Genomic DNA, 66,663 nt, shown 5'->3' on the forward strand with positions numbered 1-66,663 from the left:
CTTTTTATATTTAATATTAATAAGATAAGAGTACAAGTTTGTAAGAGATGGTTAGGACGCCGGCTTTTGAAGAATACGCCTTTGACAAAACGGAAGACGTCTTTTGAAGACCCCACCCATTTGTGGTGTGAACATGATTCGAGACTTTGACAATTTTCCTCCCCTATAAAATGCCCCATAACTAACGACACCTCACCCATTTCCAGAACTCCAAACCCCAAAGACATCATCTCTCTAGCTAAAGAAAGCTGCAGAAAATGGCAGAAAACCACCCGCCGAGTCATGGTTTCAAAGGAGACAGGTTACTCTAAATCCTCTTGCCTTTAATTTTTTTTTTTTTCATAAAGTTCAGAGGGATTCAAATTAAATTCCCTTTTCTCTTTATTTCACCGTCTTCAATTCTTGTGTTTAAGTAATTTTAATTTTGTTATGGTGACAGCATCGTAGCGCAGCATGCCATTTTTGCCCTGCTCGTGGACACATTAAGCAACCTAATCCAAGTGCATTACCAGTCAATGCGAGTTTCTCCATTTGACACCCACCAGAGGGTCATGTTAGCATTTAATGCTGCTATGTTTATATACGCCACAACATCAGTTGCCGAGGTTATACTCCGGACGCAGAAATCAGTCCACCAAAGACTTGTCGGCAACATTCGCCTCTTTGCTAGCGCCCTTGCTACGATTCTGCTTCTGGAGATTCTTTCCCTGATCGTGTCCTGCGTCATTTCTGTCCTGTGGAGCTGTTTATTTGTGAAGTTAGCATATGAATCTTGTCAGGATCTATGCCAATTGCTAAGCCAAACCACTTATGAGGCACTGGACATGTTGAAAAGGCTAATTGCAAATGTGAGGAGCTCCAGAGAGAAACCGCAGGTCCCTACAAGTCCCGAGACAGATTAGGATAGTGTTAAATCATTGACTTGTTGCTCCTGGCTGCTTTTTGTAATTTATATTGTGAAGATATATTGTTTTTTTAATGCATAAGAGAATTAGATAAAGGATTGGATGTCCTTGGCTTATGAAAATTGAAAGATATGACACACTTTTTATGGGCGTTTTCTTCCTTTTGTTTGTATGAGGAATGAGACTTGAGTTGTCTGAGCTAGATTTAGTTGGTGGTCGGCGAGTTCTTGTAAAGTTTCAATTTAGTTCTTTTATTTTTCAAATTATATTTACATGGTTCTTCATTTTTTTTTTCCAGCTTAATTTTGATATAAAAAATCATTTTTTTATTATTTTTTAATCTTTGGTTTGAGATAGGAGAAAAAAAATCTCGTTGTATTTTGACAATAAAGAGAAAAAATTAATATTAACACTGATTTTACCAACTAAAATAATTAATTTTAGTGCTAACAAGTTTCATTTCATGAGATGTTTTCAGTTTATATTTAATTTAACACCTTTTCTATTTTTTTTTTAAATCTTTTTATCTAGCCATTTTTAAATAACAGTTGCTTTTAATTGTGTTATACATATTTAATTTATGAAGAGTTTACTTTAATTAGTGTATAATATTTTTTTATGTTTTATAAAAATAAAATTTATTTTTAAAAATAAAAAAAATATTTATTTTTTTAATAGTATTTCCAGCAAGGGTAACCTTGCTTGATATTTTTCTACCTTTAATTTATTCAATTAATTTCATGTATATATCTATCTTTACTATCATTTGATTAAATAAAAAAATAATTTTAATGAACAAGAGTCATTTAATATAACCAGGTAAATGATTCATGTTACAAGATGAAATATCTTGATTAGCCTCCATCTCTTGATTTTTCTAGTTACATTTTTTTATGGCTAGTTATTATTATTAATATTGAGAGATGTAGCTCAACTGATCACAGACCCTGAGTTTGTCTTTTAAATATCACTAGTTTGAGTCTTGTAAACCTAAAGATCACTAGAGATTTACTTAGTCGTTAACTCCAGTATTTCGAAAAATTATTTAAGGTATATATAAACTGGTCCGAATACTTATAATTTGTTTTAAAAAAAAATTGGAGTAGAATTGTGCTCGGTAATTAGCAAATCAACTTCTTCTTCTACTTCTTCTTGTATATAAAAAGTCTCATTATGATTTGTTTTTTTTTTTAAAAAAATATTGTTTGAATTTGTAATCGAAGAGGAATAAGAGATCTCCGTACATGACATATATTCTTCTTACATAGTTCTGTTTCCAAGTGGTGGAAGGTAAATCTTTTTTTTTTTTTTTCATTTCTATTCAAATGAGTACTTCAAAGTGATTTAACCAAAACTTTTGGAAGACTATTCTTTGTTAGAAGACTTGATTAACCCGTGGTCAGTCTATCTATAAAGTGTAGACTATACATCTATTATAAAAGGATACGACAGGATCTAAAAATACACCTTGAAGAAAACGAAAACTCTTTTTTGACCTCCCCGCCCAACCTCTCTGTTTTTTATTTTTATTTTTTATTTTATTTTATTTTATTTTTTATTAATCACCTATATATATTTAGATTATAGTTATCAAATATGATTCAAATCTTGGTTCATGGATTTATCCATCAATTTTAAAATAATAATGTCTTAATTAACTTGAAGGATGTTATTTCAAATAAAAAAATTATTAAAAATAACCTAATCAAGATTTAATCAAATCAATCAAATTATAAATTCACATAATTGTATTTAATCTAGTTATAAATTACTGATTTAATTTAAAAATAAATTTAAATCAGAATATTATCAAAATCAACTATCGAATCAAACATGTTTAATAACTTTAGCATGTAGAGTCCATTTGGAAACATAGGCCAACCAACATTTTTTAAAAAAATTATTATTTTTGTTAAAAATTAATTTTTTATATATTTTTTGAATTATTATAATATATTGATTTAAAAAAATAAAAAATTTATTATTTTAATATATTTTTATATAAAAAATATTTAAAAAAATAACTATAACCTTTCTAAAGCAATTCTACAAGTCGACTGATGGCGGATCTCGGGTTCAAGATGGGCTTACAGGGGCCGACACATTCGGTGGATGTCTTATCCAAAATGGGGAGGTGCGACTTGCTGATAATATTTGGCCCATTCTTTCACTAGGTTTCATCGCTGTTAGACAGCAGAGAGCCCTCGGCTTTAAAAATCTTACCGGGTCCACGTGGGCTGTCACCAAGCCATTGGATCCCACCTCTCTAACGCGTGGATAACGTCTACGGAGCATCGACTTTAAAACGTGCTGATGTGAAGTGGAGGAGTATTCGTCTTTGACTATAAAGTATAAACAGTGCAGACGTCTGAGACTCTCAAGCGTTTTTCCATCTTTTTTTAACCCCTCCACCAGTAGCCCAATACAAAGACACCTCTTTGGACACTCGAGGGCTTAGCTGCTGTGGTCAACTGCAAGTTCAATCCTTGTGAACGTCCCGGGTTCGAACCTCAAAGAGTACCCCTGTCATTCCCGTGGTGTCTTACCTGTTCACTGGGCTTGCAGGATATTCAATGGGTCCGGGGATTAGTTGTGGTGCGCGCAAGCTGGCCCGGACACCCCGGTTATAAAAAAAAAAAAAAAAAAAGACACCTCTTTGGTCCGACACCCATGTCTCCTGCACAACTCTCTCTCTCTCTCTCTCTCTCTCTATATATATATATATATATATATATATATATATATATATATAATTTTCAAGCGACATCGGATAATTTTTAAAATCAATTAATATCTAATTTCACAGTGATTAAAAAATTACTTCAAATAATTTCAAATAATTTAATTTTTAGAGAAAAAGATGTATTTTTTTAGTAAAAATTCTCTATTTTCCTCTATGCATTTCTATTTTGATATGAGAAAGCCATTAAATTTTTTATCAACAGCATAAGTTTTTGAATAAGAAATTAAAAGTATTAAAATAAAAAATTATAGTGGTTTAAATTATTTAAACTTAGGATGAAAAAATTATTTATTTAATCGGTCTTTTCTCTTAGTTATTCATTTATTTCTTTTTATTTTGATAAAATAAAATTATAAAAATATTTTTTTTATATAAATATTTATCACAATCTGTTAACCAATTATTTTTAGGTGGCTATATGAAAAATAAAATGAGTAAACATCATAAAGAATTGAAAGTAAAAACAAAAACAATATATATAATATATATATATATATATATATATATATATATATTATTCTTATTGAATATTCAAGTGCTTTATTTAAAAATATTATGCATAGTAGTTTCATATATATGATTATAAAAAAATATAAAATATAACCATAAATTGTGCTCATAAGAAATACAAGTTTATTACAAGAGAAGTAGAGAACAGTTCTAGTTTTATGATAAGTTTCCACCTTCTTTTTTTAAGATAATGTGCCTGTTTTTTTTTTAAAAAAAATATTTATCAAAATGTTTTTAAATATTGGACCACAAGCTATCTAAATAAAAAGTACAACAGGAAACCATCTAGGTGGTGGTCTAATGGTAAAAGCTCGGAACCAAAAGGTTTGTTCCCTCTGTGGTCTCAGGTTCGAGCCCTAGATTGCTCATACGATAGCCATTGGAGGCTTACATGGTCGTTAACTTCAGGGTCTGTGGAATTAGTCGAGGTACACGCAAGCTGACCCGGATACCCATGTTAAACTAAAAAAAAAAAAAGCACAATAGGATCAAATTAAATGGAGCCTGTACATTCAATTATTCTTGATTTTTTACTCTTCCAAATTTCAAAACAAGCTAGTCTAAAGGTAAATGCAAAGGGTAAGAATTAATATACGATCAGATTTCAAATCTAGATTGACAATAACTAAGAATTACTTTATTATTTTTAAATTCTATGATTGACCAGATTAATTAATTAATATTTCAATTATAACATCTTCAAGTTATAAATCATGAGTTATATTTTTTTGTGCTATGAAAACTTATCTTATCAGTTTGTGTTGCATTAATTGTGAATGATACGTGATAATCATACGAATCAAAGAGTCCATTTAACCTTAAAAGTAAGAGTGTCCCCGGGTTCATAACGAGTCACTTAAGTATGCCTTTTCACTTAAGTAATTAATTATGTCTATTCAGATTTATTCATAATTTTGCAATTGAGCTAATTGTTCTATAATTACGATAGCTATGAAAGGTCAAGTACAATTTCATCAAAAAGAAAACCCGTTATTTTCAAAGAGAAAAAATACCCCTTTTTTTGTGGAAAGCCATTTTTGGAGTAATAAATACTTGAAATTAATTCGTCGTCGTCTTATTTTAATATTTCTTATATTTAAAGGCATTATAGTCATAATATTTTCAAGTAATCGTAACAACCACCTATATATCAATTATATGATATAGTGACTTGACTTTCTTAGTGTTTTGAGTATTAGAAGAGAATACACACACACACACACTGAATTTCTAATCATTCATGTAGTCCTGTCAAGTTTGGTGACGAGTGCCGTTTTTTTTTTTAACAAGGAGACGAAGTTAATATTTTAGCGAACGCGAGGATTCTTTAATTTTTATTTAGCTCGAGACGCCGGGTTTCGAAAAAACGTCTTAAGGACTAAAGACGTCTCGAGGACCCACACTCAACTTACCTTTATTTTCCTCGACTAGGAAGCTCCAGTTTCAATTCGCTATAAAAAGGACGAGGCCCTGCTCCCCTTCGACTATCCGGGGAACCAGCTCAATTTCGAAGACATCTCCATAGAAAAGGAAAGCAGAAGAAAATGGCTGCAAACCATAGGCCAGATCTTGGTTTCGAGAGAGACAGGTTCTTATAAATCTCTTTGCTTTCTTCTTCATCTTCTTTTGTTTTACTTAATTGTTTAATCAAGTCAGTACTAATTTCCTTTTCTTACCCATTAACTTCCTCGACATCAGAACAGAAGTTATACATATACACTGTTTTGTAAAACGACCTTGCTGAAGCTATTTTAATTTTGTTAATGGTGACAGCATCGTTGTGCATCATGGAGTCTTCGCTCTGCTCGTGGACACATTAAATAAACAAATCCAAGTGAAATACCAATCAATGCCTATTTCACCATACGATACTCACAAGAGGGTCATGTCAGCGTTTCTGGCCGCTCTATTTATATACGCCACAGCATCGGTGGCCGAGGCGATACCGCGGAGGCAGGAATCAGTTTACCAGAGGCTTTTCGGCAGCATCCGCCTCTTTGCAAGCGCCCTTGCTACAGTTTCCCTCCTGGTGCTTCTAACCCCACCTTGGGGGTACTCTATCATCTCTATTCTGTGGATTTGTTTATTGGTGTCACTAGCATATGAATCATGTCAACAATTGTACCAATTGCTAAGCCAGGCATATACTGACATGTTGGAAAAGCTATTTGATGGTGAGAGGAGCCGTGAAGAAGACTCAAGCTAGTCAGCAGAAAGTGCAGCTCTTTACAAAGTCTCGAGACGGATTAGGATTGTATTGTTAGATTGTCAAGATATGTTGTATTTGTTGTTGTACAAGAGAATTGAATAGAGAAGAGGTCACTTTTTCGTGTATTCTTTTTGCATCTATGGGACTAGCAAAGTGTTCTTAGCTAGATTTATTAGCCATGGTTAACCTGCTCATCGCTACCAAAAGCTTTGATGGTCAGCAAGCTTATAGAGAGGAGCTAGTAATGAAGTTTGTGCTTGAGCCCCAACCTAAAACATTCCTCATCCTTCAAAATGCAACGTTAGCAAATGGCAAGACTTGGAGTCCTGGAGGTTCGTGAGAGAGATGTTCTACTTATGGGCCGGGCTTATATTTTGATTTAAACAAACTTTTAAATGAACCTCAGGCTCAGCCTGTGAACAATATAATTTAGATTGAGTGCATGATGGGGCATGGACCTCCTGGTGGACCAAAAATCCCACCTTGGTGCCATGCTTACTGTTAAGACATAGAAAGATATCCACATTAGAAGGCTAGAGTTTGTTTTTCATAATAAAGGAGAAATGGTGCTCTTATTGATTCATATTCATGCACAATCTAAGTCAAATATCAATCTGGTTTAATAATTGATTTTTCAATTTTTCAATTAAACTAGCATATTTAATCCAAGAAAACTAGTTAGCTTTTTCTTAACAAGACAACTTATTCACATAAGATGCTAGTTGAAAGGCTCATTCAGAGCTGTTGTATAAAATAGGATGATTGAAAAAAATGTTATACGATTTCTTTATAATTTTCTAGAGACTAACTAGAGAGATATCATACTCCACCACTTCTCTTTTTCCCCTTTTATTTATCCAAATAAAAAAGACACGTCGACTTAGTGATAAGCAGAGGGCAGCACCAAATCCTTTTGACTTCATTTTCACTTGCGAAGCCGGTTATACGCCAAGTGATGATTGCTAAGTGGCCTATAAATAATTCTAATAATCGCTAACACTATGTTATGGGTTAAATTATTTTTTTTTAAAATATATAAAATATTTAGATATTATTAATATAATTTTAATAAAAAATATATTTAGAAATTGATTCGATGCCACATAGTTAACTTAGCAAGTACAAAAAACTTAAATAACCAATAAAAATATAGTTTAACTCATTAGGTTGATTCGGATTAATTTAGATTAAACTATAAATTTACTACTCAGGACATGAAACTCTAATAACCTTATAAAAAACAAATAAAAAATATATATAAACTTGATTCCCAATCAACCTAGTGTTGAAAAATAAAATTGAAAATAAAATTCAACTAAAAAAATAAGCTGAGTCAACCTGTAAAACCTGGGTCATTAGATTGAGATAACTCTATAAAAAATAAATTACAACAAATTATGAAGCTCAATTTACAATCAACCCAATGTTAAAGGATAAAGTTAAAATATATTAATTAAAAAAATAACATAAAAAACACCTAAAACAACCGAATAAACTCGGGATCCAAGTTATGAGACCATGATAACCTTATAAAACACAAATTAAAATAAATTATGAAGTTTAATTCTTAATCAACTCAGTATTGAAAGATAAAATTGAAAACAAAATCAATTAAAAAGGAACAAAAAAAACCTAAGTCAACCAACTTAACCCGTAACCCAGGTTATAAGACCGTGCTAACCCTATAAAAATAAAATAAAAAAACAAATTATAAATCTCAATTCCTAATAAATCTAATATTGAAAGATTAAATTGAAAATAAAATTAGATAAAAAAAGACAAAAACAATGATATAAGTTAACTCAAGTTAAACTGTCATACCTAAATAAGGAGGCCTGAATAATTATATAAAAAACAAATAAAAAAATAATATAAAATACAATTCTCAATCAATCCAATATCAAGTCTACTTTTGGAACAACCCAATTATTTTTTTACCAGAACTTCACCCTTATTTTTTCTTGCAACAACACAATTGCAAAACTCGTGTATTTCCCTACCCAATATTCTTACATCTTGTTTTTTTAGAGAGATTGTGGGCTTGTTGCATTGAAAAATGAAGGAAAAAACAGAAAGAAGAAAGAAGGAGAAACGGTGTTTGAATATATAATAGAAGAAGAATCTACATTAAAATCATATAACTGTATGGTTTTGATCGCAAGCTGAGTAGAAATTAATTTTATTTTTTCTCTCAATTTTTCTTTTTTCTTGAAAAAAGGAGGCCTTCAAAGTATTATAACCAAAACATGTCACAAGCTGACTGTTTACATAAACACATTTCTTCACACGAACTTTCGCATTGTTCTTGTAATTCTGCGGTGGAAGACTTTGATTGGCCTGCTGATATTTCGATGAATGATTGCAAGTTTTATCACTCCAGGGACTGATATGGATCTTCTATTGAGACACAGGGTTCTGAAATTGCGTCTCTGTACAAAATTGAAGACGTATTTTGACTTCCCGACATTTTATTGGTAATTCAAGCTTCCAAGAAAGGCCCCACACAAAGTTCCACCAATCAAAAAAATACCAGCCTGCAATCTTCGCCCCTCAACTTATAAAAAAAGCCCCTCCCTCCATCTCTACCAGCAAATTCAGCACAAACACTTGAAAACCCATTCAAGCCTCCTCAAGTACAAAGACAGTATCTGACTATCTGTGTAGAGAAGAGAAATAGAGCAGAGCAGAATGGCTGTAAACCCCAGGGAAAATCCTGCTTTCGAAAAGGAAAGGTTAGTCTATATTAAATTTCTTTTTTTTTCAAAGCCCGTCCCTTCCTCTTTCTTGTATTAATGCTTCCTTCACTTTAATCTCTATTTTTCCGGGCAAGGAATTAGCCTCTTAAATTGTCTTTAATTTTTGCGTACTTAGCGATTTTAATTGTTGATGTGATAACAGCATTATTATGCAACACGGAGTATTTGCCCTCCTGGTTGGGACGCTAAACAATCAAATCCAAGTGAAGTACCAGTCAATTAAAGGCTCTCCATTCGACAGCCACGACGTTATTATGTCAGTTTTCCTTGTTGCTCTGTTTATATATGCCACGGCATCGGTGGCCGAAGTGATGCTCCGAGCTCGAGAATCGACTTACTACACACTGGTTGGCAATCTCCGACTCTTTGCCAGTGCCCTTGCTGCGATATTGCTTCTAGCTATTCTTGCTCCAATTCTGGGGTGCGTTATTTCCGTCGTATGGGCCTGTTTATTTCTGGGAGTCGCATATGAATCAAGGAGAGAGTTTTTCAACATTTTAAGCCAGTTAACCAATAAGTTACTTGACATGTTTGCCAAGCTAATTCCACGCGTGAGGAGACACGAGGAGGAACTAAATCAGCCACGTGTCTAGCTCACTACATCTCCTCAGAATTTAGATACAGTAATTGGCATAGGAAAATACTTGTTTGTAACTATTTCTGGTTGTTCTTCTCCCCGCCCTCTCTGTTTTTTTCTTTTCTTTTCTTTTTAAAAAAATCTCTATATGTTTGAAGAGGAAGATTTGAAAGAGGTTGATCACGAGGAATTTACTTGGCATGTAAACAAATGTAATGAAATAAGATTTTTTGTTTGTAAATAGAACTGGCAGGTTTGTTTACTGTTAATACAACATCCAATTAATTGTATTTCTAGTTCATAATCTCAACATTACTCCCACGCATTATGTGTTGGTATTATTTTTTATTTACATGATCTTGTTTATTCAATGTCATATATTATTTTGATGTTGAAATAAAAATTGATTTTGTAAAATAAAATTTTAAATTATAAAAGTCTCTATCTATATAAACGGAATAAAATAAAAAAAAACCCAAAGAGATCCGGGTAGGCAACATAAAAAAACACAAAAGCAAATCCAAGCAAGTGGCCTTGGGCCTTGGGCTTTTTCTCTCTTAGGCTAGGTGCGTTCTAGAACCACAATGCTATATTTTTTTTTTGGTTTAATCTTTTTTTTTTTTACCAATATCTTCTCCGTCTTTTCTTTGAAATTGTTTTGTTTAATTATTATTTTTTCAGGAATTAGACTTTTAAAAAGGATTTTTACAAGTTTATAATACTAAGAACAAATTATTATAATTTATCTTTTAATTTTATTTTTTCTTTCTTAAGAAATTTTAAATGAATTACTCATGTTTTTATTATGCATATATAATACGGAGAATCATATACACTTAACAATCAAACTAAATCTTGATGATAAATGCAAGAAAATATATAAAATAAAAAGACAATTAATGTAATATATTTGTATTTTTATAAGTTTTTTTTTATACTTATTGTTATGAATATCAACTTTCTGTTTTAGCTATTAATTAACATTTGCAGAAAAAATAAAATCATTTAATATATATATATATTTTTAATTATTTTAATAAAAAAATTTTGAAAAAAAAATAGGCACGCTATATAATAAAAGAAGGTGAAAACTTATCACGGAACAAGAACTGGTTTCCTACTTCTCTTGTAATAAACTTGTATTTCCTATAAACACAAAAAGCTAATCAAAACTACAACTCTCGGTGTTTGTTTTTTGAAAAAAAGATCTTTAAAAAAATTAAGTTTTAAATTTACTAATATTTGTTTATTATTAAAAAAAATTAGTTAATGAAAAATATTTTTTAATCAAAGAAAAATTTGGCCTAATTTTCAGAAAAGTATTTTCCTTGTATTTTGGACTGAAAACAATTTCTAGTAGTTGTGAAAAATTTAAAAATGTCATATTATTTGATGATTATATCAAATTTGAACCTTAAATTTTTAATTTCTATATATATTTTGTTTTTAATATTGTTTTTTTTAATTTCATTTTTTTAAATTTAATTTTTATATTAACTTTGGTCATTAATTTTATAATTATTATTATTTTTTCTTATTATTTTTAAGTAAAATTTTTTATTTATAAAATTTGATCTAAAAATTTATATCTTTTTACTCTAAAAATAAAAATACATGTAAATTATTCGAGCATCGACATTAATAAAAATAAAAAACGTCCTAGACAAAACTAAGGACGTTTCGAGGACCCACTCGACTTGACTTTTATTTTCCTGGCATAGAAAGCTCCAGCTGTGACTCGCCTATAAAAAAGGACGAGGCCCCGCCCCTCCTCCCCCATCCAGCAACTTCCTCGACCTCGACAGCATCTCCGAAGCAAAAGAAAGCAGAAGAAAATGGCTGCATAACATAGGCCAAATCTTGGTTTCGAGAGAGACAGGTTCTTATAAATCTCCTTGCTTTCTTCTTCATCTTCTTTTCTTTTACTTAATTATTTAATCAAGTTAGTACTAATTTCCTTTTCTTACCAATCAATGCCTACTTCTCCATGCGATACTCACAAGAGGGTTATGTCAGCATTTTTGGCCGCTCTATTTATAAACGCCACAACATCGGTGGCCGAGGCGATACCGCGGAGCCAGGAATCAGTTTACCAGAGGCTTTTGCCTCTTTGCCAGCGCCCTTGCTACAGTTTTCCTTCTGGTGCTTCCTACCCCACCTTGGGGGTAGAGTATCATATCTGTTCTATGTTTTTAATGTTTTTTTGAGAAAAAAAACTAGATAATAATTTAGTTAACTAGTGCCTTGTTAAAAAATGAGGGCATGTTTTTTTAAAAAGCTCGAGAACCACCTAAGAAAAAAATATATTGAAAACTACTTTGTATGCCATGGGATAAAGAGTAGAGAACCACCTTTTTTGTTTTTTTTTGTTTTTTTCATAGAGAAGGGATGCGTCGCCGTGCTGATAAGCAGAGGGCAGCACCGAATCCTTTCGAGTTTTGACTTCATTTTCACTCGCTAAATCAACTATACGCCGCATGATGATTGCAAAATGCCCCTTCAGACTATACAAATTTTACTGTCTGAAATTCACAGTAATATAAATTTTTAATATTTTTAAAAATTTATAAGATTTTAACGGATAATTTTTAAAAAGTAAAAATAAATATAAAATTTGATTAATTAAATTATATTTTTCAATTTTTTTTCATAAAAGTATACATTTAAGAATAGCAAACATGCTCAAAGATTATTTAATAAATAATACTAGACTTATATATTGATTATTTAAATAAATTAATTTTATTTTAATTAAATAATAATAAAAATAAACAATTATTAATCAACATTAAAAAACAGTTATAATAATAATAAAAAAAAGCTTTTTTAACAGAGAATAAATAACATAGTTTAATTTTTAGCCAATTAAATATGAAATGAAAAAAAAAAATAAAATTGATTCGAGTTAATTTGAGTTAGTATGATAGGCTTGTAATCTAAATAATAAAGAATAATACAACTTGAGTTAGCTTGTCAAACTCACGATAAATCATGTGATCATAATAACTTAATATAAAGTTGTGTTGGGGACAAACCACCTTACCAATATCTACATACACCAGCTAAAATGGAAAAAAACTTAACTATGATTCTAGCAACATGTAAAAGAGAGCTATTGGGTGGCGCCATACCCTTTGCTTGAATAGTATAAGCAACTTCCACGTGTTAATAATTTTTTTTAATTTAAATAATATTGAAAATATCAAATTATCTTTACTCTACTTGATAATAAAAAAATAACCAAGAATGAAAAGATTAAAAAATTACAAACCCTTGAACACAAATTATCTTTGCTTTACTTAATAATAATAAAAAAAATCAGATGAAAATATTAAAAAGCCCTAAATACAATCTTTAAAATTTTTACTTTTAAAAATAAAGTTGTCGTTTTATTATATTTTTTAAAAATAAAAGATGAAAAAACCCTTATATGTTAACTTTAAAATTTGTTTTTAAAGAGCATTTTAGTTATCTTCACCCTGCTTAAAAAATTAGAAAATATACATATATCTTCGATTAACTTTTTAATAACTAATGATCTGTGTCAAAAGATTGAATCACCCCCAGCTTCTAGGTTCTTTATTTTATTTTCTTTTTTTTTTAGAAGAGTGATAAAGTAATTACATTAGTGTAAGGATATGTTGGTGTACAGCTGTCAAATAAAAAAATTGCTCCGTCGATTGACCTGTTCAGTTCACATTTTAATATAAAATATATATTTTCGTATGGTAAAGATATGTTGGGACTAATTTATATGTTGATTGAAACTTTTAAATATACTTTCTCCAATAACAGTCGGAAAAACTTAATAAACTGTCTGAATACACCAAACCAAAACAAGAATATAACTATAAAATCACTTGGAATTTACATTCAACTAAAACCTCTACACTGCATGCAGTCCCTATCCGGCTCTTGAAAAAGAAGAGAAAAAAATAAAGAACAAGAAGAAAAAAGATAACTAATAAAGAATACCAAAGCTATCTGGAACCTGATTTAAAGGATGAACAAAATAATTGTTAAGGCTTAACTTCAACACAGCAACAATATTTTGCTATCTCATGATCTAGTTAGTATCTCTTATGCTAGACAACCACGATCGAACACCATAAGACTTGTATAATGCTGATCATACATTTCTCCTGGGATGAGCTTACAGCTAAATGGAGGAACTTGGCAGGACATTTACCAATGGCTGGTACATTTCTCCTTGGAGTGCCAGAGTCCGAATCCTCTCCAGGTAAATGTGCAAATCAGGTAACGCTGTTTCCAGCTCATCCTGAGCATGAGGGAATTTGAAGTCAATGCCACGTTAAACTCCTAAACTAAAGCTTCGGTGGTTGATCCAACTTCATTTCCAACTTGTTCTTCCATCAATACAATTGCACGCACATCGACAGAAGATTAACCCCCTCAATGATCTATGCTCAACCCGTCCATCTCTGATTATAGTACCAATCCTGTAACTTAATGCATGAATATAAAGATCGGTGAGGCAAGATTATGAGCAAAGATACACTAAAACTTGATAGTGCAGGATACAGTACCTCAGTAGCAGCAACAAAGACGTGCAACAGTGCAAGATGGAGCAACTAAACTTGCATTTGACATTTGGCTGGACCTAGTTTTCTGCACCTGCTCATTCTCTTTCCTCTCTCTTCTATCATGGTTCTGAAACCCTGGAGAGAGATGTTAGAGAATAAAATCTCCATAAGAGACAATCTCCATAAATTAAGGAATTGTATATCTCGTAATTGTTGCAATCCCATAATATATGGGACAACTTTAATTCTAGTGTAACGGTAACTTATTTCCTAGAACAGTACTCTGCTGTAGCTATATATATCTGTACATTAAAATACATCACAATTAATTAATTCTTCACTTTTCACATGGTATCAGAGCGTACCTTCTGCTAGCTCTTCTTTTTCCGCTGCAATCTTTGTCTTGTTTCTCTTTGATTGAAACAAATTTCTTCTTTATCTTCTTTTATCAGAGCTTACCTTGTGGTGGCTCTTCTTTTTCCGTTGCAGCTTTTGTATTCTTTCTCTTTGATTGAAACAGATTTCCTCTTTATCTTCTTTCATCATGGGCAATGACGATGAGTCTTCTCAAAGCTCCATCATTGAGAATCTTTTTTTTATACACTCTTCAGATCACCCAGGGCTCTTACTTGTTACCAAGCGCCTTAATGGTGATAATTATCCCACGTGGAAACGCTCCATGATTATTGCCCTTACAGCCAAGAACAAAATTGGTTTTGTGAATGGCTCCTATGAAACACCTTCGCAAGCAAATAAACCAGCTGACTTCGCCCTCTGGGAAAGGTGTGACAAAATGGTGCTTTCTTGGCTACTCAATGCGGTCGAACCTGATTTGGCAGAAGGGGTTGTTTATGCAGACACAGCACGTGAAATCTGGAAAGACTTTGAAGATCGATTTTCTCAAGGCAATGCTCCACGAATCTACCAAATCCAAAAGGCAATTGCCTTCCACACCCAAGGTTCGATGCCTGTATCCAATTATTATACAAAACTTAAAAGCTATTGGGATGAACTAACCTCCTACAGGGGAACACCATCTTGCTCTTGTGATGGAATGAAAGAATACAATAAGTTTAAAGAACAGGACCAAATTATGCAGTTTTTGATGGGGTTAAATGATTCGTACAATGCTGTGCGTGGCCAAATCTTACTTATGAAAGAACTCCCAAGTGTTCGGGAGGTATATTCACTAATTATTCAGGAGGAGAAGCAACGGGAAATTGGATCACCTGTCATCGAAGGAGTTTCCATCGCTGCTGCCGTGAAAACACAAAAAAGAGCCGGATCTTCTCACCATCGTTCTGGAAATCAGACTAGTTTCAGAGGCACACCAACCTCTTATGAACGCACACTGCACTGTACCTATTGCAATCAGGATCATCACACAATCGATCATTGTTACAAGCTTCATGGCTATCCTCCTGGACATAAACTTTATCATGGTGGTTCCAACCCATCTGGGCATTCTAACGCAAGGAGTGCATCACACAATGAAAGCCGCAACAAATGGCGCACTTCATCTTCTTATGCACATCAGGTCCAAGCAAAACCAACAACAGCTGCGACCCAAACTGAACAATCCAGTTCTCATGTGGATCGATCCACTCAAAATTTGAAAAATATTTTGGATGGTCTTTCTGTAGATCAATGCAAACAATTAGCAGCAGCAATGGTACACTTCTCTAAACCCACATCTGAAAATACAGATGTTTTTGCCAACGCTGCAGGTCTGCCCAATTCCCCATCTGTTAATTCAATTTTATCTCACTCTTGGATACTTGATAGTGGTGCCACGGACCATATTTCATCTGATCCTACCCTTTTTATTCACTCTAATACTTCTCGTATGTCATGTGTTAATCTACCTACAGGTTCATCAGTGCCCATCGATTCCACTGGAACTATTCTCTTTAATAAAAACATTACCCTTGACAATGTTCTTCATGTGCCTTCTTTTCGTCTCAATTTAATGTCTGCTAGTAAACTCACAAAATCTTTACGTTGTTGTATAATTCTTTTTCCTGATTTTTGTGCCATCCAGGACTTGGCTACGGGGAAGATGATTGGATGGGGTAAACAAGATGGTGGACTCTACTACATGTCATCTATCTCTCAGGTGCCACTTTCCTGTCATGTTTCCTCTCCGTCCACTCTTTGGCATCAACGACTTGGGCATCCTTCAGTTGCTCGCCTCAAATTGCTTTCTTCCTTTATTCCTTCCATGCCTACTTTATTTGATAATCATTGTCGTGTTTGCCCAATGGCCAAACAAACTCGAAGTTCTTTTCCCTTAAGTAATATTTCTACTACTGCACCTTTTTCCTTACTTCATTGTGATATCTGGGGACCACACCGGATTTCATCACATTCCGGTGCTCGTTATTTTCTCACTATTGTAGACGATTTTACTAGATGCACTTGGGTTTTTCTCATGAGTAACAAATCTGACACCCAATCCCTGCTTAAATCCTTCTTTATTTTTGTTTGCACTCAATTTAATGTTAACATTAAAACCATACGCACTGATAATGGATCTGAATTTCTTTCTATGAAAGATTTTTTTCTTAACAATGGGGTTGAGTTTCAACGTTCATGTGTGTATACACCACAACAAAATGGCATTGTTGAACGCAAGCATCGCCACATTCTCAATGTCGCACGTGCTTTGCGCTTCCAATCTAATTTACCCTTATCTTTTTGGGGGGAGTGTATTTTGACCGCAATCTACCTTATTAATAGATTACCCACCCCATTACTAAACCAAAAATCCCCTTTTGAACTGCTCTATAATAAACCACCAACTTACTCGCATCTTCGAGTTTTTGGTTGCCTTTGTTATGCTACTATAGTTCACCCTCACCATAAATTTGATTCTCGTGCCCGTCGTTGCATCTTTCTTGGTTACCCTACAGGTCAAAAAGGTTACAAATTATACGACCTTGATTCTCATCACTTTCTTGTTAGTCGGGATGTTACCTTTCATGAAACCATTTTCCCCTATGCTGAAAAACACTCACTGCCCTTAACACATCCAGTCCTCCCTTTACCATTGGACCCACCTCACCCAGATCCATTTCCCATTAGCTCACACTCCAACCCACTACCCTCATCTGAACCCAATACCCGATCTAACACACATTACCCACATGGGTCCTCCTCATTTGACCTTACGCCTTCATCACCTTCCTCTTTAGCGCCTGCACTTGTTCCTACTCGACAATCCACCCGCCAAAAACGTCCTCCATCTTGGCAACAATATTATCACCTCTCCAATGCTACTATCTCCCCACACTTCTCATCCGCTCCGACGCCATCTCCTTCAGGTACTCATCACCCTTTATCTCATTTTTTATCCCTTTCTCGGTTTTCTCCTTCCTATAGAGTTTTCCTAGCTAACATTTCAGGCACAACTGAGCCCACTTCTTATACCCAAGCTGTCAAAGATCCTCACTGGCGAGATGCTATGCAAGATGAACTTGATGCTTTGGAACAACAAAATACTTGGACCCTCATGCCATTACCTTCTGGCCACAAACCCATTGGTTGTAAATGGGTTTACAAGATTAAATACAAATCTGATGGTACGATTGATCGTTACAAAGCTCGTCTTGTTGCTAAGGGCTATACTCAGATTGAAGGCATCGACTATCAGGAAACCTTTTCTCCAACTGCTAAACTCACCACTCTTCGTTGCCTCATTGCTGTGGCCTCTGCCCGTGGTTGGTTCATTCACCAACTTGACGTCCATAATGCATTTCTTCATGGTGACTTATCTGAAGTCGTGTATATGGACCCTCCTCCTGGTCTTCGCCGACAGGGGGAGAATCTTATATGTCGTCTCAACAAGTCTTTATATGGTCTGAAACAAGCCTCTCGTAACTGGTTTTCTAAGTTTTCCACAGCCATTCAGACAGCTGGTTTCCAACAGTCCAAGGCAGATTATTCACTTTTTACCAGAGTTAATGGTACTTCTCTCACTGCCGTTCTTATATATGTTGATGACATACTTGTTACTGGCAATAGTTTGGATGAAATAAACAGTCTCAAATCATTCTTGCTTCGACACTTCCGCATCAAAGACCTTGGTGATCTAAGATATTTTTTGGGGCTTGAATTTTCTCGATCAAAACAAGGAATCTTTATGTGTCAACGGAAGTATGCCTTAGATATCTTACAAGATGCAGGCCTACTAGGTGGACGACCAGACTCTTTTCCCATGGAACAACATCTGAAACTTACTCCTACTGATGGTGTTCCACTTGAAGATCCAACCCGTTATCGACGATTAGTTGGGAGGTTAATCTACCTCACAGTCACTCGACCAGACATTGTGTATTCTGTTCAGATATTGAGTCAGTTTATGCAACAACCTAGAAAACCACACTTAGATGCAGCACTTCGGGTCTTGAGGTTTATCAAAGGCACACCTGGTCAAGGTTTGTTCTTTCCAGCGGATAACAACCTTGACTTAATAGCTTATTGTGATTCTGACCATGCAGGATGCCCTACAACGAGAAGATCTACCACAGGGTATTGTGTATTCCTTGGTGGTTCTCTTATTTCTTGGAAATCTAAGAAACAATCAAATGTTGCAAAATCAACAGCAGAAGCAGAATATCGCGCCATGGCAACCACGTGCCTAGAGATAACATGGCTACGCTACATTCTAGATGATTTAAAAGTCATTCAAGATAAACCCACAATATTAAATTGTGATAATGAAGCTGCTTTGCACATTGCAGCCAATCCTGTGTTTCATGAGCGTACTAAACATATAGAGATAGACTGTCACGTTGTAAGGGAGAAGCTACAAGCAGGAATCATCTCTACTTCTCACGTTCGCTCACATGAACAAATTGCCGACATGTTCACAAAGGCATTGGGACGGGATCAACTAAAATTCTTAAGTGGCAAGTTGGGACTTCAAAACATTCACTCTCCAACTTGAGGGGGAGTGTTAGAGAATAAAATCTCCATAAGAGACAATCTCCATAAATTAAGGAATTGTATATCTCGTAATTGTTGCAATCCCATAATATATGGGACAACTTTAATTCTAGTGTAACGGTAACTTATTTCCTAGAACAGTACTCTGCTGTAGCTATATATATCTGTACATTAAAATACATCACAATTAATTAATTCTTCACTTTTCACAAGAGAGAAGAGCTACATGCCCTCACGTAGGCACTGCTAGCTGGAGCAAAGAAATTGGGATATGATTTCAGCTGAAAATTACTGCTGTGTGATTCACTGTCCTAAAAACAGAAGCTTGGGAAATTCAGTGCAGTGAAATGCAAGAATGAATCATAATTGCAGTGGTGGTCAATCTAATGCTAACAACAAGGCAAATAATTTTGTGATATAATAGATGTGACGAAAGTACCATAGAAAGTAGAGCTCTGAACATTGCAATAAACTATTTTCTCAATGATGTTGTTCAAAATCACAGAACTCTAATAGCCTTTTACAATACCATATCATATTTTGCATCTCTAATAGTCTTGAATGAGTGCAAAAACCCTTCTTATAGAACATAGAGCAATCGAACGGGTAGCACGAAGGGGTTGAGACCACCAATATCATATTTTGCATCCGAAAGCATGAGCAGTCGTCCGTGGGCCAATTCAGCAGAGTCATGCTTGACTGGAATACGGCCACCGCTGCTAGGTTCACCTCATGCCCCAAGAAAGCGTGATGCGGAGAAAAACAACTTTAGAATCAAATTCCACCGCAGTGGGTACACCAAGTTTTGCTTGAAGAACATTATCTATCTTAAATTGGCAGATTGACATTCCTATCAGATGACAATCCAACTTCCTACAAGAGCAGGCCAGGCAGAAAAATCAAATTGACAGAAGACATTCCATAGACATAAGCTTTCTAGATCAGATAGGACATGAAAGTGCAGCAATATTAGACACAAACAGAATCGAAAACTGTTGGTTGAAGCGCGAATCATAACAAGTAAAACAAGTAACAAAATAAATAAGTAAAAAGTATTGTCAAATTGAAAAATTATCAATAAATACTAAAATTTATTGAATCAAAATCTATTTGACAAATCAAATATAATATGAAAATTTTCCAAGTTAAATAAAACAAACAATTAAAGAAGTAAATGAAATCAGAATTAAACAAAATCGACATCTTAATTGAATTAATCCTATAGAAAAAAAAAATTATTGTTAATAATCAAGTCCAACTAATTTAATTATCAATTTCTCTCTCATGCATCAGTAAATTATTTTAACAAGCAAATTTCCTACATCTCTATAAATTAACTTGTCAAAATTCTCTATAAATTGTTAAAATTCTTAAAAAACAATAAAATCTCTAGAGATCACACAAGTTCATTAGATATCTGTCCTATGGATTTCTTATATTATTTCCAATAAAGACCAAAACAATTTGAATAATCCCAAATCATGCAAATAATGTTCAAACATGTACAAGCATTAAGTTCATAATGAAACACTCCACAAATCCTGGATTGATTCAATCAAAAAAGACATTCCCATAATCATAGTTAGGTTATATCAAAAATCCCAGAATAAAGAAATTATTCCATAGTCAAATTAAAAGAAATTATATGTGATACAATGATAAACATCTCTAGAGTTGAAGAAATTGACTTCTTGAAGGATAGCCGTATCTTGCGTCAATCATCCCGGTCTACTTTCCTCCAAATGCTGCCTCCTCTCTATTGTATTGTGTCTAGCGTGTCCTTCTGTTCTCCATCTCCAGCAGTTGTTATGAAGAGGATTTATATCTTGGTCGTATCCTCCCAAGACAGGGAACTCGTTTTCCTTATCTGCCAGACATTTTTGCTTAGGTTGCGGGCTGATTTTGAGGAAGCACACGTGTGAATTACAAATTTTTCATTTCCAGAACAATTGTATCCCTTCAAATCATCTTTCCAACGCATCTGGTCTTGCATTTTCCTGACTTTTACAACTTCAGATATGGGCTGAAAACTGAGACAGTGTCAGCTTGCAGACTCTGGATTGATTCAGACTGTATTTCAGCTCACCTTTTGGGCTTGAAAACAGGAAAACTGGGTTCTACGCTACCATACAATTGGTCTCACCTTTTCAAAAAGGTAAAGAGCACATGAAACCAAGTTTTATATTTCCAGTTATGACCCGAAAACCAATCAGCATCCTGACTTGATTAGAACAGACCAACTAAGATTTGAACTCTAAACTCAGCCCATAGTCTGCCTCTGCCTCTTCACATGATCTCATTTTCAACCCAATTCAGTAGTCAAACACCTGAAAAACATCATGAATTCCCAGAAATTAAATGAATACAAAAGTTCTAAAATTCTAAATAAACTAGCTGAGAAACAAAAAAAACACTTCAAATCAAAACAATTATGACTAAGAAAACGTGTGCAATAAATTCCATTGCCAGACACATTACTGAGTGAAACCTGAAATCAATATGATATGAAAGTAACCAACCTGAAATTGGCCAAACAACTAGCTTTTCTAGAATAGAAAAGACAGGAAGGTGTCCCAATATTGGACACAACATGAAATTAAAGATTACAGACAACAATACAATATAACACATCAATCAACACAAAGACATGCAGACACGAATTGCTATCTACCTATTGTAGAATAGTTCATTCAGAATTTCAAAGCAGTGACCAGAATGCTCCAGACAGGCAGCTACCGTGTCATTCAATATGTAAAACAAATTGCAAGAAAAAAATAACAAAGCATTGGGCTTGGGAATTTAAGGAAGCAATAATACAATGAAGTTCATCTGCTGGCACAAGTATTTGCATTTAGAAAAGGGAGAAGTGTTTAATAGGCTAAGTTTAAATTACCAGATGACATGTCAACTCAAGCTGAACTTCCTGGAAAATGCAGGACACCCCAAGTCTGACAGGCCAAACAGAAATATGGAAGCACCAGCCATTGACAGGTATCTTCCACATCTGATCTGGAAATCAACATCATGGAAACAGTCCCTAGAAATAATTTCCCGAGAAAAGAAAATGAATTAGTTTCATCACATTTTTCACGTGATTAATTTCTTATGTAGAACTAAATAAAATTTAACTTGCATCAAAACTGGATTTCTTTTCATTAAATTCAACAAGATTTTATTCGAGAAACAAATCATGGATGCAGATTCCTTGATGAAAGAATTATGACAACGTCCAAGCTTTTCCCAAGAGAATGAAAGAGTGAAACTGGAATCAATAAAAGCAGCCAGCTCAAATCTTTACAGTGTCTTAATCCAGAATCAACATGACATTGCCAAAACTGCAGGCAGGACTTCAACAACAGCAGATTTAAACAGAAAATAAAAAAAAATTCAAGCCAACATTTTATGCATGGTCTATAGAGAGCAAAAACAAATATAATAGCTCATCACCCTTGAGAAGAAAGAAGGAGATCAGCTAAGAAAAGGCAGAGTCTATACAGAGCATTCAATCAAAACATAAAACTCAATAGATTTCTCTTCAAGTAATCTCCCTCTCGATAGCTGACTAAAGCATGATCACAAAAAAGAGTAAGCTATTTTATGCTATAAAGAAAACCTTCCACAACCAGAGACAGAACAGTTCAACTTAACCTAATCCCTTTTACCAAACATAAATGCCACTAAGATTTTATGGTAAGGTTTCATTATTTCCTAATTCATTTTTTGAAATTACAAACCACGATACTCTTTATTCAAATTATTGATTTTTTTAATCTTCTACAAGCTGAACATTATTTTCCTTTTACTTCCTTATCTGAAAATCAATTAGAAATAAATTAAAAATTTTCCCTGTAATTTGTTGTGGCCATTGGCTTTGGGACGTAGGGAGCAACAAGCTTTCTTTGAGCCAGAATTTAGCATGCTAACACATTTGTGAGCAATATTATAAGTGCTATATGAATACCTTCGAAGAATATAATTTCTTCAGATAATTAAACTCCCCGTACTATCAATACTTGGGATAATTTTTGGAAGTAATCTGTGTGCTGGCCTTGAACATGTATCACCTTCATCAGGAAGGCATGCCAGCTCCTTCTCCAAAACAGAATAAGCTTCTGAAAAAGCCTGCAACAGAGAACATTTTGTGTATATAAGAACCACAGGTATTAACAGTTCTCAAAAAGATAAGATCAGCCTCAAAAAATGCCAAGTGGAATCTCAAATCATTCTGTTCAAAGATTTTTAGTGAGCTGTTATTATACATCTCAGTTAAAAGGCTTAACTAGGTGGGCATTTGTAGCTTTAATTACCCATTTCTCCATTTTCTTGGGTTTAAAATAAAACCAGCAACATTCCAGTTCAAGGAGCTATGCTCTTAATCACAGCAGTTTAATTGGGTCCACTGTTGTGACAACCAGTGGACTGAAGCAAAGACTATTGCAAGAAGGTGATTGCAAAAACAGGACTTTAGTTTCTCAATTCACAATAGCGGTGCTGTTTAGAGCAAAAATAAAAAATAAAATAAAAAAGAAAAATCTGTCACAAACACAGCACACGAAGCATCAGTCATTAACTGGCAGGACCCACCAATTTCACATTTCTCTTGTTGAAGAATATTTTGTAAGATAAGAAGAAAGGTAAAATGTTGCAAGTTTCACATCCTCAACAAAAAGGTAAGCCTAAAATATCTGCTTGAATATTGAGAAAAATCTATATATTTGCATATAATTGAGTGTTGTGTTATCATAATAGTAAATGCAACAAAGATTATGTGGAGGCTGACCTTGATGCATTGATGTATTCGAAAGCAATTTCTCCCCACATTATTTGTTGGGAAAAGAGGGTCATCAATGTGTATTGGATCAATACTACAGCATCAAGTGGTAGATCAATCAATACACGATAGAAAAGAAAGAATGAACAATGCCCTGTCATTTGTGAAAAAACAACAATAGAGCTAGTGCAATGCTTACCTATAACCTCTTTCCCTATTTATATAAACTCCACTTCCCTGCACTGAGATACGCATTTGGCGAGGATCAAACACATTCCTGTATTCACAAGACAAGAAATTAGTAAAAGGATATTAAATGTGAATAAATCAATTTATAATTATAACACTAAGTCAGCAAGGATAAAGAATTCAACCATGAAATGAAAGAAAAACAATATTTAACTCACCCGAAGAAGTAAAGAAGATCCATTAGAAGGCTTCCGACATTCTGAAAGGACACCCAAAATGGCAAGTCAGGTAAAAGCACTCGTGTATACAATTCCAACAGAGAATGGTTGAAAAGACAGGAATTTTAAAATCAAATTCTGCACACATCTTACAGCGTCCAACTAAGATATCTTTTGTGAAATACATATAACTAACTTTGTTTCTCTACTACTCTAATAAAGGCTGGGTTGTAATTCGAGGTTTGCAAGCTAGCCAAGAAGTGGAGACAGAAGCTGTTAAGAGACTCAAGGCCTAACTTGTAATCAGTTAACAGTTACTATAAATTCTTAAATAAGCATAAGTGGCATTCATGAGCAAAGGAACACATGAAACACCATAAAAGGCAATAAAATCCACAAAAAGCCAAAGTTCACAAATGGTGGTTAGACTATGCATGTGCATGCCTTGGATAAATTTTACCAAAACATTCAGAGGTCTTGAGCAATGAGCACTATCAAATTAATTTGAAGTTTAAAGCCAGTTACTAAAATAGCAATTTAAGTGAATGGTCAACTCTAAGCCATAAAAAATATCTACTAATACACCATAAGTCAATTTAAAAAAAAAGATGAATCAAGAATATACTACTTCTAGTAGCCATCAAATGACTTAACACCGGCCACTGATATAACTGTCACTTTAATAGTACTACTAAACAAAGAATGAAGAGACTTATGTCTGTGTGTGTCTATGGGGAGACAGACATCATAGAAAACATGTAAAATGTCCCGTCTAGAGTACAAAACACATTACTTGATTGATAGGCCGGCCAAGATGATGCTCATGCTGTAGAAAACGTATAATTAGCAACACCTGCAAAGGAGTGGACAGCAAGGTAAGAAATGCAGAACTGAAGATATCCACTCACATCAAGTCAAGAACAACCACAAGAGAGCATCCAGTTTCACCCAACCACAAATTCTGAACAAGTGCTTGGATATCCAGCCCTGCTAAAGCAAAGAGAGAAACTTTGTAGTCCAACAGATGTGATCAGTTGACTTCCAATGTTCCTTTCAATTTACAAGGTATGATGAAAGAAAATACAAGATTTAAACAATATGACTATAACAAAAAAACAAGGGATAACAACAGTTCAGCATTTTGAATAGACAGAAAACTTAAAAGATTATTAAAAGGCTATCAGAAATAAACTGTACGAATAAACAACATAAAACCTGGGCAAAGCCTCTAGCATGATCCAAAATTGCATTGCAATCATTAGTAAAAACAAAACGAGAGGGTGAGAATTTACGTTGCCCTCTTTTAGTTTGCAAAGTGTGTATATGCACATGCAAGCACGCATGTATGAGTTCAGTCTGATAATAGCATCACCTCTTAGCTCAATAAGAATACAAAGGAAACACTAACTACACAGTAATTGAGTCGCACATGTACTTGAAAAGTTGCAAAGATATTAGAATGGCATGCAGTATAAATTACCAAGCAATAGGAACTTAAACCTCCAGAATAGGACTGGTCAAGGCTACGATCTGCCAAGAACTGCTTCAGTACCAAAGCAAGAGGTGTTGCAGCTGGAAATTGTTCCGTGAGATCTTTAACCTGCACAAAGATTATTTATAGACAAGAGAATAATATCACCATGAGTTTCAATGTAAATGTAGTTAAAAACCATCATAAAAACTTTAAAAGAAAAATTGTATCAAAATTCAAAACAAATGAATCACAAATAAGACTCAATTTTTAATGTAGTAGAATTAGCCTCAATAGGAAAAATCACTAATAAACCTCCCATGCTCAGAAACTAGTTGAGAATTATACAGTTTTGAAGGACAAGCCATAACTATTTTAAGGTTCAATAAGGTTTTTGGTTTCATCCATCATCTAAGAGTTCTGAGAAAATTTATGAGGAAGCACGGGCTTCATTCACAATACATTCATCAGTCGACTGTAACAGAAATTAAAATAACAGAAAAAGAAAATGATTCATTTCTTCTTTCCATTGCATTGCATTATGTTTCACCAAACATGCCATTCAATTTTGACAAAGCTGATCTAATAACCAGGACACAAGATGTGTTGACACACAGATTTGAGTAGAACATCAAATTCCTTGTGGAAAGCACAAATCTCAGGGTGCACTTAAGTTTTAGCGTGCTGATAATCTGATATCCAAGATCAAAAATCGGTATGCATCTAAGCATTTAAGCAGAATATCAACCTTTCATTGATCTCCAGTATCGAATGCTTAATCTATCTTAGCAACATTCACCTAGGGTTAAAAAAAATTATACTTGTAACATGCTTCTCATAAATTCCCAATCCAAGATGCACAAACAAAGAAATTCAATTTGTGTATTAGTCCTTTTTAGACAATAATCTACCTAAATTGCCCTTCACCCTGTCAAGAAAGAGGCTAAAGTTTGGAATAAAAAAGAAATCTGAGAAGCCTCTGACATGCTACCATTGCTAAATGGAACAGGCAGTAAGAGATAATAGCCTCCAAATATGCCTAGACTAGTTAAACTCTTTTGACAGAATTTGGAGGAAAATCACATATAATTTATAGCCATCATTAAAATTTGAATTTATGAAGCAATTCATTCTTAATGAAGTATACCAGTTGAGTTGTTTGGAGCCCTGTATGAGATGGAGACTTGAAACTGATATCAAGACGAATTGATTTCACATCCCTTTTGCTATCACAATTAAGTTGTGTGCACTTAGGTGAAATTGAGTCCTCTAAAACAACCATATTGGACTGGACTTGGATGTCATGTTCACCAGTCAACTGAATTGGCTCCTCCTTCGGTGATTGTACATTAGAAGCAGCAGAGGTGATCAGATCAGTGGGAACCTCCACTACAAGCATAATAACAGGTATCTGCAAGAAAAGGAGGTACGGTAAGAGAGGAAACATAGAAGAAAAAGAATAAGATAAAAAGGCAAGGAAAGCTCAAACAGTTCTAAGATATAAGACATTACAGCTGTATTCTCCACAGTCTTCAGTGAATCATTTTTTACCCACTCCTGATTGGCAAGATACCGAGCTGCATGCTGGAAATTAATGGAGAATTTAATTCTACAAAAGGCTATGGGAAAGATAAAAGTTAAAAGTTTTGTCTAATGATTAGTTAAAAGCTTCAAAATAAAAAAAAAAAAAAAAGCGTATTCCCAAGTTCCATCTCAACAAAAAAGCCTAACCAGAGATCAAGATTTTTTTGGAAATCAACGTAAAAGTTAGAGATGCAAATATCACCAGCGATCCATAACACAACTGCCTCATCTACTGCAGTATCAATTTAGAAGGCCATCAACATACCTGAAGACAAGTTTCTTTAATACCATTACGACCCTCTAAAATCCCAGCTTCCTTGATAGGTTCCTAGAAAAAGCTCTGCAATAAGTTTCTCCTCTTAAAAGTACAAGCATAACAAGTCTAAGTGATAAAATAAAAACATAAAGAAAGTTATTACCAAGTTCCTCACTGGAGGGAGGCAAACCACAAGATCCACATCACTTGTTGGAAGGGCCAAACCAGTTGCACTTGATCCAAAGATATTTATCCTGGACCTAGGCCATAGAACTTGGAGAGACCTAGTAACCCGCTTGACAGCCCAATTAATGAAAGGTTTCCTAGCCATATTTGCTGCAGCAACCTTGGGTACCATCATGTCAAACAAGTAATCAATGACAGTGGCATACCATTAATGAGAGCAAATAAAAGCTCAAAACATGATACTACAAAATTCTATGAAAAAGTTAAGGTAATTCCAGGAAAAACATGAACAAATTTAAGCCCGATACCTGCTTACAAAAAGAGTCAATTTCTTCATGAAGAAGGCTCTGCACTAAGCAAAGAGAAGCCTTTCGTGTAGGGCAATTCTGTATCTCAGCTCGTTGAAGAGGAAACAAAACATCTGGCTGCATCAAAATTGTATCAAATAATCAACTCAAAACACATCTAGTGATACACTTACAATAGCACAGTACAGAAGCACACTCACATGATCCTGATCACGGGCTAGTTGGGACATTGCAATTAGACGATCTTGCAGCAAAGCCCCGGGGAGTGGCTGCACCATTGGATGAGTTGAAAGTTTTTTATTTCTCCAAGAAGGCCAAACAACTTCAGCACCATCTATACGTCCACAAGCTTCCTCCAAATTAGTTCCATCATGGTACCAACCTCTCACACCCCAATGTCTTGGGCTGGAGCTACCAGACCTAACAGTTGGAAAACCCCTGTGCTTTCTAGAGTCACTCACAGGAGAGGGTGGTGGAGGACGGGGAGCCCGTGGAACACAAAGCACTACAGGTGATGGTGGCCGCTTTATCCGGGGATGTTCCCGTCTAGTAGGAGGAACACAAGGGCTTTTGTGATCAAGACTACGCCTGAAATCAGATCTTGATCTTTCCCTTGAGATATTTGGAATGATAATAGGCCGCAAAATTGGGTAAGGAAGTGAATCTCCTGCCTTGCCTTCAACATCACTAGATAAACTGGCCAAAGATCCAGAGACATCCTCCTCTGCAGCAGCATCTGTCACGGTTGATGAAAGCATAGCTTTACCAGGTACTTCATTTCCTGACATAACATAACCAAGTGCCTGGTGTCCAGGGACCAAAGGATCAAAAGCAGAACAGAATGAAGCAGCAGTTGGGGAAGTCAATCCAGTTGTACTATAAGAAGACGAGAAGGCAACCATATCATCAACTGCCCTATTCAGCTCTGCTTCATGCCAGGGCCATCCGCTATCATCAGAACTAAGGGAAGGTGGTCGAGAGAAACCAGTACCTGGATGATCAGAAGGATCCCAGTACATCACACCGCCACCGAAGTGCTGATTATAGTCTATCCCAGAAACTGCACGCACCTCATATTCTTCCTCTGATATCCAATGGTTTTCGTATTCATCCATTAGTTCCTGTGAACTTGTTGCTTCAGTAAAGTCAATTGCATCCCCAGAACACCTCCTCTCGTCGTCAAAGGTTTTTGAGATGTACTGCATGTTCTTAGCAGTGTAACTTTTCTGAAAAGTAGATTGCCGCCTCGAGATAAATCCTGAATCATAATTGCATGTCATACTCGGAGCTAATCCACAATTGCTCCTAACCATTGGAGGCCAATCTAAACTCATTGGCAGTGGTTGAGACAACATCCTATTGGATCCACCTTCAATAGGAGAATTCCTAGCCTGATGCACCGTAGGTAAAAAAGGTTGATGAATGTGATTATGCCAGTTGTGACCAACATCCAGATGTAATCTATATGTAGCAGGTGGAAGATGTGAATTTATAGATGGAAAGTAGACAGGGCCTAAACTAGGCCACTCATATGAAAGGCAATCTGAAAGGCCTTTGGATCCACTTTCATGAAAATTTTCACTCTCTTCTCCCCGATTTAAGGTGGGTGCCTCTTTCACTTCAAGGGTTCTGACTAATTTGTTGCCAACATCTAATTTAACCTCAGTTTTTTTGTTCAAAAAGCTGGTGCCTTCATTGCTAGAAACAGTTATTAGCTCCTTTGTGGTTGCAACTTGATATATTATATTCTGGCCTACCCCACAACATGTCTCTCTTCTGGATGACATACTTTTATTGTCAACAAAGCCGTTTGAAGATCGGTAATGCTCCAGACCTGCATCAGAGATGCCTTCAGTGCAACCAACAGCATGATCTTCTGGAATGTCAAGGGCATCTATATCCTTCCTGATGGGCTCATTAATTGAAGGATCAATTAAACTATCATTTGATGCTTTCTGTGTAGTCAAATTATCAGATAACCCACAAAGCTTTGCTTCCTCGTCTGATGAGTAAAAAGAACAGGAGCGAGCCTCTGAAACGGCAATTTCAGGTTTTCTTACTTCAACCGGATTGCTAAAGCTAGATTTTTTCTTTTTGTTTCTTCCTTTCCTGTTCTTCCTTCCAGCAGTTCGTTTTTTTTTCGTGAACCAATCCTTGTGTGTGTTCCTGAGGATAGGCCACCAGTTATAAACCATTTGAATGATGAAATAGAAAGATAATCCAAATGAAAAGATATGTAACCATTTCAACTGTTGGAGATGATATGTCTCTGTGATTTTCATTCTCATGAGGAATGCCAGGCATCTCATTGGACTCCATCAACTCTGTCTTCTTAATACAGGCCGGCGCACATTTGATATCCTAAGAAATATCCATACCATTCATAACTAACTGATCTAAACGCATATGTTTAAAAGCAAAAGTACTTCTAGAAACTTAACAGTAGGGGAAATGATACCTCGGAAAGTTTCTTAAAGGAAGACTCGTCAACACTTTTCATTGGTGTGGGGTTCATCAGCTTTTTCATACTGTGAGTCTTCCCCTTTTTTCTACGACTACCTGCACTGAGCTTTTCACTAGGTTTATTGGCTGAAGAGTTTGATGTTCCCTCTCCAAGAAGTTCAAGCCTTGTGCAATCAAGTGAAATAACCATCACAAGTCCTCGTAGTTTTCTTAATATACAATCAGAAAGGGTGCCAAGAGAACCCAGCATGCTAAAAAATATATGTGATGTATCATACTCACTACCCTGATCTGGCAACACCAAACTAACAATATCCTGAAGCACGAATAAACTATTAAATATATTTTCAAAAGAAGCATCTTTCCCAGAAAAAGAAGGCTTTGGGGCCAAACCAAATTCCGCATCAGCTGGAAGTTTTAGGAAAATCCTTTGCCGTGATTCAGCATGCAAGTCCCTCCAAGGTCGCTGCACTCCTGCTCTAAACAGTGACAGCTCATCCCCCGATACACCACTCACATCCTTCAGAATTTCACGAGTCTGAGAACTTGTAATGACCAAAAATTAGGCCACAATATATATTATTTTATGGAAAGAGCTCAAAAGGCAAAATGTCATCAAAACATTAATTTCATTCTCAAATATTGCATTTCCACAATCTTTGAGAGTTATAGCAACTCACAAAGTTTCCAAGGCAAGCTTTTTATTAATGGGATTCACATATTGAGTAAACGCAGTACACAATGGGCAAATCCCTATGTCCCATATAACTACGTTATGCAATTTACTACAGCATTGAACAATAATGTACAAGAGCATAATCAGTCACTCACTTGAAACAGTCACTACTTTGTCAATCAAATTCAAAGAATTAAATACCACTAGTATATTTTGACAATGAAACAAAACAATAAAATTTACAAGAGTAAACGTACCAATGATTTTGCCGCCTTCCCAAGCGCAAAATTTAAAACCTTCCTCCTTACTTCCGCATCCAAATTCCTCCACCAATCAACACACCCTTTCCTCCTCCAAAACACATTAGCTGCCACACCTGCGGCACTCAATTTCTCTTTCAACTTTACCCCTCTTTTCTTCCCATTCCCACAATTCAACCACGCCAGCCTCAACGCCACTTCTAGCTTGTTCGCTAAAAACGCCTCGATACAATAATAACCTCTCGCTTTTAACCACTCCAATTCCACCCAATCCGTCCCTAAATCGCTCTCCTCCCCTCTCAAAAACCCCCCATTCGAAATGTCATCCATCAACTCCACAAACTTTTCAACATTTTCAATTAAATCCTCGCTAACCGTAACCGAATCCAGACCCTCAGCTCGACTCATACAATCGTCTACTTTCTCCCCTTCTCTAGAACTAAACAATCGAGTCGACTCAAAAATCAGTCGTTCCGACTCGTTAGACTCAGCGACTCTGGACAGCAGCCCACGTGATTTCTTAAAGCAGAGGCTAGGGAGGTCGCGTGAGAGGAGATCGGGGAGGATAATGAAACGGCAGTGACCGTGAGAGTGTAATTTGGCTAGCATTTGAAGGAGGATTTGAGTGAATTTGAAATCAACGGTAGTTAAGTGGGATTGGCGTTGATGAACGGAGAGAGATTTAAACCATTTCAAGATTGACGATCTAGGGTTAGGGTTTGGAGAGGAGGGGGGGTTGGATTGGGAGTGGTAGAGAGAGATGTGAGAAGTGAGTGAGCCGATAAGGTGGTTCTGAGTCATGAGCGCGTTAGGGTTTCTTTGGTGCTTTGAAAAATTATTATTGGGGTTTGGCGCGGACATTTTTGTTGCAGGGATCAAGGAGCATGAAAATGGGAGGGAGGGTGGGAGAGAGGAAGGGAGAAGGAGATGTTGATGTGGAGAGAAGTTTGAAAAGGAAGCATGACAAGTGAGTGATAAGCGCCAAAATCTACCTTCCAAGGCCTAACATCCTTCTACGCGATTGGCTCGTTGAGAAATTGTTGGTGCTTGTCTGAGTAATTAATTGACTGTGTATAACATCATGGTTGTCACTCTTGATGAGGTGGTTATTTCATTATTGCTTCAACTCCTGGATTATTAAATTAATTCATGTAAATTGTTTTTATTTAAATATCAACATTTTGTTCTTTTTTGTTTATTTCTGGGTTCAATTTGAATGGAATTAGTGAGTTTGATTGATGCATTAAAAATCTAATTTAATTAGAAACTCAATCACTGTCATTCTATATTTAGTAACGGTTTGTTTTTGTGGTTGGGCTGTGGTTTTTTTATAGTATTTGAATTTTTTTAGATTAATTTTTTTGATTTTTTTTATTATTTTGATGGATTGATATTAAAATAAAATTTTAAAAAATAAAATCTTTATAGTGTTGACTTTTGAGCTTTAGGTGGACACCACCTACCATGGTCCTAAACTCTAACCTAGCTGCTGGTTTCGCATCAAAATGTTTTCATGGACACCCACGGCAAAAGCCACTGGCCCACTAGCTATACCCTGTAGTCCGTTAGGCTAACAAAATATGGGCCGAGGTGTAGGTCCATGTTTCCATACCCAAAAACTTACCTCTTCGGTGAGGTGTAGGCCTTTGAGCCCAAATTTTTTCTCATATCGGTATAGGGAGCATATCTATGCCTTATCTATCCTCAAGACTGGGTTGATGGGCCTCCCTTTCAACTCAAGTGGGCCAAACTTAATTCTTCCAACAAATACAAGTGAAACCATCCCCTCTCACCCTAATTCAGATTCAAAGTAAAATCTAAAGAAGGAAAACAACCCACCTCCCTCCAAAAATAAATGAATAATCAAATACTACTCGTGTAGAAGAAATTTAGTAACATGAAACTACGAAAATTAAGAAGCCTGTCAGAAACAGCAAAGTCCCCCTTCGGCCAAGGTGGTTTCAACGGGGGTTGCTCCACTTTTATAGGGGTATATTTGTGAATGCAAATTGCATTCTCTTAAATTTTAAAAAATAATTTTGTTTAAAATAATTTTGTGTGTGTATATATATATATTATTTTTATTTTATAATATTAAAAATTATTTTTTTAAAAAAAATGTAATATATTTTTATATAAAAAATATTTTAAATTGTTACCGCAGACATCTTTATTTCATGTGCCTTGATGTAGAGGCCAGGGTTTAGGCCCGTGAACAAACCCCTTGCGGGCTCACCATTTACTAAGCTAGAAATTCCGTAGGAGGCCCGATATTTAAAAGCTCACCATTTTAAATTGTTTCTTTGCTTTTCTTGCTCGGGATGTCACTTCTTGGTCCAGTGTCTGCCTAGCAAGTGACATCCCTACTTGTGGTTTCACTTTAATTTAAGTCTACAAACTGACAACCATACAAGACTTAAAGACACTGGAAATTTGGAGGCAAGTCCTCTCCAAATTCAATGCCCAGTTGCCCTTCTCCCAACTCCATCTGGGAGCAGGATTGGGAATTGAGCATAAAGTCCTTGAGCAAAATCCCACACCAAGACGTTTGAAAATACAGCAGAAAATGCCACTAAAACTTAAGCAGTTGTTGACAAATAATGGCAGCCTCACATACTTTCCCGAGGAAAAAACAAAAGAAACAGCTGGTTGCATTTCAGGAGTATACAAAATTCTCTGGATAGAGGATACATGCTTGCTAAATTGAAGCCAATAACAATATTCAAAGATCAAGGTGAAATATTGGCAATTGATCTATTCCAGCGTGCATTGAAGCTAGCCATGTTCTTGAGGCATAGATTCTGCACGGGTGTTGTCGAGTAAATTTCTTTGATTGCCATACATTTTGTCGCTCTGAATCAATTACACTGTTAGGGAATTGTATTCAAGCACGCACTCATAACTTTTTCCCAACAAGACAACAAAAAAAAGCTTCAATTATACATATATTTAGATTCTTAGATATTGACAACATACATTATACACTTAACTCTTTATTTTGCACTTTGCTGCTGTTATCTGAAATTGTAAAATTAAAATCATAAACACCACCATCTCCAGAATAAAAATAGATTAAATTTAGCGTGTTTTGCTTGACTAAAGATCTGGATCTGTGGAAGAGATAGGGATTTCATGGTGGAGGTGGGATAAATATACCAGGATGAAGAGGTCATTCATACGTATAAAGGATGGATTTAGAAATAGCCTACGAGGGACTGCTCAGTAACTTCATTCATTTTAAAGGGTCATTTTATATTAAAAATTAACAAAACTTAAAACATTATTAAACTTAGGGACCTTCTTGAACTTTGGGAGGCCATACCCTAGCCAAACCCTAGTTTCACCATTGGATTAAGACATATAATACATTTTTAAACCACTTCCATACACAGTTTGAAAAACACAGCAACAAAAAGGCAAGTCCGGTGGCGTTGGGAAATCCTTCTTTACAGGAGAATTGCAGATTAGACCCCTCCAAAGTATTATAGAATTATCAGTGCTCAAGTAGCACTGTTATCTAAGAAAGTTCATAAACATTCCTCAAAATCTTTAATCATTAGTTAAACACAATGAGCGGTGCCTTGTACATTTATGGTCAATTGACTAGTTGAAATTTTGACGGGGAGCAGATTAGTGGCACTAACATCGGAGAGAACTTATGATAATTTCAGGCAAGTACGCCTAACTTCACGACCAATCGTGCATAAAGATAGATGTTTATCTTGGAATCTTCACCCCTTTCTTCACGGCATGCTCTTGTAAAGTTGAGACGAGATAAAAACTGAAGCACTGAAACTGTGTGCAATGCACCTTTACTTACAATGCTGAGCAATGCCTCCCAAATTGACCATTTCTGATTCAAAAATCATTAATTGTAACAAAAGTAGTCCACAACTGTTCATTGTTAGAGACGATATACTTTGAATTATCGTGGAAGAATGAAGATATAATGGAGTTTTAATCTTGTTTCTGTAACTTTCTCTGTGCTAATACAATAATATAAATCAATGGAGGAGGAGATTACGTTGGACCGAGAATTTCCATGTTGAAGATTAACTGAATGAAACTTGAACGAAATTAAATGTAAATTATTTATATTTGATGAGCACATTCTTTTCAATCTTGCAAAATTTGGATTGATTATATTGCCCTGATTTTTCTCGCATCTTGACTCAAATCCTTGCCATTAGATTATTAAAATTCTTCCAAAAAGGCAAGGCCTTTCTTTTATTTATTTATTTTTAATTTTTTTTTCAGATTCTTGTACATATGATCACATGCTGAATTTAAGAGAAAACGATGATAAAATCAAGAAAATATAAATCACAAGATAAGAAAAAAGGGTGAAATTTCCGTTGAATCTAGTTAGTTATTTAAGAGTTTCGATCGTGGATGAATCCTAAATTGGTGCTGTTTTAGTGAATTTTTTAAAATACAAAAGTAATATTATTTTTGGAAATAATAATAATAATAATAATTTGGTTTTGAATAAAATTATTTAAAAAAAATTATTGGAGTCGATCCAATTATATTAACTTGCAAATTGACTTGTGAAGTCATAGATTAACAATATGAGGTATTTAGATTTAATGGGTCAGTGTTCAAAATTATTTTAAAAAAAAAATGGCTCAAGCCAAGTTTAAATTGATATATTGCAGTGTTGACACCGATCGAATTTAACAACTACAAGAACAAATATATACTTCACCTGATCATTGTTATATTAAAAGGTCCCTTCATGTTGAAAATAAGCGTCCATAATCATGAAACTCAAAACGAGAGGTAAACATTAATAAATAAATAAATAAAAACGGGGGGTGAATCATCCACCGGCGAAGAATTGCGCGGATCCATTCTCTAGCATTAGTATAACCATAAACGTGCACTCTCACCAGCAAAAAAAAAAAAAAAAAAACAGAATTAATGTCGTAAAAAAAAAATGAGTTGACTTTTTAAATTTTATAATTTTTCAAGTAATATTATTTAACATGTCAGATTAAATTAAAAGTTAAAAATTAATTATACTCAGTAAAATTGATAAAATCAAACTGATTTTACGAATTAAAAAATATATAAAATTATGAATTATGATAATCTACACCTTAATATTTTTATTATTTTAAATTTATATCTTGTAAATTTTATGTAATTTGATAATGGATAAGGCACGAGGAACAAGAGTTTGTAATTCAAGCTATAAATTTTTAAACATGAAGGACTAGGTTGTAAGAGGGTAAAAATCCAAAGCTAAGACATAATTTACATGCCAATGAGTAGCAGCAAGGAATTGAAAGTCACCTGCCAATGAGTTTTTCTTCTTCGTAGGATGATCATTTTGAACAAGAAGTCAAATGTCCAATCCTTGGTAGCTGCGGCCGACATCCCAACAAAGAATTAAAGCAACCGAAAAATTATTAGATATATACTATCTTATGTCATAAAAATATAAAAACTATTTTTAAAAATAATTTAAGAATTCTATATTTTCAAGGGAGAGGGAGAGGGAGAGAGGAGTACTTTTTTTTTTTTTGTATGTTGAAGTAATTATCATTTAGCAAACTTGCTCGCATTTAAGTTATGGTGTCCTCATCAAAAATCGAATTCAGAATTACAATAATTATAAATTACGTTATATATAGAATGATCATTTTGACTTCAATAGTATCACTAATACCATGGATCCATTATTTGGTGTTTTGTTGTTCCTAGATTTATTTCTATATTTTTAATTTAGAATTTGTATCAATATTTATATTTTAATTTTAACGTGTTACATCAAATTGATTGGTTTGCTTTTTTATTTAAATTCAATAAATTATTTTAAGAAAACTCTAACATTACATTAATGTTCAAAGCATAGGCATTCCATATTCAAAGCATAGGCATTCCATACTTCCTCTATCAAGGATTTAGGTCTTTCCATTGTGAAACACGGTTTATCGTGCCTATAAATAATTAAATGGTTCAGTGCGGTTACAATCATATAAATCGATACGTTCTTTTCCATTTAATTGAAAAAATATTAATTATTCTGTGTATGAGTTGAATGTGCATGAGTTGTTCTATTAAAAATACATTAAAAACTTATGTAATTAATTATATATATAGGGCCATTTACCGTTAGTTACATGGGTTGTTGCAGTCACCATGGTTTACAAAGATATTGTGAGACACAACAGCAGTACTTGGTAGTGTGGGAGGCATTTGTGTGTGTGACTTGAGGGAAGGGCATGGAATCATGGTGTTTGTGGCGTGAACCAAAGGCAATGTCACATACATACATAGAGCATGCATAAAGAAGGATGCTAATGCAATAAAAAAAGTTCATGGCGTGAATCGAAGGCAATGTTACGTACAGCATGCATAAAGAAGGATGCCAATGCCAAAAAAAAAAAAAAAAAAGGTTCACAGACAAAGAGCCCAAAAGGAAGGAAAGGGGCTAAAAGAAATGCGTGGAAGAAAAAACGCAACCCAAAAGGAAAGGATTTATAACGTCCTATACATTCAATAATTTCACAGGTGGTTAAAGAGTCATTTTTATGATTAAGCACTAACCTAGTCTTTAAGTTAGAATCCTTTGTTTGCTTGCTAGCTGATAATTAAACAAGGAATTTAGGTGAAAATTTAGATACCTCTTCTTGTCATATATTTATGGACATTGTCAACTTGGGATAGATCCAAGGCGAGGTTGCAAGGTTGTGTCAATTTTCTAAGGCTCGGCAGTTGGGGACTTGCTCAACCACATGTTAGGTAATGGAAATCATGGTGTCATAAATTCATGCAAGGTCTCTTCTCTCGGCTTAATGGCAATTAGGTTGTAATTTAGTGCTTCTTAGGGTGTGAGGTAGCATACACCACCACAAACTGTAACGCCGCCCTGAAACCTGCATTGACTTTTTTCTTGCCTCGTGCATTCGTCGGCCAGGAATTGGACACCATGCATACGGCCAATACACTAGCATGTTTTGAAGAAGCTTTGAAAATGTGTTTTCGCATAGATTTCTTAAACACAAAAATCTTGCATTTTGATTTTACAAGTAAAACTCCAAAGGGTATTGTTGGGAGAAGAAGTTGTGATTATTGTTCACCGCTAATGTTTGGATGAAGAAATCCTTAAAAGGACGAACATCCAAAATATTATCGGGAGTAATAAATCAACGCACATGTTTGAAAGAAGCTTTGGCTGCAATCTTTCAAAATTATTTTTTCTCCACGGTTTCGTGAAAAGTAATTTTTTTTAGGAATTGTGAAATTTCTTCGTTCTTTTTATTGCGATTTACGAGTTTTAGTAGACTATAGAGCAAACCAAACACCAAGCAGCTTACCGCGTATTAGGGGTGCTAGTACGCAAATTAGAATTTCTGAAAGACCAGTTACTAGTGACCAAATACTAGGTGGCGACTCCAAAGCTTAGAACACAACGAAAATCGCCAGCCGATGTCGTGTAAATGTACGGGGTGTGACAAGTCATATCCTCTTTATTTTGTTGTTTTTATCTCAAGATAATAATTAAAAGCTATTATAATTAGAGGTATAAGATTGACACATGTATTTCTAGAATTTTGATTTTTGGTATTTTGCTACATTAACTATACTTAATTTAGTCCAAATATTGCATTAACCGGGATTGCATCTGACTGGCTGCTACATCAATAAATGCCATAACCTAGAAAAGGAGCACATGGTATACTTAAGCAAGCTTCACAACATGGTAGAACGTCAAATATGGGTACACCATAGAATACCAACAGATGCACAAGGAGACAGTCATGCCAAGTCCTATCACAAATGCTTTATCTAGCTAGTGGCTTGGAAGTTAGACTGTTCCACCATGCCGCGTCAAATGGGCTAGCTTTCTGCCATGAACACACAGCAAGAAATTACTCACTGTAATTACTAAAAAGCGAATTGAGTTGGAGGGGAGAGTCCTTTTTCAACAATGTTCATGATGACGATGATGTGGTGTAGTGTTTGTTGCAACTTGGAAGAAATAAAGAAAAATAAGAAAAAAGATCACAGTGTTTGACTCGTCTTTTTTGGAGGCCATAAGCCGGCAAATTAAGGGGATCTTGTTTGTTTTTCTTCTCCATCCCATTGCTCAAACTTCTACAATCCCCGCCACTAAAAAAGAGAGTGGAAGTTAACATAAAGTGGCACTCATTCATATAATCTTCAACCTTTTTACCTTCTTCTGCTAGCCTTTTTGGTTCCTTTTTTTTTTTTTTTAAATTCAGATGGAGCCAAAATGACTGACCCAATCACTCATATGGCCATCTCATTTTCTCAACAATAAAAGCAGCCAGCCAGCCAGCCAACCCAGTCTATCTTGGCCATTGTAATGCCTACAGTGTTGAAATAGTTTGGCTAATGAGATCAGCATTAGAGATAAGAAGCATCGTGAAATAGTGAAATGAAGAAGAAAGGGACGTCATGCGACATGGGAACTCGTTCCTTTTCCCAAGAATGGCTATGGAAAGCCCTGGTGAAAAGTTACACTTGACGTGGACATATCCTAATAGGTGGGGGATTCAAGGTTACTTCAACTTGAGATTTTAAAATAACCAATTAGTAAATATCAATATTTATTTAATAAGCTTATTTTGAAGAAAGACAATATATATATATATATATATATATATATAGAACAATTAAACGAGGCAAGAATATCTTCACTGGACACACAAATATTTTTTTAATTCTTACTAGTGTTTTTCTTTGTTTATTATGTCTATGTAGTTACAACTTAAATGCGAATTTTTTTTTTAATTCTCTTTCATGTTTTTCTTTTCTCCTTATATATATTTATACACTAAAAGTAAATAATGTTTTCATATAGAAATTATATAATTATAAATTTTTCTGATTTTTTTATTGTAGCTATAACAAAATTATAATTTTTTTATATAAAAAACAAGTTTTTATTATATTTCTTCTTTATACTTGATATATTTTTTTTATCATTTTACACTTAACCTATTTATTACCATTTTTTTATTATCTTTATTTTTTTGTAATAGTTTTTTACTTTTTTTTTCTTTACACTTTTTTTTTTAAAAATTGTTTTTAATATTTTTAAATATTTATCACTAGCCTATTTATACCTTTCTTTTCATTTTAATCTTTATTTTTTTTTTCTTTGTACTTTTTTATAAGAAATTAGTATACAAAGACTAAGAAAATAGTATTTCATTGTAACAATTGTTACATTGTTTTATTTTTTTGCCACGTTAAAATTAGTTTGAGATTTTAAGTATTTTTATTAAAACATATGATCTTTACTATATTTTATTATATTTAAGCTTTGATTTTTTTATTCACAATTATATTATCAAATTTTTATTCACGATTATAATTTTTACTTGATGTAAAAAAAAAAAACACTTTAATAACACATATATATTAATTCTTTTACGTTAGAAAAAATAATTATTCAATTTACAGTGAGGCGAGTTGAACACTTTGTTTTTTTGTATTTATTAGCACAGATAATTTTTCATGTATTTAATTAAATGCATGTATAGACTTTTAATTTATAATTAAATTAAATAAAATATATTAGAAAAGCTTGTATAATTATTATTTTTTTTATTAAAAAAATTATTCAACCCACAACAAAACGCGCTTGTTAAGGGTTAAATAACTAGTTAAATCTATCTTTCTCTAAGCAATTCTCTCCCATGTTTCTCTGCACACAAATATTTTGTTGGCTGGAATTAAAGATAAGAATCGAGAAAACATTACTGTTTAATTAAAATAAGAAAACACAAATATTTTTTTTATTCTCTCTCGTATTTCTCTACGCCGAAATCGTTTTTCTGGAACTAGAGATAAGTTTTGAAAGAAATTGTTGTATAAAAATGAGGGGTAATTAAATAAAGTATTTATAGATGTACACAAATTTGAGTGGATACTGACTCGTATCCCTCTATCTCTTGAAAGAAAAATAAGGATTCAACGAAGAGATTTGATAAATATTTTTTATTCTTCTTTCTACACATTGGAGGGATCCCTTCAATCCCTCATTAAATCCTTATTTTTCGTGCTACGTGTTTGATTGAATGAGGATTCAATGAGAGATTGTAGAGATCCCTCCAATACTTTCTCATTTATCATTTCAACCCGTGGATTGTCTCATATCCTTCTATTTCTTTATAATTTTTAATGTTTTCAATTTATATGAATTGATTATTATTCTTTCCTGTTTGTTTTCGTATTTCAATCTAATTATCCCCCTATCCATCCAATACTTTCTCATTTATCATTTCAACCTGTGGATTGTCTCATATCCTTTTATTTTTTTTTTATATAATTTTATAATGTTTTCAATTTGGATGGATTGATTCCCACCCTTCTTAATTCTTGCATAGTCAATTAACTAGTAGAATGATAGTTATTTACCTAATTCTCCGCCATCCATCCCTTCAATTTACCTAATTCATCCCCTTTTTTCTTTTAAAAAAAGGGAAGAATATCAGTTGAATTAGAGGCCATGGGCCTTTTTCTCACGATGTTAATTAATTAATAGCATACTTTGTTTTTGTTTTTCCTTTTTGGGAAGTGGGAGGACTATGATAAAGGTATATATACGAGAATATTTTTAAAGCGTCATACCAAGGATATTAGTCTGATAATGTTGACCTAATCCACCAAAAATTCCTAGCTAAATTGTGGAGATACAAAGAAGCATAATACATGCCTTTCAAGATGTACGCAACAGTATATACCCAGTTCATTCCCTGATACGCACCATTATTTTTTACGTTTTTTTTTTTTTTAATTAGAAGTAAACAATACACAATGACATGTGATACATGATAAAATTCCTATGTGCACGCACTCCACAATGAGAGCCTTTTTTCAGGCCACTGATTCCACGCACCCTGTTTCATGTCCAAAACTTATGTTTACCATGCGAAGGTTAGGCACGAAACCAAGATGTGGTATTTTGGGGATAAGATTGTGTATATATATTTTTAAAAAAAAAATATAGAAGGGGTCATTTTGTATAGTTAATTTAAAAACTCTTGCAAAATTAGGGGAGATTTTTAATATTTTTAAGCGTTTATTTAAAAATATAGTTCAAATCATGTTTCTAAAAAATTTTAATTTTTTTATTTAAAATAAATTTTTTATATATTTTTTCAAATTATTTTAATATATTAATGTCAAAAATAATTTGTAAAAGATAAAAAAAATTATTTTTATATATTTTAAAAAAATTATTTTTTAAACCATCATTATTACCATAATTTTAAACAAGTCATCTATTACCCTCCTTAAACTCAACCTTTGTGAAGTGACTAGTTCATTAACATGAATGTATAATTCTGTTGGTGATGATTTTTGTTTTTTTAGGGTAATTAATGATATTAGACATATTTGAATAGGGATTTGTAATGTGATCGATGGTGGCTAGATAATAAATAAATGCATCAACATACAAAGTACGGAAATAAAATGAACTCTAATCGTGCTATTAGTGCTTGACAGGGTGTGAAAATTGTGTTAATAACTTTTAAAAAATAATAGTAATATCCCCGGTCTCTAAATCAAGTACATCAGCTTTTTTTTTTCTGGATAAGCAAGTACATCGACGACGTGTTCCAACAAGTATCCAAAAAAAAAAATTAATAGCATGTTTGAAAAAATAATTAAAATTCAAAGTTTTTTTTACCTAAAAATATATTAAAATATTATTTTTTATTTTTAAAAATTATATTTGATATTACCACATCAAAATTATTTAAAAAACTAAAAAAATATTAATTAAAAACAAATAAAAAAAATTTTAAATTTTTTCAAAAATATTTTTAATACATAAAAACAAGTAGTACCAAAAAAAATCTTTATATCATGAAAGCTAATTCTTGTTAAGATTGCAAAGCGTAGCTTAATTATAAATAATTTTGTTTGAGTCAAGTTTGAATGGGAGACTCAAAGACAGGGGTTACAGACTCTAAATTTTATGAAATTAAAAAGAAAAATTTGGCATATCACCAACATAGCATTTCGAGGGGCAGTACTAAAATATTAAATTATATTTGATTATTATCCCTAAAACATAATAAATAAATATGAAAATGATATGAATGTTTTTAGTTGTAGAGATAAAAATAAAGATATAAAATAAATTTACATAAATGTTTATATATGTTATCTCTATCTCAATTATTTTTGTTTGTTCTGTTACAAAATATTAATCAAACATTATCTGGATACTTATAGCCATTTGACCAATATCTAAATTTTAGCGACGACATTCTACGCTCCACCCAAGTTCTCGACTTCGAGGGCCGAGTAGGACCCGTGCATATGAAGCCATGCGATGGAATTCTAAAATACACTCCCGCATGGTTTGCCTTGGGATCGGGGCTTGCTTGCCTAGCTAGGAAATCAAATCACTTGAAAACAAAATATTAATTATGACGAGTAACTTGAAATGATAATAGAATTTAAAATTAAATTAAATATGTCAGAGTGATTAGCCATATAACCAACACGTTTGCTTAGCCAATCTTGGCCCTTCCCGTCGAAGAAATAAAACATTAGACCTAATCTTGAGTTGTGGGCATGTGAGTGTGTGTATTGTCATGGAAAGTTTACAAGGACAAAAACTTCTCATCTACCAATTCTTGATAACCTGCTTAAGAAATTTATCATGCACCAATTCCGTTAATTTTAAAAAAGAAAAGATTACGTTAAAATTTTTAATAGTAATTTAGTGAATGTTTAGGAGTGTGATAACTTTTATTTTTAAGTATGTTTTACATTTTATTTTAAAAAATATCAAATTAATACTTGATTCTTTAAAAGTTTTTTATATATTTTTTTAAAAAATTATTTTAATATATTTAAAAAAAAAACAATTTCCAACACAATATTAAACACAAACTTAGCTTTTAACTCCAAATCCACATTATCATGTTTCTAATTGAATCATTATATATGGGCAAATCAATGTGATTCTCTCCATTAATATTGATAAGGAAAAGTAATCTTCCTTAAAAAGGAAAATAAATCATTTTAAAAATGAATTCAAAATCCCCAAAAAAAACTAATCCAACAAATAAAAAACTTGAAGGAACCATCATCAAATTAATGAAATGTTTTGGAATCTTATAGTAATTGCTTTTGAAAATATTTTTTATTCAGAGATATAAAATAATATTTTATTATTATTTTTAATATCAACATAACAAAAAAAAAAAAAAATTATAAATTTTTATATGTAACCAAACTCGGTTTTAACTGAAATATCATACCAAGCCTTAGACAAGATGACAGATTAGTTTAGCATCCAGAAGAAACGACAGTGCCTACTGAACTGAATCATGGATTATGTAACTTACAAGGAAAGTACAGCCATTTACTTAGTATGTGTCAAGTGATCGGGCCCGATTGCATGCTTTTTGGCAGGATTTATGACCCTTGGTTTAGCAGTCCCTTGTCAGAACACAACCCTGTCTCATGGTCATGGACTCATTCTAAATGCCCCCCTGCCACTTCCGAAGGCTGGTTGGCTTTTTAGCCATTCATGGCTAAACACCTGTTTTCATGCTCCATTAGCTTAATTACGTCACCTCTTTTTTGCAAGTTGAAAAATATATCCCCCCCCCCCCCACGCCCCAAATTATCTCCTCTCCTTTCAACTTTTTGACCCTAACTAGACGGGTCAAGTTTCAATCTCTAGATAAAAACACTTGCACTGTTGGCTCTCTGGTTTTGTTCTCCGAATTTTATCTTTTTTAATTTAAATCTAAAATGGATTCTTAAATAATTCCTTCTTCTTCTTTTTTAATGTACTGGTTTGGAGACAGGTGATCTCCCTAAAACCCACTGGGACAACCTGACAGTTAAAAATAACTTATGATAACTGGCAGGAAAAAAACTAAAAAGAATAAATATTATACTTAATTTTTCATTTATTACAAATTCAATGAATGAGATTTAAGTTTCCATATTCGTGAGCCGGCTCGACACTGTGGCCAGGCCGGCCCTAAACAAAACAAGTTATTTATTCCTTCCGTCAGAAAAGGAAAAAAAAAAAACAGAGGGATTTTTTAACTTTTTTTTTTTTTTTTTTTCTCAATCAGCTTTTCAGATTTCCAAGGACCAGCGTTAGGAGAGTTATTAAATGTAAATCAGATGCAGCTTCAAGGCTATTCAAGTCATTAACTAGGTGCTATCTCCCTCGTTAGTCCCACCCTCTCTGCAATAGCTTAGCAGATCTGTTAAGTAAAAAAGGTCGAAACTGTTTCAGACAGACAGACAGAGACAGAGAAGCGGCAAGAAAATGCTGAGAGAGAGAGAAAAGAAAGGAACAAGATACTATTTTATCAATTTATCATGAAATGAAACAGTTCCATGAGGCAGAATTTAAGCATAGTTGGCTTCCTTCAGGGCTCAGGCTAAGCTTCTCCCTCTCTCGTGAACTGTACAATGGCAGCATTGACAGTTGGTGGAAGTTACTTTTCCATTAATAAAAGGAGAAGAAGATTAACAGGTCTTTGATCAAACTTAATTAGAAAATAACTATTTTTAAGAAAATGACCCGTGGGACAACTGGAACTTTGAACAGAAACAGCCATTAGTTGTACTTACCACTTGATCAACAAAAATTAATCACTAAAAATAAACAAAACCCAGAATTTATAGCGCTAAGATATATGTAAAAAAGGAATAATTGAAGTAAAAATTATTAAGTTTCCTCCATTCATGGATGCTGATCTAACTCATCATCAGTTTGTTACATAAACAGAACAGGAAACAGTACTAAAAGAAATGAATTGCAGTTAGAAATATTGAACTAGGAAATAGTGATGAGATAAATAAGAAGCATGTAACTCAGTTGACCAAAACAAACTTGCATAGTTTTAGATCCTGCAAAAACGCAAAAGTAGTCGAAAATTTCTTACTTTATGGATCAAACCCGTTACTCGTGTAGAGCATACTAAAATTAAGCAAAATATTCACCGTTTGATGTAGCTAACAAATTCTGCATCAGACACAGCAGAGAGCTTATCAGCTTGGCTAATATCATCATCATCAACTGGAGCAGGAAGATTAAGATCTATCAAACCCAAGTTATTGTCTCCAAATTTTGTGGAACTTCTTGCAGGAGTACTTGAAGAAGCTGCTACACCAATTACATGAGATCTTTTGTGGCCACCAAGAGCTTGCCCAGATGAAAACACTCTAAAACAAAATGGACATCCATGGATTTTCTTCTCTGGCAGAGAAGTAGAAGCACCTGCATTTTCTGTTGGCTCCAAGTTTGGTTCTTTACTTGGTGTATAAACTTTGAGTTTCTTGTGACTTGCTCTATGCCCACCTAAAGCTTGATAAGATTTAAAAACTTTGTTGCATGTTTCACATTTGTACTTCCCTCTTACTTTTATCTTGCAAGATTTGAACTCACCAGAATCATCTGTTTCAGTTTCTACTTCCTCTTCAAGTTCCCGATCTTCTTCTTGATTCTCTTGTTCTTTTCTCTTCCATCTGTCTCTTGAAAGCATCATTAGACAGAAAGCGACATCTTCTTCTGTTGTAGTGTCAGAAATTGAACTCACCGGTTCAGGTTCTTGACCCGATGATGACTCAGCTGCTGCCTTAATAGTACCCATTTTGTTGAGTTCAAGCTTCTTTACTATGTTGTTGTTCTCCTGCTCTTGCCTTGGTCTTTGCAGATGATATTGATGGTGATGATTCTCTAACAATCTCTTAGTTCTCTTGGATCGTCTTCTTGTTGGGTTCTTTGATGACTCGGTCTCACTTTCTCTATCTTGAAGAACAACAGAACCAGCATCAGCCGCAGCAAAACAGAACTCAGGATCAACCAATCGAATACTTCTTTTGGGGTTCTCTCTGAGCCCATAAAAAACACCCTTTTCTTCTTCCTCGTCTTCCTCCTCTTCTTCCACACCTTGTCCTTCTTCTGCTTCTTCCTCTGAAGATGAGATTGATTCAGTGTCTTCACTAACTTCAATTTGTGGGAATTGATCTTCTAGTTTTGGAGGAACTGGAAGCTTCAACAAATGAGACCTCATGTGACCACCTAAAGCTCTGCCATTAGAGAAACTTTTGAAGCACAATTTGCACTTGTGCTTCTCCATCAACTTGAAAACAGAGCAAAAGAAACAGAGAGATTTTTCCTTCTTTGTGAAAAAAGATTGTGACTTGTGGATTTTTCTTTTTCTATAGGGGAAACTGGAAAGAGTGTAAAGAAGTTGAGGAAAAGAGTGGAAACTAAAAGGAGTAGGTGACAAGCATTCCTCCACCAAGAGAGATGTATACAAAGATACAAAATAAATAAATAAATATTTTTTTTAAAAAAAATAGCTTTGATTTTAATTTTTTGAGAGGATTAATTGATTTTCTCTAAAACGGTATATATTAAGACATTAAATAAAATTTAATTAAAGCTCTTGCATGAAGGGAGAAAGAGGGACATGTAACATGCGAGGCTTGCCCGTTTCTGAATTTATTCCCAACCATTCTTTCTTTCAACCTTTACCTCTCTTTTGTTTCCCAACTTGCCCTTTCTACCTGGAGATATTAAAAAAAAAAAAAAAAAAAACAGTACGTTACTACCTACAATTGGAATGAACGAAAAAATATATATTTTCATAGAGTATTTCCCAGTCTCGAACTTCAATTTTTCTACCTTTATCTCTAAAATCAATCGTTTGCTTACACAAAAAAAAAAAAAAACATCTTCGCATTTTCATTGAAGTGGTTTAAGATTTTAAATATTTCAATGTGGGTTTCAGGGATATAAAAAGCAGAGTATAGTTTGTCCAGAATATCATGAAAAATAATTTAGTTTAATGAATTATTTAAGAATTTAAATTCAACGTGAAAAAAAATCGTCCGGAATATTTGTATTGTTTAAGAATTTATGTATTTGATTTTAATCTTGTTACTTTCAAGTGTGAAAAACGAAATCCCGTGATTTAATTTAGTAAAAAATAAAGGCAATTTAGGATTAAAAAAAGAAGAAGAAGGCTACCAAAATAAACCGGTTGCTTACTTGTACCAGTCAAGAAAACTGATGGGTTTGTTGTAACGATGAGACATGCTGTACGACTCCCCTCTCTTAACATCCTCAAGCTGTGATATCTAGGATGCAACAAGCAAATAAGATCCAATCAAATCTCAAATTCAATAATCCAAATAGTAGTGTTATTATTTATCACTGATTTTGGTAATTAAATTCAATTAATACTGAATTGGAAATTACGTTTCATACCTTATTAGCTCCCTCCTATTATTATTATTATTATTATTATTATTATTATTATTATTGAATTGATTTTCCTGAAGTAAATGAATTAAATGGGTAATATATGTGTGTGTTGATTCAAATCGGGTTTTAGCTTTTCTTAGGAAAGTTTCCTTTAAATTTGGATCTTTTGTTGAAACGTCTTGATGGGAAAAATACTCCGTCCCTTCCTTTGGGAAAGGAGTTTTCCATGGGAGAGTAGTAAATGCCGTTTTGTTAGGGGCTGGTAGACCCGGTCCATCTACCTCTTGGCACCACCCGTTTATTCTAACAAAACGCGGTCCATGTGGATTCCTTCCAATTTATACGTTCTTTCTGTAGGAGAAAAAGGTGTCTCTTCGTATGGTACATTGAGGCGGTGATTGCTTAGTGCAGTGATGTTTATTTTTTTTAATATTTTTTTATTTTAAATTGTATTATAACTTTTAAAATTTATTTTTAACATTAATATATTAAAATAATATAAACAATTTTAAAACAAAACAAAATTCAAACCTTGTGAAAAGTGCGGTTGGACCCAAACAAACTTGCAGCAGTTGTTATTGCATGCATGCAGCACTGCTATTGGGATTCAGAGTTAAGAGTTAATTTCTAGCATGGAAAAAGAAGATGCTGATGTTATAAAAGCATTTTTTGATATCATAAAATTTATTATTTAATGAATGAAAAGACGAAGCATGCACTTAATAAAATAAATTCAAAAAACATGCAAATTGATAAATCATGAATTATGAATAATAATTAAAGGCTAAAGCTTGAAAGTTGATCTTTTTACTAAGAAACAAACTATATATGTGTATGTACTTATTTTATAGATGTAGGTTATAAAAAGTCATGCTAATTAATGATAATACATGCATAATAAACTTTGAAATACAGAGAAGAGTGGGACCACTTTCAAATCCTATTTTTATTTAATTCTATAGCGATTAAAATAAATATTCCAAAGAGATTAATTGAAACATTAAAATCATAGAAAATATGTATTTATTTAGTCAAAATCTTCATTTTTTTCATTTATGCATTTTTTTTCAATTTTGACAAAACATCCTTTTTTTTTCTTTTTCTTATTTTTTGCTAACAGCATGATTTTTTGAATGTCCAAAACCTAAATTTCAACCTGTTTTAACCAAAAAAAGAATTCCAAATTTTTTTTAAGAAACCTCATTTATAACCCAAAAAATGATATTTAGTTAGTCTAAAAATAAAAAAAATAGAAAAACATTACTTTATAATCCTTGATCTTCTTTTTCTAACATGGTTAAAAGACAAGGCCACAGTTACTAACTCTCATGTACAAGATGAACCAATTGGTATCAATGTCAACCTTTTTTATTGTTGAAATGCGATGAACAAATTAAGAACTTTCCCCTTCATTTTATGATGAATTCCTCTCTTCTTTGTCAACATTCAAGGACCAGAGTATGAAACGCGAGAGAAATGAGGTTTTGTGATCAAAAAATAAAACCTAAAACTACAAGGATGAAAAATATAGAGATATATAACTTTAGGAATGAAATTGAACTTTTGTGAGAGCTTCAAATACTAAATTGAACTTTTATGAGAGCTTCAAATACTAAATTGAATTCTCTCGACATCCAGTGACTTAATTATTACTAGCAAAAGTAAGTTTCATGACTGAAACATAAATACATAGTATCATAGGAAAGAAAATGCAAAATTCTAAAAGTTTAAGGACTAAATTGAACTTTTAAAAAAATATCATGAAATGTTTTTTTTTTTTTTAAGAAGAAGATCAAGATCAGATTATGAACACTAAATTACAGGAACCAAATTATTGTAAAAATAAAAAAGGAATTAAATTAAATTAAATTCTTGCAAAACTTCAAGGACTCGGTTGATCTTTTTTCAACATCCACATATGAAACATGAAAAATAAAGTTTTAGGACCACAATATAAATACCTATAATTACAAGGATGGAAATATAGAACTTAAACATTCAAGAGACCAAATTAGATTAATTTTTGTAGACTTTAGAGATCATGTTAAACTTCTAGGGGTTGCACTTCTGTGTAGCTTTAGGACCGAAATGTAAATGTTTAAAACTACAAGGATGAAAAATAAGAAATCTAAAAGTTTTAGTGATTGGATTGAATTATTTTGAAAACATAAGGGACCAAATTGAAATTTTGAAGATTGCCCTGTACAATGCAATCCACAACAACAGCTGTTGTAGTGGAAGAAGCAACTGAAATAAATATATCACACGAGATGTGAATGATACTTTTAAACTAGATAAATCTAGTTTTAATTTTTTAAAACTAACTAAAAATATAGTTTAACCATTTAAAAAAAGTAATATATTTTTATATATTGGAGCATCGTCAATGCCTTTGATTTTTACTTTTGCTCAAGATCACATTGAACCAGCAAGAAATTCTAACAGGAAAGCACAGAGGAAAGTATTCTTTACTTTATTCAACGCCGTAAAGAAGGATTAATTAATTAGTAAAACATGATTATGAATTTAATCACAAATTGAAATACCAGCTCAATGCTTAACTATGTCATTATTACGAGAGTCCAAGACCGGGACATGTTAGAATATCCATATTAATAATTTTATTAAAGTGACAACCATAGTATAAATATATTACTTGTTGTGTATATGGATACATTAATATGACTATGATATCAGTGTATATATTAATTAATATGTTGATTAATAAATAAACAAACTCATTGATGTTGATAAATTGACTTGTCCAACGTCCATGTATTGAGGGACCATGTGGCCAAACTGAAAAAAAAAGTTTTTTTTTCTTTAGGTAGCACTGAAAATATTAGAGATTTATAGGTTCAATTCAACAAATCACTACAGCAGTTGTTTTTTCTAATATTTTTTATTTAAAAATATATTAAGATATTTTTTTATTTTTTAAAATTAACATATTAAAACATAAAAAAATCAATTTAAAATATATATAAAAAATATTTTTAAAATACAAAAATTTGACAGGCTTTTCTTAACCAAACAAATAAATTTATCAAGATATTTGAAAATATCTATGATTTTCATAGACTAATTTGAATAATTATTGACTCAGAATATCTCATAAATATAAGATATAGTTTAAAATATTACTATTCAATCTTATAAAATAATAAATAATATTAACCTTTTAATTATTTAAAGGGGGTTGCTTTACAGATTATTTGAATTTAGTGCCTGACTATATATATATATATGGTTCTGAATTAAAGATTTTGTCTTTATATGTATATGATGTAACAGCTTTGCGAGGCCGAAAACTATAAATAATATAGGGCCAATGCATGGTTTAACTGGCAGATAAATTCATAACGTATTTTAATCGAAAACACCAAATCAATGTTTCTGATTAATTTTTTTACAAAGTCGAGAAATTGTTTTTATTATTATTAATAGTAAAAGCGAGCAAATTCTATAATTACAAAAAGACTGCTGTAATAACACGCAATGCTAAAACACACCGAGTCAACTCCACCAAGACCCTGGATTTATTTAAAAAATAAAATAAAATTCAATTCTCGTGTTGCAAAACAGGTCCTTTAAAGATTGCCATGGAATATATCACAAGAAATAATTGTTCATTAGCCACTTTGTGAATCCTGTTGGATCTAATGGTCAAGGATACACATTCTTTCTTTCTTTTTTTAATTATCAATATTCAAATTCCAAACCAAGTTGTGGAAAGTTTTTTTATAATAAATCTTGTAATTATAATTACAAAAAAAGAAAAAGAATTTGGGATGGAATTAGACTTTACTATGTGGGGACCACGTTTGGGATAGAATTTGGGGCTTTTACATCAATGCCAACGTTGAATTCTACTTATGTAAAATTTCAGTGTGGGGGCACAGAAAAGCCCCCGTAAAATAAAGGAGAAAAGCTTTGTTTTTACGTTTAATAACCTACAATTTTAACTCTTCACATATATTGATATACGAGAAGTATGTAATTAAAAAATAGCAAAATAATATTTTCTCAAATAAATTTTATATATATATTCAACCAAATAGTTTTTTTTTTCTCTTACCATTTCAAAACTCCACAACTTTAACAGGTAAAAAATATAGAAATCATGAACTTGAGGTCTTGACCCAGCGGTTGAAGAGACTTGTTCCCTTCCTCTGCATCCTGGATTCAAATCTCACCGTGCACGCATATCACCCCCGCGGTGCCTTACATGCTTGCTTGGTTTGCAGGATGTTCAGTGAGCTGTGAGATTAGTCGTGGTGCGCGCAAGCTGGCCCGGACATCCACGTAAATAAATATATATATATATATATATATATATATATATATATATATAATATATATATATATATATATATAGAAATCATGTTTTTGCTGCCGTGTATTTTACTTTTAGGGATAACACACACTAAAAACTTAACTTTCAACTAACCTGGAGCACAAAATACATTCTTAATTTCCATAAAATAAACAATGGAAAAAATAAAAGAATTAATTTAAATTACCCTATATTTTATTGATATATTCTCGTAAAATTACGAACCAACCACTGCTGGAGTTTGATGGAAATACAGTAAAAAAAAGGGTCTAGTACCAATTGTTCTGCACAGACACTCAATTTGGAGTGAACTGAAGCTCACCACAGTGCACGTTAGCAGTAGAGACAGATTGAGTAAGCTTTCAAGTACAAAAGGGATCTCTATTGTACATATCCATCATGGTTATTTGGCTTAACATGAGCAGAGACCATATAATAGAACCATGTTGATTTGGCACAACATGAACTGACCATGTACATGCGGTTAGATGATAATCTTTCAAAAAAAAAAATTAATTTAAAATTAATTTTTTTAATATTTTACCGGATAAAAAATATTTTCAGAAGCAGTATTTTATCACTGGCGCTTCTATCTAACAAGGACACGGTGGGTGCTTTAAGGAGGAAGGACCCACCAACTGGTGAGATAATCCCATCAAACCTTCACCTTCACTAGCTAAGGTTAAGCAAGCAGAGCTGGTCTAATCACATATTATGATCACTTGTTAAGACTCTAAATTTGATTATAAGTCGAGGTCAGGGTGACCTTTCGGGATTTCCAAATGATTGGGCATTCGAATTATTTCGACTGTGGGAGATATTGATAACTGAGTAAAAATAAAGTGGGGATAGGAGTGTAATTTAATTAATTAAATTTTAAATTTATTTTTTTATAGGTTATTAGTTCGAATCTTATAAGTTTTAGGATCATTAAAGAACTTATATGATTATTAACTTTAGGGCATGTAAGATTAGTCGAGATGTACACAAACTAACCCAGACACTTATATTAATATAAAAAAAAAAACAAAAACATCTATTTTTTTTTTCCTCGTGAAATTGCAAGTGTACAGTGCCATGCTTGTATACCTATGATATATATTAGTTCTTGTTTTTATTAGCAATGTATGCATTAATTATGACAAAATTTTATTATTAAATATTTTTAGTTTTTCTATTAATAAATTTAAAAATTTGAATCTAGAAAGAAAGAAAATGAACATTATTTTTTTTACCACTAGACTTATTCTTTGAAATTGCATGTATACATATAATTAATATTTTATGGAATTTACATTTTCTCGGGAGAAAAATATTATCGAATCCATCCTAACCGGCAAAGCCGATTTAGATACCACAAATTGTTAAAAAGACTAATTTTGAACCTGTTAGAGGTCTTGATGTTATTTTTTTATTTTTTAAAAAAACAATTTCACCATGGATAATTGACGTTATCACCTGGGATGGATTTTCGGACCCATTTTGGGTCCAGTTTCCATGGCATTCGATCAAAATTAAACACATGATAGATACAAAAAAAAAAAAAAAAAGAATTCTAAATAGAAAATAAATACGATATTTTCTTCATTGTGAGGAACCTTGAACACTTTATGTAGCACACTAACAACTTAGATCTCCGAAATCTCATTGTGATCATGTGAGGTCCCTCTTTTTGTTGAGGGATTAATTAGGTACAATTTAAACATACATGATTAAGTAGAAGGCCTCATAATTACTCTGAAGAAAGTCTACTCTCTAGTCCAATGCCAAAAAGTTTTTTTTGATCAATTTCAAGAGAAGAGTCCGTGGTCAACTGTTTGGGATAGACTCATTTATTTAAGTTTTTAATCAATTTTTTTGGAGTGTGGTTTTAATTGTTTTTTAAAGTGTTTTTTATTCAGAAATATATCAAAATAATATATTTTTTTATTTTTTAAAAATAATTTTTGATATCAATATATCAAAATAATAAAAAAATCAAGAATATATTAATTTAAAATTAAAAAATTTTAATTTTTTTTAAAAACACTTTTGAAACACAAAAACTAATAAGTAATAAAAATATATTTGTAGCATGAGTTAGGTAACCTCCTAAAGCATGTTGCTATTAATTGGCCCTTATTTTTTAAAAAAGAAAATTATGCTCAACCACCATGATTCCAAACGGGGTTTAACTATAATCTTATTAAACTAACAAAATAATTAATATGATATTAGACTTCAGGAGTCAATGAAGCATTAAAAAACATGGGTCCTTCTACGAAAAAAAAAAAACTTCTTTCATGATTATTGTCTTGAAAGATTATTCCATTAAAAAACTTCTTGTAAATCCGATAAAACAAAAATACAATTAGAACGGGTCAATAAGTAAATCGTCTATTCTGCTATTAAATTTTACTTGAACATGTCCTTCTACTCTTGGCCTGTCGAGCATGTGCTCCCTCCACCTCTAATGCCTTTCCTTTCCAGTTAATTCGACATTAAAATAAGAGAATTTGGCTTGAATTAATGTAATATAACAATATTAGTGACAGAGGGACTACATTTCAACAGACCAAAAGTACAGGGATGAAAATAATAAAAATAAAACTAGAACAACCATATTAAGAGAATTTAAAGAGTGGGGGGACTGAATGAGATAAAGGTTGTAAAGTTAACTATACCCGGGGATTTGTTCTTGCTTTTCTTTTTTATCGGTGGCAATGGTACGCAAACTGCGAAAAGCGAGCCATGCTCTTGCCGCCATGAAACGGAAAGCACTTTTCAAAACTTATTTTCAAATTAGCCATGTCTGATATTCTAGTTCAATTGTGTTTTTGATTTTTTTTAGTTTTTGATTTTTGATTTTTTTTTTTATATTTCAGTGTTAAAAATAAATTTATAAAAATAAAATAAAAATATTATTTTAAAACATATCAAACACAATATTTCTCATATTCCCAAACAAACTCTAAATTTATTTCTTCAATCTAGAAAAAAATACAATCTATGGTATTTATATTTGTATTGGATTCAAAATTTATAAAAAAATTACTTTGCACATTTTAAATTTGAATTTCAATAACAAAGGAGAGAGTATACATTCTTAAATTTAAGTAATAACACTAACCTTCTAGGATTTAAGTCAAATTATGTATCCACAAATCGGATTTGATTTAAGCTTGGTGTAAAAAAAATTTAAGCAATTAGAGAGCTTAAAAGCTAGTTATGATGGACTGGGGCTGTGATTGGATTGATGGGCCCTCGCTAAACAGGAAATAGTATCCTTGCACCATAGTTTTGAGTTCCGCGTCATTCATAATTTCAACTGTTGCTTGATGAGAAGGCCAACAAATATTTGAGAAATCTGCTGGAGTGAGATGACCAAGACGTCCACCCATCTAAAGCCTTCATGAGTGTTTATGTTATTGTTTTTTTTTAATATTTTTTATTTAAAAATATATTAATTTAAAAAAAACATTCCTTTTTATATCAATATATTAGAATTATTTTAAAATAAAAAAATTAAATTTTTAAAAAAATCAAAATTCACTAAAGTGCAAACACAGCCCCAAATTATAACTAAGGTATTAGATTATTGAAATTTTTTTTTTAATATAAAATAATATTCAGGTCTCATAAAATTCTTTAGCACTATTAATATATGAAAAAATATAGTCAATTCAATTTTTTCTTCCATCAAAATAAATTTTTCTATCAACATATCTTTTATTTATCTTAGCAAGTATAATGTTTTTACATAAAATCATTGTTTCTCCTAAAACCCAATTATTTTATGATTTTCCAAAGCAAGCTAACAAAAAAAATTAAAATGGTATATCTATATTTCATGTGTAATTGAAAGCTAAGAAAAATCATAAAGTATGTTCAAAACCTATCTAAAACTTTAAGAATACAAAATAATTTGAGTTTAATATTCATGAATAATTTATTACTAGTATTATTATTTTTATATTAGAAAAATAATAATTAAATTTTTTTTTAAAATGTAAATAAAAAATTATAATAATATTTAATAATCATGTCAGTTTAGAGTAGGCAAATCTAATAAATGTTTTTTGAAGTGCTAAAATAGATAAAAAAAAAAAAAGGAAAAAGAAAAAGAAAAGGGCCAAGCCTGACACTTAGCCTAGCAATAGGAGGCTCGGAGGCCGCGCTCGCATGCAGCGTTGCTTTATATTTTTATTAAGGGGATGCGCGACTTATTTTTTTGAAAAAAAAAAACTGAAATGACAAGTCGTCTATCTAAAAATAACAGTGCTAGTGCAATTGAACCCGCAACCTCGTGGTTGTGACTCAAATGCTAACAAATTGTGCTATGATAGGCTTACCAAATTTCTAAAATATTGACCCGAAATCTTATTTGTGATATCCATTTTTTAGAGTTTTTAACCTATTATTATATGCTAAATCTAAATTGTCCAATTTTTAACGGGTCGAGTTGTATCCGAGAGGGCAAGTACTACAAATAAGTTAATTTTTTCAACACGCCTACCATAAATTGACATACGTGGTTACAATTTACAAGGTGATTTGAACTGATGGAAATCCTATGCATCAACTCTAAAATGTTGCCAAATCCTACTACAGCAAAATCGAGAATCATTCACTGCTTCCCCAGTCTAACAAAACGGCTACACTTTATTGCTATCAAGAGCATCAATTGTTAAGTAAAGAAATACCTTATTTTTATTTGGTACATCTTAATAGCTGATCCCTGCATAGTTGAAGGAATAGCTAGCTAGCTAGCTAGGGTAGGGTAGGGTGCCCAATCAACATGCCAAGACATGGTTGAAAGTGCTGGAAACACAATGGAGTATTTATAGCCAAAGTTTTTAGTGGCATGTACTTTATTGGAAGATTCGAACTCCAAGATAAGGAGGGCTACGAGTTGAGAAGGCACGAAGAATCCATTAATCTTGTTTTGTTCTGGACTTCAAATCAGTTTTCCTGATTTTACAATTAGATTCACCCTTTGAGAATGGGTGTTCTTTGAGGATATTTTTTTATTACTGACAGTTTCTTGCCGGTTTTACACTAAAAAACCAATTTTTATAGCATTAAATAAGTGTTCGGTTTGATTCAAGTTATATTCTCAAGAAATAGTATCTTTTAGTTTGGTTAGATTTTTTTGATCTAAGCCGAACAATAAACACTCTTACTCACGAGTCATTATGTAAGTATCTGTTTGGAACATTTAAATTTTGAATTTTATTTTTGTTTGAATTTTATCTTTTACATAAATTTTTTATTGTTTTAGAGTTTTAATATTAAAAATAATTTTTTAAAAATAAATTTATTTTGAAATATATTTTTTAAAAAAATTTTAAAAAACAACTACCATATTTCCAAGCACTGTTTAAAAACTTTAAGTGATTGAAATGTCGGTTAACTTAGCAGAGAGCATTTATATAACAAAGTATTCGATTCCATAGGCGGAAACAGATTGATTACTCCTGAGGTGGAGGAGTGGTGGCTGTTCGTAGTGAGTTCTGGCATGTTTTCCTTTTCCTCAATTAAACTTGTTACCAGATCAGAGATACCATGTACTCTTATTCTTGGCAAATAATCTTGATTGTTATGTCAAGATATATTGTGCAAATCTTTATGATCATATATTCTAATAATTTTTAAGCACGGCATATCTTCAAATTATATGATGGTGGACAAGTTGCGCAGTGGAATCATTAATTCGTGTCTCTATTACACGATTCCCATCGTTCATTTGCAGGTCTTCTTCTTCGTCTTCTTTTACACACACACACACACACACACACAAGCATTTAAGGTCTTCTTTCTTGCTATTTTTAGTTTTATTTTATTTTTAATAGGACAGTTCTTACAAATTGATTAAGAAATTTGATTTAATTAGGACTCACCAACCCTCAAGATTGATATACCTTCCATCATGTTCTGATCCCAGCAACAAATCAATTTTAACAAGAGCTATTTTTTTTTTTTAATTTACGTTTCGAACAATTCTCAAGAATATGCTAGATCTAATAGGGTGGTTTCTTTTGACCGTATAGGGAAATGAACTTAATTCTAATGATTTCTTTTAGCTTTGGAAAATGAACTCAGTGTAATCCCAGATTTATATGTTTTCTCAAATTTATAAATTTTATAGATTAAATCTCCAATATTTCCCACATGTATCAACTCTGGCATTCACCAATTCTTCAAATAATTTGTCTAATGTGCACAGTTTATGTTCTAAAAATGACATTGATTTAAAGAAAATTTGATAAAAAAGTTCATGAACATTCACATTTTAAAAACTTTATATTACACGTGAAATAATTAGTGATATCTTATTAATTATTTTTTAGAATCTATTTTTAAAAAGAGAAATATACTAAAAAAAATTATGAATAAAAATATCTCTATTTAAAATTTTATTTTTCATACTTCTATCTCTCTATTTCTTCAAAGTGAATTAAGAGTAATTAATAGGATTATACTAGTTATTTTATAAGTGAGGTTGATGCACTAAAATGATATTAATTTGGGAAATTTTTTTTAAAAACTAATAAAAAGACTTTTTGATTTTTTTTTTAAAAAATATTCAAGACTTAATTGATAAAAATTTATAAGTTTAGGACTCAATAAAAAAATAAATATATAAGTTTAGGACTAAATTGAGGTTTCTTCTTTCTTTGATATTTTTTATAATCATATGATATATTTTTAATTTTTAACATGCATTTGTCTAATTTTGTTTTTCAAATAAGTTTGGAGGGCATAAAAAAGTATCATACAAATGATAAATAATATTATAGCATGTGGCTCTATAACAATTGCTGCTTGTATAAGCTGTTTGAACCCATTTCCGTGTTTAAAATTCTTTTGGAGATATTAATTTGAACTTCAAATAAATAATAAAAAATAGTAAAAGCAAATAAGAAAGAAGATGCTCTAATTTATTACGGTAATTTCAAATAAAAAAATTCTAAAAATACCCTTTTCTTTTCTGTCAAAACCCCTATAACTTCTCTTTACCATTTCATATTTTTACCGAATCCAAGAACTCGTGTTGACTTGAAAAAAAAAAAACATGCAATGGGAAAAGAGACTTAAATAAATAAACTTCTGTGCCATATATACGTGGCTGAACTAAAGCATCTCTGCTGTCTGAAATGACAATCAACCAGGTGCCATAAGAGTAAGCCCATTTCATGCTCAAGTTGGCAGTAGCTAGCACCTCAAGCAACAAGGACAAAACCCAGGTTTCTAGTTTCAACATTTGAAGAAGAAATATCGAAGCTAAAGATGTACTTTGCCAATCAGTGGGATTTTGACAGACTTTTTAATATCAGGTAGTTGAAGTGGGATTATGGTGGATACTGCCTTGTTCATCAGTACATCTTCAGCAAAGTCAACTCCTTTGCTGGAGAATACTAGAGAGATGTATATATCCTTCTTCATTGGATTGAAGATTATGGGCAGTTGCAGCTAGAATCAATACAAGACAGAAAACTAAGAAGTACAAAGGGTCTGCCATGAAATTAACTGGAGCAAAGAATGATTCTTGTAAAGGAAAAACAATTAAAATTGTTAATTTAATTCATTTCCACATCTATTCATCGATGTACCATCAAAAGGCAAAAATTATTTGAAGGGCGCACATTACAGCCCAATGAACACATAATTGCAGTGATTGGTGTAACAGTTATAGTTACAAAATTTTCTTGTAATTACAGTTTTTAAATACAAAATTGGACAAATGAAAAAAGAGGAAAAGAAAAACTTGAAACCCGGCCCGTGTTGGGTCTCAAGATTTTATAACTGGTCAGCTCTCACATCAGTAGTTGAACCAATTCCCACCTGCAACCATGGAGATGAACTTCCACTAGTGCTCATGCCTTTTAATTCAATGAGTTTTGCTAACTTCACCTTACTATCTGCTTCATCATTCACATTCTGGACTGAACTATAATTTTTATTATTATCATCGTTATTGTTGTCTTTGGTGTCACGATGATCCTTTTCATTTTGGTGCTGATGATTGTTGTCATTTACTTTTGCATCAACTCTCGTCCAAGGCTGTAGGTAGATCTCAGTAGAAACCTCAATATTTGAAGGGTTTGCAACAGGTGGATGAGCAGGAAGATTGAGATCAAGTGTGAGATCTAATGGCTCAGAATTGTTTATAAACTTCGGTCGTCGTTGAATTTGGTCCAAGTGATCCTGAAATTGATGGAACTTGGGGAAAGATGAAGTGTCTGGAGAATTTGAAGTGAGCCAATGACACCTTTTATGGCCACCTAATGCTTGTCCGGATGAAAATACACGATGGCATATGGAACATTCGTGCACTTTGGATTTCCTTTTCGAAGCGGAAGCCAATGGAGGAGATGAACCATGATCAAATTGCAAAGTCGATGTCGATTTTGTTGAAAAGAATTCATCATTTGTGATGAAATCTTCATCATGATCAGCTAGGCTATCTTCCATGCCCTGATCAAGCCGGGCTGCATAGCATCCTTTAACCTTCTTGTGGCTAGCTCTATGTCCACCCAATGCTTGATGTGAATTGAAAACTTTCTTGCATGCTTTGCATTCAAACATTCCTTTAGCAATCCCCTTGGCCTTGTCTAATGCTGGCTTGTATTCCATATGAGCCATGAAATTCAACGGATTTCTTCGCTCTTCTTCTTTACTAGCAGATGCACAAGACTCCTCAGGCTCGGCTTCTAAGGGATCAACTGTTGCATTAGATAGCATCATGAGGCAATTGGCAAGATCTTCCTCTTCGCTTGACGGGCAACTGGAGTTAAAATTGCCAACTTTAGCTCTCAATGATCGTTTTCTTTTAGACCAACAGCAGCTCCTTCTTGGAGTTCCACCCTCCTCGTCCGATCCTGGAGAGGAAACAAGCAATTGATCTGCATCCTCGGACGTGCATCTTCCATGTTCAAGAAAAGACTTCCATGACAAGAATTCTTTGCCACAATTTTCACAGACCCGACAGCTCTTTAATCGATTTGGATTCGTTCTTAACGCATACATACGCCTGGTTCCAGGGGGCACGGTGGCTCCCAATTTATCTTCCCAGTCACTGGCAGGATCTTCATCTTCCATGTTGACATTCTCATCACCTATTCCGTGCGCTCTCATGTGCCCTCCTAGTGCTCTTCCACACATAAATCCTTTCTTGCATATTTTACAGAAGTGCTTGAAGTTTGGTTGTTGATCCACAAGCAAAGCCATATAAAGTGGAAAAAAAAAAACAATAAACGAAAGAAATGAAAAACTAAGAGAGAAAGAATTAATGAATATTAATCAATGAAGTGAGGTTAACTAATGATGTAAGAGATCGAATGGGGCGAAGTTTGTTCTCGTAGCGCAACTTGCTGTAAGGTTGTATGGTTAAGAGGAGTGCTAACCAGACCTAGCTTCTAGATATAGCCATGGTTTAGAGAGAGATAAGAGTAAATAATAGTTGAGAATATGGTGCCAAGTGGTGGGAGGTTAAGAGGGCTAGAGACTTTTTCTATAACATTGTGGTGGTGGCGCCACCGGTCAAACAAACCAAAGGAGCTAGGTCCGTACGTCTGTGGGAGAGAGAGAGTGGCGAGTGAGGGAGTGAAAGGGGAAGAGAGTAGTGGTTCTAACTGCCATACCTATTCATATCCCTTCAATTCCAAGCCAAGAAAACTAGAAACTCATGTTTCTCCCTGTTTGTCGGTTGGTTCAAGCTGCCTTTCCACACAAATATTATGTCATTTGTCTAATAAAAACATATGTGTGTTTGTTTCCACTTTTTTAGTTTCGAAACAACTCATGAAATCTCCGAGTACAATGCGGATCAATCTGGATAAGTTTTAGGGTCTGCTTGATCTCAGTCCACCGAGGGCAGTGTGTGAGAAGCTAGCTAATTCAGTGTGATCTTCGTTTCTATGATTTAAACACATTTTCCCTAAAAAGTTGTGTTATTTCTCATAAACATAAAACACTCATTTCTTAAATTCAAATTATTTTTATATATAAAAAATGTGTGTGGGATGTCTCTTTCTATAAAGTTTGAGATTTCCATAAAAGATATCTGTATCTCAAATTGAGAGCAAACTACCACTAATTGTATATAGAAAAAAAAAGCGTCATATTAGGTAATGTTTTGACAAGATTTTACTCATATTAGAGACGGAAATATCTCATGAAAGAAGAAAAGGAAGGGCTATTCCTATTTTATTTTGCCTAGACCCCAACAAACCTTCCAAAGAAAAATAAATAAATTAAAAGAACTTGCGTCTTTCCCAAGCGATCGTTTGTGCGTATCAGAAATCGCTGAAGCTTGGAATGAAAAGGATGATTAAGAGAATTTGAAAATTACTCCATTTAATTTATGCAATAAATTGAAAAGATTGATGAACGGATTAATTCAATATACAAAAAACGGAAAAAAATATTATTTCTGTGTAGCGTTACTTCGCTCTCGCCCGGTTGAATTTGCACATCAATCCATTTATAGTATTCAGTCGGGTAGTCATCGAGAATCATTTTGCGCTATTTTACTGGTTCAGCAGAAGATTTGGGCATTGTTGTTCCTATGCATGTCGGTGTTTATATTGGAGCTTCATACAGTGATGCTATAATTACCTAAGACATCTAAAATATTTAGAAAACATTATGGTGCTTCACTGTTTATATATGGATAATAAATAAATAACATCTATCTTTTTTCTTTATTTATTTTTTACTTTGTAGACTTTTTCTCTCTCTCTCTTTCAATTAGACCCTTCATAACCGAATTTAACCTAATTTGATATATGAACTCAATTTTTTTTTTTTAATTTCTAAACTGTTTTTCTTCCTATTATATCCCTTTACAATCTAATTTGATGAAATTAGGCTCTTTTTTTCTTTTTCTTTCAATTCAACCTTCTTTTTTTTTTTTTTTCCTTTCCCCTCCTTTTTATTTCAATTTCACCCTTTATTTTCTCAATTTCATCATTGTATATTTTTTTTAATAGTCATCCGGGTTGTTTTTGAACTAATTAACCAAGTCAACCAGATTATATTATAACATCTTTAACATGATTTAATTTTAAACTCAGGTTAGATAAAAAGTTAAATTAAGAGGTTTTTCTTTTTTTCTTTCAATTCCATCATTTTATTTTCTAAATTATGAATTCAAACTTTTTTTACCTGTCAACATGGTTGTTTTTAGATCAGTCAAGTCGATTGGGTAATATTAAGACAACCTCCACATAGTTTAATTTTAAATCAGGGTTAGGTAAGAAGTTTTGAGATTTTTTCTATCAATTTTTCCCCCAATTTCATCACCATAGTTGTTTATCAGTTGGGTAGGTTGTTTTTGAACTGACCAAGGTGATTGAGTCATGTCGGAACAACTCTCAAATAATTTAATTTTAAAGCCGAGTTAAGCAAAAAATTGAATTGAAAAATTTCAAAATTGACTCGCTAAGCCAAGTTTATAACAATTCCAAATAGTTCACAAAGATCTAAATATATTTTTCTTGTTGTGTTCAATTAATTTTTTTATACGACCGCAACATAATGCTAGCATATGAGCTAGATATCTCTAAGCTATATTGCTGCTATATTGTGATTCTTTGGTATATGTTTGGGTTGGTGGTTTCTGCTTCGGGAGGTTGGTTATCTCTATGAGCATAAGAGATATTATCAGAACTAGACATATCATTTATCTCATTGGTGAATCAATAAATTAAACTGTCAAGTTGGTTTGGTTCCCAATTTAAGTTGTTTATGCAATGGACCTGGGTTTGGTTCTCAACTCGGGTCTTTTAAGAAATCGGTTAATTATCAAACCTTATCGAACCAACTTAAACCGATGATCTAATCGGTTTGAACCAACCTAACATAACGGACGAGCCAGCCCTACCAAAGATGTGTCGTTAACTTTTTTAAACATAAGTGACAAGTCATCCCCCAAGTAGACATGTCATTTACTTTAAGGGAAAATAATTAAAAAATGCATATTAACCGTCGAGTCATTAACCTCATACTTGGAAGCACTTGTGTCTCCATCAGGTCATAACAAAAAGAGTAAAGCTACACCAAGGCTTGTAGCCCAGCGGTGGCAAGGAGTTTTCTTGTCTCAGCATCCTGGGTTCAAGCCTCAGCGTGTACGCTTGTCATCCCCGCGGTGTCTTACATGTTCACTAGGTTTGCAGGATGTTCAGTGAGCCGTGGGATTAGTCGTGGTGCGTGCAAGCTGGCCCGGACACCCACGTAAATAAAAAAAGAAAGAAAAAAGAGTAAAGTTGAAGGGGTTTTCACTGTACACATATATAATTCACTTTTCACTATAATATTATAATTATGATTTCCCCCTTTTTAAAAACACTCAATATTGGCGATCTATTAATCATTCAATTCTTTTCAGTATGATTAAATCACTTAATTTTTATTTTTTTGTTATTTTGTTAAGGTTATTTTTTTATGTTTCTCTCCAAGTAGTTTTTATCGTTATGTTCTCTCCTGTTGAAACCTGAGAGGTTCTTACATAATACATCCTGTGCCATCTCTCTGTCTCCTCGTCTTCCATTGCACTCTCTCTAGTTATTTGATAGAGATAATAATCTTATTTATCTGATAGAGATACAGATAATTAAATCTTCATTAGCATTTGTGTAAAATAAAAGAAAAAATCAATAGCTTAGCCATGATTTGAATTCTTATTATTGATCTGCTTCCACGGGTTGTTTAATAGAACGCTTCGAAATGGGTAGAAGAAGAAAGTTGACTTTTTTTTTACATAAAGATATCGCTCATCACTCTTCAAAATAGACCAGTAATATATTTTTAAGTTTGAACTTCAAAAACTGATTTTGAGTTAGAAAACTGTAATTATCAGTTTGGTTGGAATTTTAATCTCAAAATCAGACTATATAACACCCGAATATATCAATCTTAAAAAAATATAACTCATCAAATTAAATTCTAAGTTTGCTTCTTAAAAAAACATCAATTTGAATATCACAAATCTTATAGTTATAAAAACTTGTATTATTATTAACTTTAAATTTTAAAAAATTAATTGAGATGTATATAAACTAATTTGAATACCCACAATATATATATATATATATATATATAAAAGTATAGAGTAGGCCCGGATCTCGCTTTCCATATTACCTTCCATTCCTCACTGTCTCACTATCACTTATTAAAATTATGTAATCAAATTAACAGTCTCGTAAAAAGACGATTACCTTTATAATTAAATAAATCAAATCAATAGTCCCGTTAATAAATAATTACCCTCCTAATCAAATAAAAAATCTTGTAAATAAACGACAACCACAGCAACTAGATATGTTTTCTTAATTTATGTTGATAGAATTATTAAAAGACGAAAACACCCTCTATAAATGATAACCTTAAAAATCTAATTTCTCTTCCATCCGGTCACCATTCATACCCCCCCCCCTATCTCCTTCACCCGCCACCAACACCACCAATTTACTATTTCACGACATTGATGGGAAGTTAGCGTGTTGGAATCGAAGGAAGGCTCAGACT

General features: G+C 33.0%; 4 protein-coding genes and 1 long non-coding RNA gene across 5 annotated transcripts; 2 read left to right on the forward strand and 3 right to left on the reverse strand.

Moving 5' to 3' along the window:
• The first annotated feature begins 204 nt into the window (after positions 1-204).
• LOC118041341 (uncharacterized) lies at positions 205-1,134 on the forward strand. The gene is made up of 2 exons (XM_035048626.2): positions 205-301; positions 440-1,134. Exons 1-2 carry the CDS (start codon positions 258-260, stop codon positions 900-902), a joined length of 507 nt encoding a protein of 168 aa, XP_034904517.1. The 5' UTR covers positions 205-257; the 3' UTR covers positions 903-1,134.
• Positions 1,135-5,605: 4,471 nt separating this feature from the next.
• LOC118041340 (uncharacterized) lies at positions 5,606-6,492 on the forward strand. The gene is made up of 2 exons (XR_012167968.1): positions 5,606-5,746; positions 5,932-6,492. It is a non-coding gene; the product is annotated as an uncharacterized lncRNA (long non-coding RNA).
• Positions 6,493-20,714: 14,222 nt separating this feature from the next.
• Positions 20,715-32,618, reverse strand: LOC118041339 (uncharacterized). Its single transcript, XM_035048624.2, is given in 17 exon segments — positions 20,715-21,518; positions 22,085-22,228; positions 23,153-23,313; positions 23,972-24,056; positions 24,162-24,239; positions 24,370-24,410; positions 25,163-25,222; positions 25,850-25,969; positions 26,988-27,251; positions 27,353-27,424; positions 27,690-27,752; positions 27,844-28,026; positions 28,175-28,291; positions 28,375-30,318; positions 30,320-30,340; positions 30,633-31,175; positions 31,571-32,618. Coding segments are annotated over 15 exon segments (4,596 nt in total). The 5' UTR covers positions 32,435-32,618; the 3' UTR covers positions 20,715-21,518; positions 22,085-22,228; positions 23,153-23,172.
• Positions 32,619-46,256: 13,638 nt separating this feature from the next.
• LOC118041338 (zinc finger protein ZAT9) lies at positions 46,257-47,834 on the reverse strand. Its single transcript, XM_035048622.1, has one exon. It carries the CDS (start codon positions 47,683-47,685, stop codon positions 46,543-46,545), a length of 1,143 nt encoding a protein of 380 aa, XP_034904513.1. The 5' UTR covers positions 47,686-47,834; the 3' UTR covers positions 46,257-46,542.
• A 12,845-nt stretch (positions 47,835-60,679) lies between these two features.
• LOC118041337 (zinc finger protein ZAT9) lies at positions 60,680-62,868 on the reverse strand. Its single transcript, XM_035048621.2, has one exon. The coding sequence runs from the start codon at positions 62,362-62,364 to the stop codon at positions 60,934-60,936; it is 1,431 nt and encodes a 476-aa protein (XP_034904512.1). The 5' UTR covers positions 62,365-62,868; the 3' UTR covers positions 60,680-60,933.
• Positions 62,869-66,663: the final 3,795 nt, after the last annotated feature.

The sequence above is a fragment of the Populus alba genome, chromosome 14 (assembly GCF_005239225.2).
Source record: "Populus alba chromosome 14, ASM523922v2, whole genome shotgun sequence".
In the NCBI taxonomy this organism is placed as follows: Eukaryota; Viridiplantae; Streptophyta; class Magnoliopsida; order Malpighiales; family Salicaceae; genus Populus; species Populus alba.

What these genes read in the sequence shown, in the direction of transcription:
- LOC118041341 (XM_035048626.2), top strand. Translation starts at nt 258, where the DNA reads ATGGCAGAAAACCACCCGCCGAGTCATGGTTTCAAAGGAGACAG. An exon ending in CATGGTTTCAAAGGAGACAG is followed by an intron (nt 302 to 439) that starts GTTACTCTAAAT and finishes TTATGGTGACAG; the next exon opens with CATCGTAGCGCAGCATGCCA.
- LOC118041338 (XM_035048622.1), bottom strand. Translation starts at nt 47,685, where the DNA reads ATGGAGAAGCACAAGTGCAAATTGTGCTTCAAAAGTTTCTCTAATGGC.
- LOC118041337 (XM_035048621.2), bottom strand. Translation starts at nt 62,364, where the DNA reads ATGGCTTTGCTTGTGGATCAACAACCAAACTTCAAGCACTTCTGTAAA.